Source organism: Hylobates moloch, unplaced genomic scaffold (assembly GCF_009828535.3).
Source record: "Hylobates moloch isolate HMO894 unplaced genomic scaffold, HMol_V3 SCAFFOLD_22, whole genome shotgun sequence".
Classification (NCBI taxonomy): domain Eukaryota; kingdom Metazoa; phylum Chordata; class Mammalia; order Primates; family Hylobatidae; genus Hylobates; species Hylobates moloch.
In genome coordinates this window covers 13,562,464-13,633,915 of record NW_026652297.1, presented here as the reverse complement: position 1 = coordinate 13,633,915, position 71,452 = coordinate 13,562,464, and the positions used below count along the sequence as shown (strand labels likewise).

General features: G+C 41.6%; 2 protein-coding genes across 11 annotated transcripts in view; both read left to right on the top strand.

The window, feature by feature from the left end:
* NCK1 (NCK adaptor protein 1) overlaps positions 1-10,844 on the top strand; it is a 91,444-nt gene extending 80,600 nt beyond the window's left edge. For 6 of the 7 annotated variants that reach the window (XM_032143498.2, XM_058433351.1, XM_058433349.1 and 3 more), the window contains 2 exons: positions 6,680-7,392; positions 9,328-10,844. In XM_032143498.2, coding sequence (XP_031999389.1) covers positions 6,680-7,392; positions 9,328-9,522 — 908 coding nt within the window. In that variant the 3' untranslated portion in view covers positions 9,523-10,844. The remainder of the gene's footprint in view (positions 1-6,679; positions 7,393-9,327) is intronic. The other variant, XM_032143502.2, reaches the window with a different exon arrangement.
* Positions 10,845-18,962: 8,118 nt separating this feature from the next.
* On the top strand, positions 18,963-66,033 carry IL20RB (interleukin 20 receptor subunit beta). 4 transcript variants are annotated; one of them, XR_009211568.1, is made up of 9 exons: positions 22,516-22,657; positions 35,482-35,608; positions 37,152-37,342; positions 42,994-43,118; positions 45,472-45,622; positions 48,956-49,098; positions 61,562-61,672; positions 65,391-65,603; positions 65,906-66,033. XR_009211568.1 is itself a non-coding variant. In XM_032143497.2 (7 exons), the coding sequence occupies exons 1-7, from the start codon at positions 18,963-18,965 to the stop codon at positions 61,670-61,672; spliced, it is 936 nt and encodes a 311-aa protein (XP_031999388.1). In that variant the 3' UTR covers positions 61,673-62,417. The 4 variants fall into 4 exon arrangements, 3 of the variants coding, with proteins under 3 accessions (XP_031999388.1, XP_058289336.1, XP_058289337.1); XM_032143497.2 differs by lacking the exons at positions 22,516-22,657; positions 65,391-65,603; positions 65,906-66,033 and adding an exon at positions 18,963-19,050 and having other exon boundaries at positions 61,562-62,417; XM_058433353.1 differs by lacking the exons at positions 65,391-65,603; positions 65,906-66,033 and having other exon boundaries at positions 61,562-62,535.
* The last annotated feature ends 5,419 nt before the right edge of the window (positions 66,034-71,452 follow it).

The window sequence follows — 71,452 nt, the reverse complement described above, 5'->3', positions numbered from 1 at the left end:
AATCTTTTACTTGTTATATGTCTGTTCAGATTTTCTATTTTTTCCTGAGTCAGCTTTTGTAGTTTATGTGTTTCTGGGAATTGATCTTTTTCTTCTAGGTTTATTAATTTATTGGCATACAGTTGTTCATAGTATTTGTTTATAATCCTTTTTAAAATATCTGTAAGGTCTGTAGAAATGTTATTTCTGATCTTATTTATTTGAGTGTTTCTCTTGTTGGTCTAGCTAAAGAGTTTTCAATTTTGCTGATATTTTCAAATAACCGCATTTTGGTTTTGTTGATTTCCTTTGTTTTTCTGTTCTCTTTTGTGTATATCTCTGCTCTAATTTTTATTATTTCCTTCTTTTTGCTTTGAGTTTAGTTTTTCTTTTCCAGTTCCTTAAGATTAAATTTAAGTTGGTAATTCGAGATCTTTCTTCTTTTTTATGCAAGCTTTTAGGGCTATAAATTTCCCTCTGAGCATTGCTTTTGCTGCCTCCCGTAGGTTTTTGTATGTTGTGTTTTCATTTTCATTTGTCTCACAGTAGTGTCTAATCTTGTGAAATTTCTTGGTGACCTATTATTGGTTTAAGAGAGTGTTAGTTGCCACACACTTGTTAATTTTCCAGTTTTCCTTTCTGTTATTGATTTCTAGGTTCATTCCATTGTGGTCAGAAAAGATACTTTGTATGACGTCAATCTCAAATTTATTGAGGGTTTTTCTTTTTTTTAAATAGAGACAGGGTCTCTCTTTGTTACCTAGGCTGGCGTGCAGTAGCATGATCATGGCTCACTGTAGCCTTTGAACTCCTGGGCTCAAGCAGTCCTCCCAACTCAGCCTCCTGAGTAGCTGGAACTACAGGTATGCACCACCACACCTGGCTAATTAGTTTATTTTATTTTTTATTTTTGTAGAGACAAGGTCTCACCATCTTGCCCGGGCTGCTGTCAGACTCCTGGGCTCAAGTGATCCCCCTACCTTGGACTCCCAAAGTGTTTGAATCACAGGCTTGAGCCACTGTGCCTGGCCTATTGAGCCTAGTTTTGTGTCCTAATATATGGTCTATCTTGCAGAATATTCCATGTGCACTTGAGAAAAATGTGTACTATATTCTGCTTTTGTTTGATGGGATATTCTCTATATGTCTGTTTGGTCTAGTTGGTTTATAGTACTGTTCAAGGCCTCTATTTCCTTAACGATTTTTCATTTAGTTCTGTCCCTTACAGAAGGTGGGGTATTGATGTCTCCAAGTATATTGAACTATTTTTCTCCCTCACTTCTGTCATTTTTTGCTTTATATGCCTTGAGGCTCTCTTGTTGGGTGTGCATATATTTGTAACTGTTACACTTCTTGATGTATTGATTTTTTTATTAACATATACTGTCCTTTGTCTTTAAGTCTGTGTTGTGTGATATATATTTATTTATTTTTAGACAGTCTCGCTCTGTTGCCCAGGCTGGAGTGCAGTCGCATGACCTTGGCTCACTGCAACCTCCGCCTCCCAGGTTCAAGCGATTCTTCTGTCTCAGCCTCCCGAGTAGCTGGGATTATAGGCACCTGCCATCATGCCTGACTAATTTTTGTATTTTTGGTAGAGACGGGGTTTCACCATGTTGGCCAGGCTGGTCTTGAACTCCTGAGCTCAAGTGATCCACCCGCCTCGGCTTCCTAAAGTGCTGGGATTACAGGCATGAGACACCATGCCCGGCCTATGCTGTGTGATATTTATATAGCCACCCCACTCTCTTAGTTATCCTTTACATATCCTTTAGTTATCCTTCCATCCTTTCGTTTTCAAACCTATTTGCATCTTTGTTTGGATCTAAAGTGAGTGTCTTGCAGATAACAGTTGCATCATGTTATTTTTAATCTATTTACATTTAAAGTAATATCTGGTAAGGATTTCTGCTATTTTGCTGTTCTCATGTACTTTTTTTTTCTTTCAATTCTTCTATTACTGTCTTCTTTTGTGATTTCTTTTTCTTTTTTTTTTTGGAGGGTGGGGGTCAGGTTCTCACTCTGTCACCCAGGCTGGAGTGCAGTGGTGGAATCTCTGCTCACCGCAACCTCTGCCTCCCAGGTTCAAGTGACACTTACGCGTCAGCCTCTCAGGTAGCTGGGACTACAGGTGCATGCCACAATGCCTGGCTAATTTTTTGGTATTTTTTTGGTAGAGACAAGGTCTCAGTATGTTGGCCAGGCTGTTCTTGAACTTCTGACCTCAAGTGATCCACCCACCTCGGCCTCCCAAACTGCTGGGATTACAGGTGTGAGCCACTGTGACTGGCCTGTTTTTTTCTGATATATTGTTTTATTACTCTTCTCGTTTCTCTTTCTGTGTTTTTGTTTTTCCTTAGTGGTTACCCTGGGGATTAACAATCTTAGGTTTTTAACAATCATGTTTGAATTAATACCAACTTAGTTTCAGTACTATGCATAACTCTGCTCCTTTGCAGCTCCATCTTTGTATATCACATCTTTACACATTAAAATATATGCCCACTAACCTAGAATTGAAATTTTTGTTTTATGCATTTGTATTTAAATTATGTAGGAAAGAAAAGGAGAATTTACAAACAAAAACTGCAATACTACTGACTTTTATATTTACTTATGTAGCTACCTTTACCATTGCTCTTTATTTCTTCGTATGACTTCAAATTACTGTCCAGTGTTTTTTCATTTTAGCCTGGAGGGTTCTCTTTAGCATTTCTTTTCTGAGACAGAGTCTCGCTCTGTCTCCCAGGCTGGAGTGCAGTGGTGCGGTCTTGGCTCACCACAACCTCCACCTCCCGGGTTCAAGCAATTCTCCTGCCTCAGCTTCCTGAGTAGCTGGGACTACAGGCGCGTGCCACCATGCCCAGCTAATTTTTTGTATTTTTAGTAGAGACGGGGTTTCACCGTGTTGGCCAGGCTGGTCTCGATCTCCTGACCTCATGATCCACCCACTGTCTCCCAAAGTGCTGGGATTACAGGTGTGAGTTGCTGTGCCCAGCCTCTCTTTACCATTTCTTAGCACAGGTCTGGTAGTGATGAATTCCTTTAGTTTTTGTTTATCTGGGAATGTGTTATGTTCTCCTTCATTTTTGAAGGACAGTTTTGCTAAATATAGAATTCTTGGCTGGCTCTTTTGCTTTCAGCATCAGATTCTATCCCCTCTCTGGGGCTTATTACTGCTGCTTATTGTGAGTGGTTGTTGTTTGCTTGTTTAGTGACTTTACTAAATTATTTTTATAAGGTCTATATTCTTGGTCATGTGGGACCGCTGAAGTCTATTCCATTTGCTTAGTAATCAGCTAGGGTTTTAACAGAGTTTCGTTAAACACCTGGAGCGAAAACCAAACCAAACAAAACAAAACGAAAAAAACCTCTCTCCATCTTTACAGATGGCTTTATGTTGGCACTCTTTGACCACTTAGTGATGCCGTTTATAATTCTGCCTTAGCCTTCACTTACTGTTTGCTCAAAGCCTGAAGATCAGCCAGGGTGAAAGCTTAGGGTCTTCTTGGGCCTTTCCTGAGTGTGCATCCAGCCCTGGCCATGTGCACGTCCTTCTTGATTGGTATACACACCCCTTATTACCCCATGTATATTCTTTCCCATCGCCTTTCTGTCCAGGCTTTTCCATCTGTCTGTTCCTTGTCCCAGTTGTTGTCCCTTGCCCCAGGCGTTGTCCCTTGCCCAGGCTGCTGCATCCATTAAATGATTTTTGCAAAAACCACCCGGGAAGACTCCCTATGCCTGGGAATGATCCAAGTCAGGCAAAGCTAAGGCAAGCCATTGCTCAGGTCCTTCAGGGAGCTGCCAGACAAGTTGAAACCCACAATCACAATTGTTTAAGAATGAGATCTGTATTGCTTCCTCTGGCATTAGGAGTGCAGGTTACTATCCACACAGCCATCACTGACTTGGGGTGTAGGGGATGGTGGGCAGGCAACTTAGGATGCTGTAGCACTCTCTTTACCACAAAGCAGCAACTTCTTTTTTCACCAAGCCTTGCCCTAGATTTTATAAGTTTTTTTAACTAGATTCCAGAGTTCTACAAAAGTTGAGTCTGACAGTATTTACCAGCTCATTAATTGCATTCATTGCTTTTTGCAGGGACAGTGCCTTGGAGTTCCTTACCTCTGTCGCCCAGGCTGGAGTGCAGTGGCGCAATCTCGGCTCACTGCAAGCTCCGCCTCCCGGGTTCACGCCATTCTCCTGCCTCAGCCTCTCCAAGTAGCTGGGACTACAGGCGCCCGCCACCACGTCTGGCTAATTTTTTTGTATTTTTAGTAGAGACGGGGTTTCACCGTGGTCTCGATGTCCTGACCTCGTGATCCGCCCGCCTCGGCCTCCCAAAGTGCTGGGATTACAAGCGTGAGCCACCGCGCCCGGCCTACTCTACCATTTTTGGTGGTATCACCCCAAATGTAGGGATTTCTCAGAAGGCTATCATTAACCAGAAGTAAGAAAATTAGGAAGGAAGAAGTTGATTTAGGGGTATAGACTGGATTATTTTTATTTGGACGTGAGTGTTGGGTTTGAGGTACTGATGGCACAATCTGTGGGTGTCTAGTGACAGTTGGAATTGTAATACCTGAATTCCAGAAAGGTCTTAGAGCTGCAAAGAGATCTGGGAATCTTCTGCACAGAAATTATAGAAAATGAAAGTGTATGATTTCCTTGGAATAGAGAGGAAGGTCAAGTATGGCATCTTGTGAAACACTTTCAGCTAAGGAATTCTTCATTTATTCATTCAGCATGTTTGCTGACTGCTGAATACATAATTTTTTTTTCCTACTACTGATGTATGCACTGCTAAGCATTGGAAATAAAAAGGAATAAGATCTCGTTTTCTGCCCTCAGGAAGTTCACTCATATTGAGGAAGACAGACAAGTAAACAAGTACAATGCAATGTTATAATAACAAGGTTAGAGGAGCCCAGACAGAGGGAAACAAGAATATGTAAACAGGTCGGAAGGGAAAATAAGAAATTCAGGGAAGTCAAAGAAGGAGAAAACATAATGGAGAGAGTGGGCTGTGATCTTGGTTGCTGCATATATAGTTTGAGAAGGCTGAGGACTTTAAAAGTTACTGATTTAACAGTAAGGAGAGATGACATAAGAATGGTATTCATAAGAATGGTTTTAATTGAGTAGTTTTGTTAGAATGTTGGAGACAAAGGATCAGATAATAAAGAGTTGGGAGTGTGAGTGGTGAAAAAGTTGAGGGAAAAGGAAAACATAACTTTTATTTTTTCTTTTTTTTGAGACAGAGTCTTGCTCTGTCGCCAGGCTGGAGTGTAGTGGCGTGATCTTGGCTCACTGCAACCTCCGCCTTCCGGGTTCAAACGATTCTCCTGCCTCAGCCTCCTGAGTAGCTGGGACTACAGGTGTGCACCACCACACCCAGCTAATTTTTGTATTTTTAGTAGAGACAAGGTTTCACCATATTTGGCCAGGATGGTCTCGATCTCTTGACCTCGTGATCTGCCTGCCTCAGCCTCCCAAAATGCTGGGATTACTGGCATGAGCCATCGTGCCCAGCTGGGAAAGACAACTTTTAAAAGCGTGGTATAGTTTATTCTATGGGAAAATTGGACCAGTTAGAGGAAAAATAAATAAATTACCAAAATGTTACAGTTTAAAAGTTGTAGCAGAGTTAAAGTAACTTCATTTTGGAGTAGAAAAGATTTGAGTGTGTTTTTAGACAGTTGAAGGGACTAAATAGGAAGGAAAACAAGGATGTCGAGTCCCAAGAGAGACAGGAAAGATAGTATTAAGATCCTAGAAGGATCAGGATTTGGAGACTTGAGTGAAGAATGAGAGTGAGGATAATGAGAGTTTTGAGACAAAAGGAATTTGAGAAGTTTTACTTAGGGAAGCCTCAGTTTTCTAGGTAAAGTAGAACATGAAATCACATGCTGAGAAATCGGCAGCAGTGAAAATGCCTGACTGAAGTTGATGTAGCGTACATTTGTATTGATAGTACCATTTGGTGATTTTCTCATTTCTTTCAACACATATGTATTAAGCATTTGCTGTGTACTAAGTGCTGTACAAGATCCTTGGGATTCTATCTGTAAACAAACAAAACTCCCTGCCCTTGTGGAGGTTACATGTGACTGGGGTAAGGGGAGAAAAACAAATAATATTTTAAAATAAACATATGAGGTAAATAGAGCTACCTGGGTCTGGGAACCAAGAAAGCAAATGGGAAGATTAGCCAGACATAACTTAAATTTTATATTGCATATCATATTCTAATTTAAGATAGAAATAATTTTATTTTTATACAGCGCATTGTAGAATCTAGCTTGCTTAAACTAAGACAAGAAGAGTATGGGTATGGTGGAGCCTTTGTGTACTTAGATTGTAGCTATGAAAAAAACCTGTATTTACATTTAAGAGGGAATTCATTAATTTAGGACAACTTTATAATTATGTTATAGTTATTTCAGGGCCTTTGACAAGAGAAAAGATGGTGAACTGTCATATAATAACTGAAATTAAATATTTATTTGGTTAAGGAAAAGAAAATTTGCATCTTATTTCCAAAAAGACGATTTTTAACTACCTAGAAATTTGTTATGTTTAAAGGCTTTAAAGATCTATATAGAGTTGAAGATCTCTTTTTAATAATGAATAAGTTTGTTCTTTTGGTAATCATTTTTTTATATTCTCCTCTCATGGCTCTTTTTAATTTCAACAGGCATTGGAAAAGTGAAAAGAAAACCTGGTGTGCCAGATTCTGCATCTCCTGCTGATGATAGTTTTGTTGACCCAGGGGAACGTCTCTATGACCTCAACATGCCCGCTTATGTGAAATTTAACTACATGGCTGAGAGAGAGGATGAATTATCATTGATAAAGGGGACAAAGGTGATCGTCATGGAGAAATGCAGTGATGGGTGGTGGCGTGGTAGCTACAATGGACAAGTTGGATGGTTCCCTTCAAACTACGTAACTGAAGAAGGTGACAGTCCTTTGGGTGACCATGTGGGTTCTCTGTCAGAGAAATTAGCAGCAGTCGTCAATAACCTAAATACTGGGCAAGTGTTGCATGTGGTACAGGCTCTTTACCCATTCAGCTCATCTAATGATGAAGAACTTAATTTCGAGAAAGGAGATGTAATGGATGTTATTGAAAAACCTGAAAATGACCCAGAGTGGTGGAAATGCAGGAAGATCAATGGTATGGTTGGTCTAGTACCAAAAAACTATGTTACCGTTATGCAGAATAATCCATTAACCTCAGGTTTGGAACCATCACCTCCACAGTGTGATTACATTAGGCCTTCACTCACTGGAAAGTTTGCTGGCAATCCTTGGTATTATGGCAAAGTCACCAGGCATCAAGCAGAAATGGCATTAAATGAAAGAGGACATGAAGGGGATTTCCTCATTCGTGATAGTGAATCTTCGGTAAGTTGATTTTCGGAGGTAAATACAAATAGAGCTATGGGTATTTAAAATAAAAGAGAGAGAGAAATGGAGAGGTTAAGTGGCTTCCCTAAAGTTAACCAGGTAACAAGCGGGGATGTAACATAAGCATAAATGTTCCAAAGCTAAAGTCGGCATTCTTTCTAGCTATCTATTTTGAATAAAAGAGAGCTGTGGCAGTGTTGCTACACACTGAATTATTTGGTCTTGTCTAGTTCTGTTGATTTTGCATTCCTGATATATTTTCTGTTGCATTAAACTAAATGGAGAAAATGGAACACTGGCTTCTTCATTGAGAGTAGAATAATACTGTAGATTAAACTGGGAAACATTTAAAGAATTGCTATTGGATGCAATGTGTAAGAAGATAGTCACTGTAGTCCTTATGACATAGGAAATCTCTGAATTTAAAAAATTGATATTAAGTTTCTTCATAAATTGGTTGCTTGGAAATTGGAATACACTTTTATTATAACCTCAAAAAACCTATTTTAACACTGTTTGAAATGCATTTGCAATAAAAGGTAAATTATATTGCAATACTAGTAAACAATAAAACTATAAAACCATAAAAGTTGAAAAATAATATGGTTTCATGGTCTCTTTTAGATTCTGCTTAGGATATTAGAATTTGATGACACTCATTTTCCTTAAAAATGGCCTTTCTTTTTCCTTGATAAAAGATATCACTACTTTTCCGTTTATTAAATCATGATTAATCTTGGCTTTGCGTGAGTATATTTGTACAAAAGGGAATGTGTAATTGCACAAAATTTTGAAAGAAAATGTGTGGAAGTGGGGTGTGGTAGGGGAGAGATTAATTGAACTTCCTGATGTGAAGTTCAGGAAAATGGGGCCTGTGCCTAATCCCTCAGAAAAGCAGTTGGTTGGCAGTAGGGAAGAGTGATGACATCCATTTTCTGTTAGTGCCTGATCTGGCTCGCTGTTTGAAACTTTGGGAGTAACTGTAGAAAAAGAGGCTTTGGGGGTTGATACAGACTGTAACAACAACAACAACAAAAACTAATTAAAAAGAAGATAGCTTGAATGCAGAAGTGTGTGTATTTTCTTGTGGGTAATTGAGTATAAATATTAGGCAAAATACAATATGTACCATTATTTTTAGCAGTATACTTTTTAAGGTTAGGAGTCTCAAGTAGGCATATTTTGTTTAGCCTTCAGTGTTTTTTAAACATTTAAATTCATTGCTGATATTTAAATATTAGGATATTTATTGTAAAAATTCAGACTTTACACCATTTAAAATTGGAAGAATTACCAACATTGAGACCCGGTTCCTGCAAGGCAACAATCACAGCTGAGAACTCACCACTTGTTTAGATTGGTGATACACTGTCATTTCCTCTGCCCGTCTACCTTTCCACTCTGACACTTGTTTACATTATTCTTTTGGCTCTTGTAGGCATTTGAGTTTGTGGCCTCTCCTTAAAGTTTAGATTAATTCTCATTTATGTGTTCTTCATTTTTGGGAATTCAGCGTGTTATCTCTAAGACAGCTACTGTTAGCTACACGTTGAAAAGGGGTTGGGTGGGTATCTTAGACTTTCTCATGTGTTTCTCTGACTGGAGAGAAGATAGCTCTTGTTCTTCAAATATTTAACTAAAGGATTTGCTGTGGGTGTTAAGAGACTTTTGATTACGCAGGTTGAATCCTGGCTCTGTCGTTAACTAGATGGGTGGTATTGGCCAAGTTATTAATAGCTTCTCTGAGACTCAGTTTTCACATCTGTAAAAAGGGTTTGTTTTGAAGAGTAAAGGAGATAATCTATGTAAATAATTTACCATGGTGCCTAGGACTTAGTAAGTGCTTAGATTTTAGCTTTTAGTTTAATATAAAAATACTGATAGAGCTGGCTTTCAAAATGTTTACTATATGTATTTTTTTTTCTCTTTTAGCCAAATGATTTCTCAGTATCACTAAAAGCACAAGGGAAAAACAAGCATTTTAAAGTCCAACTAAAAGAGACTGTCTACTGCATTGGGCAGCGTAAATTCAGCACCATGGAAGAACTTGTAGAACATTACAAAAAGGCACCAATTTTTACAAGTGAACAAGGAGAAAAATTATATCTTGTCAAGCATTTATCATGATACTGCTGACCAGAAGTGACTGCTGCATAGCTGTAATTTGTCATGTAATTGAAGACTGAGAAAATGTTGGGTCCAGTCGTGCTTGATTGGAAATTGTTGTTTCTAAATCTGTGTGAGAATTGACAATAAGTATTTTTATTATAACTCAGCCCATACATATATACTATGTATGCAGTGCATCTGCATAGAACAGTTCCTTATCCTTGGCCTTCTGTTTTATTGTTTTTTTTTCTTTGCTGTTTTCCCTTTGCTTCTAATATTACAGTTTTGTATTTTGTAAACAAAAATCAAATAATGCATATCAGAATCTTTATATGGAAGAAATCCTTTATTGCCTTTCCTTTGTTTCCTTGTAAAGGCACCCTGTTCTGTTATGGTTTTTCATTATATAAAATTATTATATCTATATATGACATATGCTAAAATAAATTTCTTGGAGAGTGTTAATCTTTTCTGTGACTAAATAGCAATAATAAATGGAAAACTAGAAATTATTTCCAGGTATTATATTTGTCACAGGCCATTGTAAATACCAAGTATATTGTGTCTGCCATAATTTTAAAAAATGCATTCATTGTCTTCAGTCGTACAGCAAGACTCATGAGACATAGATTAGAAAACATGTTTTATAATTTTAATTTACAACTGTTGGAAATAAAAATCACTTAATTCTTTTTCCAGTGCTTCTCCCTCATCTGGTTATTCAAGAAAACAAAACAGTCTCTGAGATACTTAGCTTTTCAGACTGTAAATAGATGCTCTAGTGTTATTTATTTTTTTTAATCCCACTTGTATTATTTTACCAGAGCGTCTTGTATTAGGGCATGTTATATTTATGCCAGTGGGAAATAAGTTATGGCCAAGTTTTGCAAAAACAGGAAGCAGTGAGATACTTGTTTTTTTCTCCTCAGTAAATATCAGTAATTGTCAGGAATGGTATTACCTATTTTCATTTCTTCTTTTCAGCTTTAAGTTTTGTTGATTGGGACACTAAAACTGATGTGTACCTGAGGAAAAAATAGAATGTGCTCATGGTTAGGGAAAATTATATTATTTTTAATTTTTTAATTTGTTTTTTAACCATGTAGGAATTTGGGTGTATGGATAAGAGGCCAATCTGCTTCTGTAGGCTATAGAAGAAAACCAGTTGTATTTTATGGTCATAATTTGTCCCCCTATTATTCTGGAGATTTAAATTTAAGTAAAGTAGCCATCAGTATTTTAATTGAAAAATACTAAAGCCCCATAACTGAGTAGGATGTCATATGATACTTTCAACAAATTCCCTAATGCTGCCTAAGCATATGGATGTTTTAATTCTTTGCTATGTTATAAACAGATATCTAATACACCAGAATTACTGATGGTAAAATTGAAGTTGTGTAACTTGTGAATTTTTTTATCAATGTTTTAAATATTTTATTATTTAAATCTTAAAATCATTTAAAGACTTATGTTGCCACTGGGTGGCAGCCATGGCTTCTCCCACTAAGCAACGGAAGTGACCAAATATAATTAAGACAAATTTTCATCTCTATTACATCTGCTTTTAAAGCATTTTAGTTCATATTCTATTATTTTTCTAACTCAGTACTCCTTTGTTGAGGGTAATTATTAGTAGTTAAGTTTTTAATGGAAATAATCATGTATGCTTCTTTGCTGTAAAATCAAATGAATATAAATTGAGGAAAACTTTAAATTGTAGGATGACTAGTGGTAAACATCATCTTAATTTTTAACATATATTTGATGATGCTGCTTTCCTTTTATTCTCTGTATGTTTCTGGGTTTTTCCCCAGTCTTCCTTATGAAAAAAATGTATGTTTGTAAAAAGAGAACAATTAATGCTTTGCATCACAGACATAAACTATTCATAGTAAACTGCACTGAGCTGATATTAATAGAGCAGACTTTTGAGAAAGTAGGAGTGTAGTAGCACTGGAAACAGAATGCAAATTTCTGTTCCATAATTAGGTTTATTGTAGCTACAGAGCTCCCAGATAACCCATGTGTGCCAGTAATATCTATTGTGTGCTCTTAGTATGGTATAAAAACCTCGCTGGAAGCTACTTATTTTGTACTTAAACATTTTACCAATTTTTAAAAAGTCTTAACCCAATGCTTACACCAGTGATTGTTTTTATAATACTTGAAGTAACTTTAAGAACTGAGACAACTCTGGAAAACATCTACATAGCTGGGTAGTAACAATCCTTGTATTAGACACCAAGTTTCCTTATTCCCAGCCTGTTGTCTGTATCATGACACACTACTCTGTATGCTTGGTTTTAGACTAGGAGGAGAGTCCTGGGAAGGGCAATATTACAGTTTTCTTCCACATGAGGAGAATGCTTAGTTTCAAGTTTAAATACATGTAACAGATGGAACCCTGCCTAACTCACTGCTACAAATAACTTCCCCAAAATCTTAGAAGGTTTTTTAGAACATGATACAAGCTTTGTGACAAAAACAAATGCCATTGTGTCCCTTATTTAGTCATAAAACCTTAGGATTCAGCTGAATATATATTCACACATGTATATTACACATATATCACTATACAGTTAACACACGCACCTTGCACTATTAGTGACAAATAATATTGCTAAACAAAATAGGAAGGCTTCATGCAATCTATTGCCATTGCTAGAAGAATAAATTGGCCTAGCAGATGGGCAACTTGGGTTGTTAGAATAAGGTCATTCTTGCAGATTATGGCACTTAAATTATCTCCAGCTGTAATGTCCTACCATATAATCCAGAGGTTGCATAGAAGCAGGGTTGTCACAGTCTCTGTAGTACCTTTGCGAGAATTCGATAGGTAGGCCCAGCCCTTCTCTAGAAGTTTGAATTTCACTCCCACCTTGTTGCTGGGGTACCTTCTTCAGGGTACATCTAAACAGTGGCTTTATACAGAAATGTTGTTCAACCCACACAGTGTTTTAAAAAATTAGTTGCCAACATTTAAAAATTACGGAGTTTCACATAAAATTCAGACTTCTTGTTTCCCTTTAAAAATGAGAAGCTAATAACGAGTTGAATTCCCACAAGTCAACAATCAGCTGGAATCTAGTGTGGATGGTCCCCTTATCTTTACCAGTGCACATGGTGAAAAAATGGAAAAAGTCTTCTTTGAAGTCAAAATATAGAGACGAATCTCTGAAATGTTTTATTTGGGAAACAAGAATTGTAATTCAGGGCATATACACAGACAGTAGTTTTTGGTATGTCCAAAGAACAGAGAAGATTGAAAAACTGAGTTCTTGGAGCAGCTGCTATGTCCTTCGTGTATTTCCCCTTAGCGCATTGAATCTGATTTGGTTGGGTATGACAGTAATTACCCAATTTGTATAATTAACTTTCACACTCCCAACCCTTATCCCCCTATTTGAGATCTCCAGATTCAGTTTACTCTCCCTATTTTTCCTATAACATGGAAAGTTTTGGGTTTGGAATCTGGAAATCATCATTTTTTTCAGAAACACTCAGTAACATTGTCCAAATCAAGAAATTAGGAGTGTGGCATTACAGTACTCCTTAAGTTTTCCATTTTAATACTTTGCTAGAAGATAAGGAGTCCTTTATAATCTTGCATTTATATAGAACTTTTAACTTTCCAAATGGCTTAACAATCAAGGTCACTTTTTTCTTAAAGGACTTTTGATATAGTATAGATGCTATCTTAATTTTGTGTTTTGAACGCTACCCTTTTTTAAAGAATGCCAAATTACTGTTTCTGGAGAAACACATTATTAGAAGAATTGGCTTGCTACTCGATTCTGATAGGCTGGTTCTGTTAGTGTTGAGCAAGTTTTTGTGACTCAATTCTCTGCTATCTTTAAAACACTTGACAGACCAGCATGATATGCATGCCCCCACACCCTAATTTCTTACTGTAACATGACCTAAACCAAATGACTTAGGAACTGAAATGTTTATTTCTAGTTTACTAATGAGGTGCACCTTGTATCTGAAAGTATACATAGTTTGCTGAGATTTGTTTAGTGAGTAGAACCTAGGTTAGGCTTGGTGGGGTTTTGAACAGAGGAGGAGTTTGAGCTATCAGCCACCATGTTCACAGAGGGAAATGTTTTAAATTAGTATCTTTTAGAATATTTCCTGGTGGGTTAAAGTAGATTTCTAAGGTAGTTGCTTTAAATAAATTTCTGTGCTCAGATAATTTATATCTTTAGACTGTGGAGGAACTTTTCAGATAGCCTTCATTAAATTACTGAGACAAAAAGGTGAATTCCAGAATGAGACTGTTAAGTGTTGTCTATTTTAGGCTAAACACAGGAATGGTTATTAAATTGATATTTTTTGAGTACTTTTGAAGGAAACAGTAATCATTGAATAAGGATGGCTTCTCTAGGAGAAGTAATGTCAAACTTGACGTTTTCTAGACTTAATGGGCAAGGGGGATGTTATAGAGAACAAATTCATCAAGGCATCTGATGATGTCAAGATGAAATTTTTTTTTAATTGTTACATCTCTATATGATTTTATGTTTAAATAGCTTTGGAGATACTCATAATCAATTTATCCAACCAACTCACCTCAAATATTTTATTGCTGAGCTGAGACTGTTCTAGCAATGTAACAGTGAAGAAAATGGACAAAGTTTTTATAAAACTTATATTTTAGTGGTGTAATACGTAATGGAGAAGAGCTCTGAATTAAAATAGAACAGGTTGAGGGTTGAAGAGTGAGGGTGAGGGTGTTAATTTAATAGGATGATAAAAAGACGCCTCTGATAAAATTGACCTTTGAGTATACTGTGTGCTCCACTTAATAGAATCATTGATGCCTACGAACAACCAGTGACTGAATAAAATACAGCAACCAAAATCATTTGAAAATTATGTGGAACTTCACTATTACAGAGCATTGTTTCTGGTTTTCAGATTTTTAATTTGACTAAAATGGTATTTTATTGAAATGTGGAACATTTAATGACAGAAGGCTATTCTGAATAAACCCTGATTCTCCATTTTAAGAGGAGTTTTTGGGGGGGATGTCAGATAGAAAAAGATAACTACAGAAGGAGGACAGTTTGGCCGACTTAAGTGTTCTAATTGAGCACACTCTAAGGAAACCCTGGAGGTTAAATTCCTGATGACCAGACAATAAACATTTGGGAGGAAATTGAAAAACTGAAGTATTTCAGAAGTGAAAAAGGAATGCAGGAGCCCTGAAAATTAGATTCTAAAAGTGTGTAGAAATTCTACCCGGGGCCGGGCACAGTGACTCAGGCCTGTAATCCCAGCACTTTGGGAGGCCGAGGCAGGCGGATCACCTGAGGTCGGGAGTTCAAGACCAGCCTGACCAATGTGGAGAAACACCATCTCTACTAAAAATACAAAATTAGGCATGGTGGCACGTGCTTGTAATCCCAACTACTGGGGAAACTGAGGCAGGAGAATTGCTTGAACCCGGGAGGTGGAGTTTGCGGTGAGCCACGATCATGCCATTGCACTCCAGCCTGGGCAACAAGAGTGAAACTCCATCTAAAAAAGAGAAAAAAATTCCACCTGGAACAGACTTGGTGGAAGCATGAATTAGAAGAGTCTAAGACAAGTGGAATTCTGCTATTTAAATTCCCTGTGTTACTTCTAGAAAGAAAAAATTGAGACACAGTGAGTTGCAACTAAATGTCAGAAGTGCTAAAACAGAACATAGATATCTAAGAATCTTAATGCAAAGGGAAGGAACTATTTTGTGTTAAGTAGGGGAAAGGAAGATTACTGGAATGTAATAGTTGACTACATAGTTCATTCAAGGACACAGGGCCTATCCTGGACTTGCACAACCCTAAGAGTGAGTGCCTCAGATTTTGCACCCTAGGTGCTTCCCTTAATTTTAGTCCGGTCCTGCAGGGCACAGAGAGCTTAGGGTTCTCTTCCTTGGCCACAAAACTTCCCATCCCTCCCCACTGCCTCTACCTTTTCATAAAAACCTTTTCTCTGCTTGCTTTTCCTTCCATAATTAAATATCAGAGATTTAAGTGGCAAATAGTGTAATCAAAAAAAAAAAATCTTATTTCTGAACTGTACCTACTTACAGGAGATAGGTCTATTCTTCCAGCAGTTTATCTTCTGACATGGATGATCCTCCAGCTCTGTGGAAGGCACCAGAAATTAACCTGAGAAGTGCAGGAAACAGGATAGAGAATAGTTTCATTGTGCATGTTGCATAGACAAGACATTACAACTTCTGTTTCCATAGAAGGGCACCTCAAAGCCAGAAGAGAAAGGCAAAATCAGGGTCAGGGATTATCCAGGAATGTTAAGGGCTAGCAGGTGAGGCACAGCCCTCCAGAAGTCTTCACCTAATGATACAGCCCAGGCAGAGATGGGTGGTCTGAGATACTTGTTGGGTCATGACCCAGGCTTGAAACGGATTATTGTTCAAAAAATATGACAGGCAGATGGCATTATCTCTCAGCACCCCTTGAGATGTGCTGAGCCCAGGGCAGACTCTGTGCAATGGCTTATGAAGGATTGGCAGGCAGTACTGTCTTGCCACAGTATTGTAGTGCTGGACAGGAGTGTCTTGGCAGGGACCAATGAGCAGGTGGAGCTAACTAGCCATCGTAACACTTCAAAATTTGGTAAACAACTCTTCTTCTCCGACAGCATAGCTAAATGATTCTTATTCTTTCCTCCATGTTCTCTGTTTACTTTCCTTTTCATCTTCTTAATTCAGTCTGTATTCCCCTCTATGTTTCCATCTTTGCTCATATCATTCTCCCAAAAGGAATGATGAACAGTGTGCCTGTCTTCCCCTCCTACCCATATCTAATTGGTACATCCACAACCTCATATTGAGGTCTACCTATTCCCTAAAGCCTTTGCTGATCTCTTGGATCACTCCTCTGTGTCCCTCAGACACATTGAAGCATTCCTTTGATGCTAACTGCGAGGCAGTTAAAGTGAATGAAAAAAGCTTGGAGTTATGCAGACCTCAGCTGGAATTCCTGTTTCCATCCCTGACTAGCTCTGTGATCTACAGTAAGTTAATTTCTCTGAGTCCTGTGTTCTCACCTGAAAAGTGGAGAATCAAATCATATCTTACCTTGAAAGTCTGTTGTGTAATATATGGACATGTATATAGTGTGTAGAAACCCTTTAGGACATTCTTGGCAGAAAATAGATATCCGGTACACATTGGCTTATATTGTTAACTTTTGACATGCTGGAACTGTGAGCAGAAGTGAACTTAGGAGAGAGGAATCAGGAAGCCAAGATGGAGAACAAAGGTAAGATGGGGGACAGACGTTGAGGCCATGTATGAAGCACTCTTAAGAGGAGCAGTGAGAGACTGTACAAGCAGCTAGTGACCAGAGGTCAAAGCACAGATGTGGCCACTGACTCACAGTGCTGGGATCAAGGAAAATATGCACCAAGTTTTCTTGACTATGGTGTGGTAAAAAGATATACAGCAATGTTTATTGTATACTTATTTTGTGCCAGATCCTGTTCTAAGTCTCACTTAGTCCTCACAACAGCTCTGAGTCAGATATTATTATAATTGTTCCCAATTTTCAGATGAGAAACATAAAGCAGATAGTTTAAATGACTTGCCTAAAGAAACACAACTAAAAAGTTGACACCAATCAACCTGAGACAAAGATTATTTATATACTAGAGACCCCCCTGCCCATATAAGCATCTAAGTTCAAATTTCTCAAGCTGAATATTTGCAGCCTTTTTCTATAGCACCCCCAATCCTGCCTGTCCTGACCACACTCCACCCACTTCATTATTTCATTTGAGGCGCTGCCATCCACCCAAACTCAGAACCTGAAAGTCATGTTTGGCTCCTCCTCCCCAGCCCTCTTAATGCACTCAATATCCAGGAGCTATCAGTTCTACCTTCTTTGTATCTTTTGAATTTGGTCATTTCTCCCTACAGACATGAGAAACCTAGTGGAAGCCAACAAAGTCTGTCACCTGGATCACTACCGTAGCTCCCTCATGGCCCTCCTGCCTTCAATCTGGCCCCCTGAGCTGTTTTCTCCACCCTAGTCACAAACTTTTTAAAGCTCAAATGCAGGGAATGACGTGGTCATATTTGAGCTTTGAACCCTTCCTTTGACCTTCATTCCTCTCAGGATAAATTCCAAACTCCTCAATAAGGCATTCAAAACTCTCTAGAATCCTGTTTCTGTCTGCCATTAAGCCCAATTTCTCGCCATTTCAACCTTGTTCTCGTGTTGCACCAAACTTCTTCTTGTTTCCTAAAAACAACATTCCTGGCTGTTTTTTTTTTTTTTCCAGAGTTTAATACCCAGTCCTGGAGTCACCTCCTCCAGGAAGCTTTCTGTAATCCTACAAACTGGGTTAGATGTTTCTTTTTAGTGATGCTATGTTCCCTTACGAATATTGCTGTCCCTTCATTTTAAAAATTGACTTATGATTATTCCCGTGTCCATCTTCTCCACTAGTTGGGAAATTCTTGTTGAGGGAATGGACTGTTGAATTCCTAAGAACTAGCACATAGTAGGCCTTCAGTGAATGTTTCTTGAATGAATAAATAAATGACCAACTTTCCCAAGGTTACATTATAAGTTCTGAAACTTGAACCAAAATACATTATACTCTAGAACCCATGTTTATTCCACTATTGTATTTGCACATTAGGGTGGTTAAAGTCCTTCAAGGGCTAAATTTTAAAGGGCTAAATGCTATCATAAGGTTTTTCTTCCATCTATTGAAATTGGTTTTAATTTTTCAGTAGTACATTCACATGACTCAGTAATCAAACGATATACAAAGATATTCAGTCAAAAGTCTTGTTCCCATTTTTCTCTTCCACCTTTCCAATTCCCACTTTCTCTGCCCCAAGGTAACCAATCTTGTTCATTTCTTGTATCTTCTTTTAGTTTTTCTTTTTGCAAATGCATGCATATATGAAGCTATATATTATTCTTTACCCTCCTGACTTGTAGAAAGATATTTTAAATTTTTTCAAATATCTCTAGTTTTTCTGAAGTGGGTACATATTAGAAAAAAGAGCTGGTCAGTACCCAGCTTGAATGAACTCACAGAGAGAAACTTGGAAGAGGACAGCTATTTAATGAGGGAGGGAGATAATCCTGCCTGCTCATTGGCTTCTAGGGCGGTGCAGGATCCTCTAGGACAGAGTCTGTGGTCCAGGTATCACTCATAGGCAGATTCTCAAGCTCCCCAAAGTTACATTTTCTCTGGAACTCTCCTAGGCCACTCCCTGCTGATGCAATATCTGGGTTTGGGCAGAAAGGAGGGTGCTTCTGAGCCCGCCCTTTCTGAGCTTCCTGGGCCGGCTCTGGAACAATTCAGGCTTCGCTGCGACTCAGACCTCAGCTCCAACATATGCATTCTGAAGAAAGATGGCTGAGATGGACAGAATGCTTTATTTTGGAAAGAAACAATGTTCTAGGTCAAACTGAGTCTACCAAATGCAGACTTTCACAATGGTTCTAGAAGAAATCTGGACAAGTCTTTTCATGTGGTTTTTCTACGCATTGATTCCATGTTTGCTCACAGGTAAGTATGAATTAGAATACATCCAATAGTTTGGGCCTTGAATATAGGTTAAGAAGGCAAAAAATACTTTCCCAGGGCCTGGGGTTGAAATATGTGTATAGAATATCTTATATCTGTTTTACAAAAGATTTATCACCTCCTAAACCTCTATTCCCACATCCCAAAGAAAAGGCCTGCATTCTGTTTGGAAATCTCTCTTCTTAATGTCCACACAACAATCTAGAAAGAGAAATCATCAAAATAAATAAAAGCAGAGCTCTGTGCACTTTGTTATTTATCTCATCGCCTGGTTTTAAAGAGTGCAACGTAGTTCTGTCAGACTTACTGTGTGTGTCTTGGAGATGTTAACTATAAGAACAAATTAAAACAAAGATTCTGGCAAAATACACATGAATAAAAAGACAATTTGTGAGCTTAACATTGGATACAAGACTTATAAAAATTGGATTTCTCTCCTGGTCATTGAAGAAAAGGTACTCCATAGCATTCTAAAAAATATTTGGTTTGGGACATTTCCCCTGCCAGTGAGATTACATAATTTTCTCTGCTCCACTCATGTCAAATCACGTTTAAGAGAAACTTCTAATTTTGATACTCCAAGACACTAGGCATTTTGCAGTGTTGACGGGAGCCTTGAGTACTTTCTTTCCCTCTCTCTCTCTCTCCCCCCACTCTGTCTCACTCTGTGTGTGTGTGTGTGTTTTACACAGAACTAATTTAATTATTCTAGTTAGTTTAAATCAGGCAACAAATCAATACTAAGACAATTTGCAAAGGTGTAGAACTGGCTTAAACATCAAATTTATGGTGTTCTTTCCTAGCTTAAAAACCATCACAGCTCCCAGTTGTTCAGCACATGGTGTCCAAATTCTGTTGTTTGTCCCTCATCACCCAGCATATTCAGGCCCCACCCTATATTTATTTAACCCTATTTCTCACTACTCCTTGAAAACAAATATAGACTACAAGCAGCTGCTGGCTTAACAGTCGGCATATTATACCTTCATTTCCTCCTCCTGGCCTTTATTGTTATAATTTTCCACCAGAAGCACCATCTTCAGTTTTTCCTTCTACATCTTTCCGAGACCTCTCTCTTCTTTGACCCCAGGTACTTTAGCTTCAGGTGGTTACTTCTCTTTCCAGCACTGACCTGGAGGGCCAGGGCCTGGGCATCTTTTCTGCTGTCCCCACATCCCCTAGCACAGGCTAAGCATGCTGGTTGTTTGGTTAGTTAGTTGTTGGTTATTTAGTTGTTGGAACAGAAATGTTACCAAGAAAACATCCCTCCACTAAGCTGAAACGAGAAGATGGGAGGCTGAATGAGAAGAGGAAAGCCCAGCATTTTCGACTTGACATTTTCTTCAATGACGCCAGTCTTATAAGTCTTTTCTTGAAAACTCCTGTTTTAAGTAGATCTGGAGGTGAGTGTGCACTTCCGACACTTATAAACTGACATAGAAAACACACACACACCAAAAAAACCTCAGTGGTAAAATCATAAGGATGTCAGAGCCAGAAAGACGTGTGTGTGAGTTTTGGCTCTGTCTCTCACTAGCTCAGGACTCCATCGTGTAATCAGTTTCCCTTCCTGTGAAATGGTCATAATAGCCACGTTGAGGTTATGAGGGGTTAAATAAGGTGACACAAACAAAAGCACTTTGAAGACTTCAACATTTCCCCACCCCCAAATGTTAGTTATTATTATCTGTTGGTTATACAGATGGTGGTATCAGTAGATAATTGCTTTAGCTGACGTTGTCTTCATGCAGTTTTGACCATTTCCTCTGGATTGTGTAGGTGCCTGTGATGAATTCTGCAAATTCTAAATGAACTTCTATTATTTACTAGATCACTGGACAGATAGGTAGAGTTGTGGCTTTTTTTTTTTTTTTTTTGACTGAGTCTCGCTCTGTCACCAGGCTGGAGTGCAGTGGCACGATCTTGGCTCACTGCAATCTCCACCTCCTGGGTTCAAGCAATTCTCCTGCCTCAGCCTCCCAAGTAGCTGGGACTACAGGCGCACGCCACCACGCCCAGCTAGTTTTTGTATTTTTAGTAAAGATGAGGTTTCACCATGTTGCCCAGGATGGTCTCGATCTCTTGACCTTGTGATTTGCCAGCCTCGGCCTCCCAAAGTGCTGGGATTACAGGCATGAGCCACCGCAACCGGCCATGGCTGTCTTTCATAGAAATCATTTGCCTTGTCCTCTCCCTCCCAAATAATAGTGGGTGATTCAGAAAGCTGATTATGCTACCAGGCGCGGTGGCTCACGCCTGTAATCCCAGTACTTTGGGAGGCCGAGGCGGGCGGATCACGAGGTCAGGAGATCGAGACCATCTTGGCTAACATGGTGAAACCCTATCTCTACTAAAAATACAAAAAATTAGCTGGGCATGGTGGCGGGCACCTGTAGTCCCAGCTACTCGGGAGGCTGAGGCAGGAGAATGGCGTGGACCCGGGAAGCAGAGCTTGCAGTGAACTGAGATCACACCACTGCACTCCAGCCCGGGCGACAGAGCGAGACTCCGTCTCAAAAAAAAAAAAAGAAAGCTGATTATGCTACCAATAGTAATAATAACAATGACAATCACAACTGCTATTTCTGAGTACACATCGTGCCTTCAGTTAGCAAAAATGTTATCTTGACTTCTCACATGAATCCTGCAAGTTAGGTGTTATCCCTATTCCACACATTAGGGATAGAGACTAAGAGAGGTTCAGTTATTTGTCCAAGTGCCTATATCTAGTAAGTGCAGGAATTGGGATTTGATGATGGTTTGGTCTGCTCCAGAGCCTGTGCCCTTTATACATCTCTGCAGAAAAAGCTGAGACATTAAAACAAGGTAGAAGAAGGGAGGAGGGACAAAGGAAAGGAAATAAAGAAGATGGTGCTACCTTTTCTAATGCATTAGCCTTAAAGGCTGTTAGAGGTAAAGGTGGCAGAAGAGGATCCAAATAAAGGGAGTGGACATCAGACCCACTGAGCGTCCTTCAGAGAAGAGATGCAAAGATTTTTGCCTGGAAAAGTTGCCCCAGGGCTTTATGGTGGGTAGCCTTCATGCCACTTCCCTTGGACTGACTCACTCAAGGTTTTATGAAATAGGTGTTCAGCAGCAAAAACGGTCTAATTTAAAGACAAATGAGGGATTAAGAAAAGAGTTAGACCTAGGCTAATTTCCCCAAGGAAGCCAAAGCTTAATCTACTTGTTCAACTTTCATTCTTTTAACACCATTTATGTACCAGGTTCTGAGATGTGTGCTGGTTAGACAGATTTTAAAAACTTGTCTTCAGGGAGCCTAAGAGCCTGCTGGGAAGTACACTAAAGTCTTTGGCATTTGGGAATTTAACAAAATTTTAACTATTCTTTAGCCACCAGAAGTAAAGTCTAGATTTGTGGTTCCCAACCTCAAATGCACATTGGAATCACCTGGGGAACTTTTTAAAAGCTAAATTCCGTGACTTCACAGCTAGAGATTCTGAGTTAATCTAGGGTGCTGTCTGGATGTTGGGACTTTTTCAAAACAATGTGGGTGGGGCTCCTTAGAGAAATGATTGATTCCAGGGCTGGGCAGGGAAAAAACAAGATGAGACAAGAGCATTTTGTGGTAAGTAATGAAGTGATTAAAAAAGGATGAGGGCCTAAGTTTACAGTTAACATAGTATCCTGGATTGGAGCCTGGGATGGAAGAAAGAAAGGCCTTAGTGGAAAAACTAGTGAAATTCAAATAAAGTCTGGAGTTTAGTTAAAAATAATGTGCCAGTATTGGCTTTTTAGTTTTGACAAATGTATTATGGTTACATAAGATGTTAGCATTCAGGGAAGTTGGGTGAAGGATATATAGGAATGCTGTGTACTATCTCTGCAATTATTCTGTAAATCTAAAATTATTCCAAAAATTTAAAAATCTATTAATAAAAATAACATCAGTAAAAAGGGTGGGAACAAGTTAAAAGGGCACAGGCAGCTTGAAAGTGTTCCCATTGGCCAAAAGCTAGAACAATTTGAATAACAAAATAACAATAGTGTTGGATTTTACAGGATAAATTAAAATATCCTTGAGTCCATACTGGTAAAAATAAATGAGTAAATAAATGGTGGAGAAGGAACAGCTCTTCCTAAGAAAAGAATACAATTAAATAAAATATCACTACTAGAACATCACAGCAATAATTGTTACAAGAAATATCCATCAGTAGATGTTAAAATTAATAGGTGAAAGTTTGAGGAGAAATGGAATATTTGCACAGTCTGAAAGTATCTCCCCCAAGGTATTTATTCACTATACAGGGGGAAATGGTAGCTTTACAGTAGAGACACTTTCTTAACCAAGTGATCAGGGCGGTTAACATCACCAGTAATAAGATGTATTGATATCATATACTCCCTGTGAGTGTCTGGAAAAAATGTGTAACCTCAATGAAATCACATGAAAATATCAGACAAAACCAAACTGAGATACGTTCTACAAAACAACTGACCAGTACTCCTAAAAAATGTCAAGGTCGGCCAGGCATGGTGGCTCATGCCTGTAATCCAAGCACTTTGGGAGGCCAAGGCAGGTGGATCACGAGGTCAGGAGATCGAGACCATCCTGGCCAACATGGTGAAACCCCGTCTTTACTAAAAATACAAAAATTAGCCAAGTGTGGTGGCACGTGCCTGTAGTCCCAGCTACTTGGGAGGCTGAGGCAGGAGAATCGCTTGAACCTGGGAGGCAGAGGTTGCAGCGAGCTGAGATCGCACCACTGCACTCCAGTCTGGCAACAGAGCAAGACTCCATCTCAAAATACAAAAAAAAAGTCAAGGTCATTAAAAAAGACAAAGACAGACTGAAAACAGTTTGGAGGAGACTAACTAGACATGACAGCTAAATGAAAATCCTGAATTGGATTTTGGCCAAAAAAAAAAAAAAAAAGCATTAGGGGAAAAACTGATGAAATTTGATTAAATACTGAAGCTTAGTTAATAATATTGCATTAATATTAATATCTTAATTTTTTATAATTGTGCTATGGTTATGTACATACAGAGGGCTGAGTGAAGAGTATATGAGAGCTCTCTGTATTATTTTGCAACTCTTCTGAAAGTCTGAAATTATTTCAAAATACAGTTAATCTGTTCATCATTTCACTGGGCTAACATCAAGGTATGGGCAGGACTACATTCCTTCTGGAGGTTTTAGAGAATCTGTTTCCCCCTTCCATGGTATGAATGTACTACAGTTTGTCTAAACATTCACCTGTTGAAGGACATCTGGGCCGATTCCAGCTTGACTATGAATATTTGTGTGCAGGTCATATGTGATGTAAAGTTTTCATTTCTCTGAGATAAATGCTGAAGAGTGTAATTGCTAGATCATATAGTAACTACATGTTTAGTTTTACAAGAAACTGCCAAACTATTTTGAAAAAGAGTATCATTTTACATTCCTACCAACAATGTATAAGTGATCCACTTGCTCTGTATCCCTGCCAGCATTTGGTTTTGTAACTTAAAAAGCTTTTAGCCATTCTGATAACTGTGTAATGCTATCTCATTGTAATTTTATTTTGGATTTCCCTAATAGCTAATAGTGTGCTTATTTGCCATCTCTATATCCCCTTTGGTGAAATGTCTATTCATGTCCTTTGCCTATTTTTAGATTGGGTTGTTTGATTTTTCTACTGCTGAGTTTTGAGTTTTTTATGTGTTCTAGATACTAGTTCTTTGTGAGATAGTGGTTTGCAATTTTTTTTTCCACTTTGCAACTTGTCATCTCATCCTCTTAACATGGCCTTTTTCATAGCAAAAGTTTTAATTTTGATAAAATTAAAATCATATTTTTTCTTTTATGGATTTTGCTTTTGGTATCACATCTAAGAACTTTTTGCCCAGCCCTGAAGATTTTCTCCTGTTTTTTCCTAAAAGTTTTAGTTTTATATTTTACATTTTTTTGCACAAGGTGTGAGGTTTAGATTGAGGTTTTTGTTTGTTTGTTTTGTTTGTTTTTTTTGCCTGCAGATATCCAATTCTTCCAGTATTATTTGTTTAAAGTGTTTTTTGTTTTTTTTTTTTTTTTTTTTACACAGGGTCACACTCTGTCACCCCAGGCTAGAGTGTAATGCCTCAATCACAGCTCACTGCGGTCTCAACCTCCTGGATTCAGGTGACCTTCCACCTTAGCCTCTGAAGTAGCTGGGACTGTATTAGCTGAGCCCACCACCCCTGGCCAATTTTTGTATTTTTTTATAGAGATAGGGTTTTGCCATATTGCCCAGGCTGGTCTCGAACTCCTGAGCTCAAGTGATTCACCTGCCTCAGCCTCCCAAAGTTCTGGGATTACAGGTGTGAGCTGCCATGCCAGGCCTAAAAGCCTATTGGATTTTAGGATTACTTTTGTCTGGAATTGTTAAAAAGCAGTTGAGCACATTTGTGTGGATTTATTTCTGGAATCTCTCTTCTGTTTCATTGATCTTGGGTCTATTCGTTTGCCAATACTACATAGTTTTAATTACTGTAAGTTTTGGAATTGGGTAGATTGATTCCTCTCATTTTGTAATTAAAATGGTTTTAGTTATTCTAGTTTCTTTCCTTCCTTCCTTCCTTCCTTCCTTCCTTCCTTCCTTCCTTCCTTCCTTCCTTTTTTTGAGATGGAGTCTCGCTCTGTCATCCAGGCTGGAATGCAGTGGTGCAATTTCAGCTCACTGCAACCTCCGCCTCCCAGGTTCAAGCAATTCTCCTGCCTCAGCCTCCCCAGTAGCTGGGACTACAGGCACGTGCCACCACACCAGGCTAATTTTTTGTATTTTTACTAGAGATGGGGTTTCACCGTGTTAGCCAGGATGGTCTCGATCTCCTGACCTCGTGATCTGCCCGCCTCGGCCTCCCAAAGTGCTGGGATTACAGGCGTGAGACGCTGTGCCTGGCCTTATTTTCTATTTTCTTTATTTCATGTGGGGTAAATGTGAAATATTGTTACATGTGTATAATGCATAGTGATAAAGTCAGGGTACTTAGGAGACTCATCACCTGAGTACAATACATTTTTGCTGACTATATAATCCTACTCTGCTATCAGGCATTGAATTTATTCCTTCTAACTATATGTTTTGTTTTGTTTTTTGAGATGGAGTCTCACTCTGTTGCCCAGGCTGGAGTGCAATGGCGCCATCTCGGCTCTCTGCAACCTCTGCCTCCCAGGTTCAGGTGATCCTCCTGCCTCAGCCTCCCAAGTAGCTGGGACTATAGGCATGTGCCACCATGCCCAGCTAATTTTTGTATTTTTAGTAGAGATGGGATTTCACCATGTTGGCCAGGCTGGTCTTGAACTCCTGACCTCAAGTGATCTGCCCACCTTGGCCTCCCAAAGTGCTGGGATTACAGGTGTGAGCCACTGTGCCCGGTCACTTCTATCTAACTGTATGTTTTTACCTTTTAACTTATTTCTCTTCATCCTCCCTGCTCCCACCCACTCACTCTTCCCATTTTCTGTTATCTGTCTTTTCACTCTACCTCTGTATGGTAAAATTGTTTAGCTCCCACATATAAGTGAGAACATATGATATTTGTCTTTTTGTGTCTGGCTTATTTCACTTAAGATACAGTTCAATTCACATTGCTGCCAATGATATGATTCCTTTCTTTTTATGGCTGAATAAATAGTATTCCATTGTGTATATGTACCACATTTTCTTTATCCATTCATCCACTGATGGACACTTAGGTTGATTTCATATCTTTGCTATTGTGAATAATGCTGCAATAGACATGAAAAGGGAGGTTTCCCTTTGACATATTGATTTATTTTCCTTTGGGTAGATACCCAGTAGTGGGTGGCTGGATGGAATGGTAATTCTATTTTTAGTTTTTTGAGAAATATCCATACTGTTTTCCATAGTGGCTGTACTAGTTTACGTTCCCACCAACAGTGTGTAAGAGTTGCCTTTTTTCTGCATCCTCATCAACATTTGTTATTTTTTGTCTTTTTAGTAATAGCCATTCTGACCTGGGGTAAGATGACATCTCATTGATAGGTTTCAATTTGCATTTCTCTGATGGTTAGTGACATTGAACATTTTTTCATATATCTGTTGGCCATTTGTATATCTTCTTTTGAGAAATGTCTACTGATGTCCTTAGCCCACTTTGTTTTTTAGTGCTGTTATTTGAGTTTTTTGTATATTCTGGATATTACTCTGTTGTTGGATGAATAGTTTGCAAATACTTTCTCCTATTCAATGGATTGTCTCTTTACTCGGCTGATTGTTTCCTTTGCTGTGCAGAAGCTTTTTAGTTTAATACAGTCCCATTTGTCTCTGATTTTTGCAATAGTCTCAGGAGGATTGATATTAGTTCTTCTTTGTATGTTTGGTAGAATTCAGCTGTGAATCCATCTAATCCTGGGCTTTTCTTTGTTGGGAGACTTATTATTGATTCAATCTTGCTACTCATTATCCATCGTTAAGGTTTTCTTTTTCTTCCTGATTCAATCTTGGTAGGTTGTATGTGTCCAGGAATTATCCATTTCTTCTAGGCTTTCCAGTTTGTCAGCTTATAGTTGTTCATAACAGTCTCTGATAATTTTATGTGGTATCAGTTGTAACATCTTTTTAATTTCTGATATTCTTTATTTGAGTTTCCTCTCTTCTTGGTTAGTCTAGCTAGTGTTTTTAAGATTAACTTTGTTAATCTTTTTGAAGAAATTTTTTTTTTCATTTTCTTGGCGCTTTGTATTCTTTTTAGTCTCTATTCCATTAAGTTCTGCTCTGATCTTTATTACTTCCTTTTTTCTTCTAATTTTGGGTTTGCTTTGTTCTTGCTTTTCCAGTTCCTTGAGGTGCATTGTTGAATTGTTAATTTTTAATCTTTCTACTTTTTCAGTGTAAGCATTTATTGATATAAATGCCCCTCTTATTACTGCTTTTGATATATCCCACAGATTTTGCTATGTTGTGTTCGATTTTTATTTGTTTCAAGAAATTTTAAAATTTCCATGTTAGTTTCTTTGTTGACCCAATAGTCATTCAAGATCATGTTGTTTAATTTCCATGTACTTAAACTGGACTTTAGACTAGTTTAAGTTTTTCTTGGTATTGATTTCTAGTTTTATTCCATTGTGCTCTGAGAAGATACTTGATAGGATTTTGATTTTCAAAAATTTGTTGGCTGGGCGCAGTGTCTCACGCCTGTAATCCCAGCACTTTGGGAGGCCAAGGTGGGCGGATCACAAGGCCAGGAGATTGAGACCATCCTGGCTAACAGGGTGAAACCCTGTCTCTACTAAAAATACAAAAAAAGAAAAAATTAGCCGGGCATGGTGGCGCACGCCTGTAATCCCAGCTACTCAGGAGGCCGAGGCAGGAAAATTGCTTGAACTCGGAAGGTGGAGGTTGCAGTGAATCTCAAAAAAAAAAAAAAATTGTTGGCACTCGTTTTGTGACCTAACATATGGTTTATTCTGGAGAATATTCCATGGGCTGATGAAAAGAATATATATTCTGCAGTTGTTGGATATAATGTTCTGTAAATATCTGTTAGGTCCATTTGGTCTAAAGTCCAGTTTAAGCACAATGTTTCTTTGTTGATTTTCTGTCCAGATGATCTGTCTAATGCTGCGAGTGGGGTGTTAAAGTCCCCCATCCCCAATCATTGTATTGTAGTCTTTCTCTTTATATCTAGTAATATTTGCTTTAAGACTCTGGGTGCTCCAGTATGGGGTGCATATATATGTAGAATTGTTATATCTTCTTGCTGCATTGATCCATTTATCACTATATAGTAACTTTCTTTGTCTTTTTTTAATTGCTTTTGACTTGAAGTCTATCTTATTTGATATAAGTATAGCTACTTCTCCTTGCTTTTGGTTTTCATTTGTGTGGAGTATATTTTTCCATCCCTTTTAGTCCATATATGTCTTTACTGGTAAGGTGAATTTCGTGTAAGCAGCATATAGTTGGAACTTTTTTTTTTTCATTTATTCAGCCATATTATATCTTTTAAGTGGAGAATTTAATCCACTTATATTCAAGGTTATTAATATGAGAGGTTTTTTCCTGTCATATTGTTAATTTTTTTTCTGTTTGTTTTACATATTATTTAGTGTTTTCTTTTTCTCCTATTGTTCATTGTGTTTTGGTGGATTTCTGTAGTGGTACCATTTGAGTCCTTTCTCTTCCTCCTTTGTGTGACTGTTTTACCTGTGAGTTTTATACTTTCATGTGATTTCATAATGGTAAATGTTATTCTTTCACTTTCAGGTTTAGGACTCCCTTGAACATTTCTTGTATGTCTGGTCTAGTGGTAACAAATTCCCTCAATATTCGTTTGTCTGTTAAAGACTATTTCACTTTGATATATGAAGGATGATTTTGCCAGATGTAATATTCTTGGCTAGCAGGTTTTTCTTTTTTTCCTTTCAGCACTTTAAATATATCATTCCATTCTCTTCTGGCCTGTGCGATTTCTGCTGAGAAATCCACTGATGGGGTTTCCATCAGACTAGATGCTTTTTTTTCTAGCTGTTTTTAGGATTTGCTCTTTATCTTTGACTTCAGACAGTCTAACTATAATGACCATTTTACACTGTATCTCTCTGGACATCATGAGCCTCCTATAACCAGATGTCTAAATATCTTGCTAGACATAGGATGTTTTAATATATTATTTAGTTAAATAGGCTTTTTAGTCCTTTTGTTCTTTCCTTCCCCTTAGGGATACTGATAATACATAAATTCAATTGCTTTGTGTTATCTCAAATGTCACGAAGCTTTTGCTCATTCTTTTTAAAAACTTTTGACTGGATTATTTCAAAAGACCTGTCTTCAAGTTCTGAGATTCTTTCTCCTGCTTGATCTAGTCTATTGTTGAAGCTTTCAAATGTATTTTGTATTTCTTTCAATGAGTGTTTAGTTTCAGAATTTCTATTCGGTTCTTTTAAAAAATATCTATCTCTTTGGAAATTTCTCATTTATATTCTGAATTGTTTTTCTGATTTCTTTTTATTGTTTTTCCAAATTCTCTTGTATCCCAGTGAGCTTCTTTAATATCAATATATTTAATTCCTTCTCTGGGATTTCAAAAAATTCTTTTGATGAAGGTCTATTGCTGGAGAATTGTGTTCCTTTGGAGATGTCATATGGCCTTGCGTTTTCATGTTTCTTATGTTCTTATGTTGATATCTGCACATCTGGTATAACAGTTTATTCTTCCCATTTTTGAATTTACTTCCATAGGGGAGGACATTTTCCTGAAGATGTATCTATAGTGTTCATTGGCTACAGCATTTGGCATTTATTTATTTATTTTTATTTTTATTTATTTATTTTTTTGAAATGGAGTCTTTCTCTCTTGCCAGGCTGAAGTGCGGTGCAATCTCAGCTCACTGCAACTTCTGCCTTCTGGGTTCAAGCAATTCTCCTGCCTCAGCCTCCCGAGTAGCTGGGACTATAGGCACACACCACCATGCCCAGCTAATTTTTGTATTTTTAGTAGAGATGGGGTTTCACCATGTTAGCCAGGATGGTCTTGATCTCTTGACCTCGTGATCCACTCGCCTCTGCCTCCCAAAGTGCTGGGATTACAGGCATGAGCCACTGTGCCTGGCCTATTTTTGCTTTTATTCTGGGTACTTTGGCTGCAGTGTTAGTAGTATCTGTGATTTCATCAGTGGGTTAGGGTACAGTTATTGGAGTCTGTGGTGAAGTTGTGCTGTGGGATGCCAGGTGGGCCAGTCTACAGGCCCCAGTTGTGGCAGTGGTGGTCTGAGTATGCCTATCCTTGTTTCCCAGGGTTGTGTATGCTGGCACTGGTGTTGGTGGTTACCAGAATGCTGATTCTTGGGCCTCCACATGGCTTGCTTGGATGCTGGCAGTGGTAGTGGTGGACTGGGCAAGCAGGTGGGTTCTTGGGGCCCTGGACAGCTAGCATGGCACAAGTGATGGCAGTAGCAGTGGCAGGATAATTATCTGGGTTCCGAGAGTTGTCCTTTTATGATGGCAGTGGGTGTGATAGGCTGTGTAGGACGGTCTCCAGGACTGCAGGTGGTACTTGCAAGTAGGTGACAGCTGAGTTGATGGCAGCTGAGAGTTTAGGCCCAACCTCAGGACCCCAGAAGGAGTACTCAGGTGCCCAAGGTGCCCTTGTCACCCTCCAAGGCCCTGGGCTATACGCTGTGTCTCAGAGAAGGAGGTGAAGCTGGGTTGGGTGGGCTTGTGCTCAGGCCCTTCAATGGTGGGAGTGGGCAGCAGTCGTGGTGGGTAGGGGTCAGGGCAATCCTCAGGTCTCAGGTGGAATGTATGGGTGAGGAGTGGTAGTAGCCATGCTGAGGTCCTCCCACTGGAGAAGGTGGGGCTGACCTCTGTGGCTACAGCCTGGGCCAGTAGGTGGGGAATATGCACCTGTCTCATGCTTCAGCCCTGGCGGGGCTTACCCCGCAGCCCTGGCAGCAGCCGGCCACACCTAGCTTGAGCCCTTACCTTGCTGCAGGAGCCCCCACCCAGCTTGTGACTAAGTCCCAGTGGCAACTTGTGCCTGTTTTCATCCCAGTCTCAGTCCCGGCAGCACTCACTTCCCAGCATTGGCAGCTGCAGCCCATGTCTCATTTGATTCTCAGTCTCAGCTGTGGGAGCTCATTCCCAGTTTGTGCCCCAGTCTCAGCAGCAATAGCCTGAGTTTCCCTAATGCTTCAGTCTTGGTGCTGCTGGCCACCAGGATAGCTTGTGCATCTGCCAAAGACTAGGATTTAAAATGGTGCCTTGCTGTAACTGTTTGGGTCTCAGAAAAAGTGTGGGACCCAGCGTGAGTTCCCTTCCTGGGACAATTTTGTCCCCCAATCTACTGGCAGCTCCCTATGTATGTTTTCAGGGCTTAGGAGGGTTGAGGAATTCTCTCACGGCCAGGACTGCATGGTTCCATGGTGGGAATGAGGGCCACCAGAAGTCTCTCACTTACTCTCCCCACATCGAGAAGTCACTCTTGGCTGCCAGCTGATCCTAGCCAAGCAGGCTGCCTCTCCTCCTCCTTCCTTGCTTTTGGTGTTTCCTGTAACTTTTCTGTTGAGTTCCAGTGTTCTCTTTTGGATAATGTATTGAAAGTGTGACTGTATATACATGATTTCGGTTCTTCTAAGAGGAGGAGGTAAGCATGAAATGCTTCTGGTCAGCCATCTTGAAGCCCCTCCCCCTCCTTTTATGTATTATAGTTCCTTTGACTTTTCTTATAAAATTTAGGAAAAACTTATCTATATTAACAAAAAACTTGCTGGACTATTAATAGGAATTGCATTAAACCTATATATCAATTTGGGGGAGAATTGGCATCTTAACTGTTGAATCTTCTAATGCATGAACACAGTATATCTCTCCATTTATTTAAATCTTCTTTGATCTCATTTAGCACTGTGGAGTTTTCCCTGAATATATTTTGTTAGATTTACACCTTTTTTTTTTAGTGATTATAAATTTAATTTCTGTATATGTGTTTGTTTCTGGTATATAGAAATATAATTTTTTTTGAGACAGAGTCTTGCTCTGTTGCCCAGGCTGGAGTGCAGTGGTGCGATCTCAACTCACTGCAACCTCCACCTTCTGGGTTCAAGCGATTCTCCTGCCTCAGCCTCCTGAATAGCGAAGATTACAGGTGCACGCCACCACGCCCAGCTAATTTTTGTATTTTTAGTAGAGATGGGATTTTCCCATGTTGGCCAGGCTGGTCTCGAACTCCTGAGCTCAGGCGATCTGCCTGCCTTGGCCTCCCAGAGTGCTGGGATTACAGGCAGGAGCCACCAGGCCTGGCCTGGTTTTAGATTTTTTTTTAAGATTCTGTGGGATTTTTCTACATCGCGTATCATGTCATTTGCATATAGGGCAAGTTTTACCACTTCCTTTATAATCTATATTTCTTTTACTTCTTTTGCTTGCCTTATTATAGTGGCTAGAACTTTCAGTAGTATGTTGAATAAGAGTGGTAAGAGTGGACATTCTTGCCTATTCCTGCTCTTGGAGAGGAAGCATTCAGTCCTTCACCATTAAGTAAGATGTTATCTGTAGGTTTTTTGTAGATGGTCTTTGTCAAGTTGTGGTAACTTCCTGCCTGCTCTTAACTTGAAGAGAGTTTTTGGTTCTGCCTTGTTTTTCTTTTTCTTTCTCTCTTTTTTTTTTTTTTTTTGAGATGGAGTCTTGCTCTGTCACCCAGGCTAGAGTGCAATGGTGTGATCTTGGCTCACTGCAACCTCCGTCTCCCAGGTTCAAGCAAGTCTCCTGCCTCAGCCTCCCAAGTAGCTGGGATTACAGGCACGTGCCACCACACCCAGCTAATTTTTCTATTTTTAGTAGAGACTGGGTTTCACCATGTTGGTCAGGCTGGTCTCGAACTCCTGACCTCAGGTGATCCACCTGCCTCAGCCTCCCAAAGTGCTGGGATTACAGGCGTGAGCCACCGCACCTGGCCTGTTTTGTCTTGTTTTTCATAATGAATGGATGTGGGTTTTGTAAATCCTTTTTCTGTGTCAACTGATATGATTTATGATTTTATTCTTTAGTTTATTGACATGGTAAATTACATTAACTGATTTTCAAATGTTGAACCAGCCCTGCATAACTAGAACAAATCCCACTTGGTTATGGTATATAGTTCTTTTTGTACATTATTGAATTTGGATTGCTAATATTTTGTTGAAGATTTTTGTCTAAGTTCATGAGATATATTTTTATGTAGTTTATGTATATATTTTCCTCGTCTGATTTTGGTATCACGGTAATACTGGCCTCATAAAGTAAGCTGGAAACTGTTCTTTCCTATTCTATGTTTTAGAGGAAATGGCATTTTGTTGATGTTGTCGTCTTTAAATGTTTGGTAGCATTTTCTATTAAAACCATCTGTGCCTGGAGATTTCATTTCTGAGAGCTTTAAGTTATATAATTAAATTATATTAATTAATGGATTTGTTGACATAATTTAATTATGTAATTAAATTAGTTATATAAAATGTAGCTTTGTATTTATATAGCTTTATTTTCCCCAAATAGCTGGCTAGAGAATTTTTTTTTTAATTTACCAGAGGAAGGTGTCAGAGGGGACCATTCCCTGTCCTCCTGTACCACTCCACCGCTTTTCCTTTCCATCCCTTGGGTGATTTCAAGCTTAGGGGTGGGTGGGGGTCAGGAAGCCTGCCTTGTGGGTGCTCCAGGTGTTTCCCCACAGAACAGACCATAGATACTAAGGGTGAGATGGAGGTGCATCACTAGGGCCCTACATTAAAGAAGGGGCAGGGAAACCAGGTGGGGTGTCCCCAGCAGCCTTCCATCCCTTTGTGGTCACAGGGCTTGATAACAAGCAGCAGGTGCCAATCCGGAGATAGGCACAGAGATGAAAAGTCCCAAATGAGGACTCCAGCCCCACCCCCACTATGCTGTAGATGTTATCACTGTACTGTAACAGCAAAGGAAAGCAGGTGTTGGACATTTAAAGAGGAACATAGCAGACAGTTCAGACTGTACCTTAGGGTGACGTGTGAGGATGAAGTTTTTGGCTTTGTGACTGCCCAAAGTCCTTATGAGCAGGTTCAGCTTCATAGGCCTCTTTCATTCTCTACAAATCATAGTCCCACTGTGTGCATACTCTGGGCACACTGTGTCTGGGCACAGTCTGGGCATACTTGTGTTCCAGACTGGCTCAGGAGCCTGCAGTCTTTCTGGGGTGGAGTCACAGAGCTGGCTTGGTGTCCCACTTGAATGGACTCTCTCCACAGCAGATCTGAGCCTGTACTTCCCACCTGGCAGCTGATGCCCCATTTGGCCTTGTTGAGGGACATGAAAGGATTGCTTTGACATCTGAGGATGGCAGTAGCAGGAGAGGGAGGTGATGAGAATGTTGCAGTAGTCTGCATGGGTTTTCCACGAATGATTAAGAGGCTTACGTTTATGCAACTTGCTTAAAGCCACATAGTAAGTGGCAGAGTCACTGAATCCTAGCCAGTCTAACAGAAGAGTCATAAATAATGTGACTGAGTTTTCTCATTTGTACAATGGAAAAACTAATGGTCTTTACCTCCCAGTATGGTCATGAGAATTCAATGAGACAATCACGTAACAATCCAGCACATGGCCTAGATAGAACAGGGTAACTATTAGATAAATATTAGTCATTATTATTATTAATATTGATATGTCATTTATCAACAAAGTCAGAATTATAATGATGGTACCAAAAATTTAGAATTAACATAAGTATGATAAAATAGAGTTGCTTCTGGTTTATGAACATGTGAGGCTTTTTTTTTTTTTTTTTTTTTAGACAGAGTCTCATTCTGTTGTCCAGGCTGGAGTGCAGTGGTGCAATCTCAGCTTACTGCAACCTCTGCCGGTGAGGCCCTTCATTAGACAGTAATTTGAAGCTATGGCATTCCCCCACTATGAGCCCACCTGTCAGCCAGCCTATCTGCCTTGATCCTAGATGAAGCGGCCATTCTGCCTGCCCCTCAGAACCTGTCTGTACTCTCAACCAACATGAAGCATCTCTTGATGTGGAGCCCAGTGATCGTGCCTGGAGAAACAGTGTACTATTCTGTCGAATACCAGGGGTGAGTTTTTTTTTTTTTCTTTTAATAGTTCTTCTCCCTTAGGCAGAAGTTGGTTCTTGAAGGCATAGCCCTTCCTCCTGAGGCCAAGGTGGCTTTTTGAGTCCAGGGATAGATTATCCCCAAAGATCCACCCCCTCTGTCTGCAAAGGCATTGAAAGAGTTGAAGAAGCAAGGGAAATTGTTCTGTGGATTTGACAGTGAACTCTCTGGGAAGACGAATGTGCATAACACATTTTGGTGGAGTTATTTTAAAAAGTGAATCAACTGTCCAATGCGTTTGACTCTGACTTGAGATGGATAAATCACTGGAGACTCAGATCCCTTAAGGGTGGAGGAGTCCTCACTTTTCCTGACTATAAGCTTATACCTAGAGCCAAAACAAACTATAATCCTAAAGGTCAGCTGGCCCTGGGGCCAAGCAGGCTCTAGTCTTCTCCAGGTGTCCAGGTGCCTGCAGCTATTGAAGAGTGATAAGGACAAAGAAATTGCTCCATGTATTTCATTAACAATGAATACAGACTGAACACCTATGTGTGTAGACATTCTTCTAGGCTCAGGGATATAGTTGACAAGGTTTCTGGATTTTGAGAGCTTACATCTAGAGGAGGATACAGATGATAAATATACTAGGCCAGCATTCTCTAGTATGGTAGCCACCAGCCACAGCTGGCTATTTAAATTTAAATTAAATTAAATTGAAATGTCTGTTTCCTGCCACATTAGTCACATTTTAGGTGTTCAATAGCCACATGTGGCCAGTGGTTACCATATTGAACAACATCGATTTAGAATATTTGCATCATCACAGAAAGTTTATTTTTGGAAAGCACTGCTCCAGGAAATTTTGGATAGTAATCAGTGCTAGGAGGAAGCTAAAAGGCTGATGCCATAGAGAGTTGACACTGAGGCTCCTTTATATTAGATGGCCTGGGATGGCCTCTCTGAGGAGGTGATATTTATGCCATAGCTGAAGCACAAGAGGAGCCAGCCATGCGAACAGCAGGGGCAGAGCATTTGAGACAGAGTGAACAGCTAGTCAGAGGTCCTAAGGCAAAAAGTGCTCAGCATTTTGGAGAAATGACCAACGTGGCAAGAATATCACGCTTAGGAGCAGAGTGAGAGAGAAGTCCAAAGCATCTTGTAAGGCCACTGGCAAGAGTTTGGATCCCATTCTAAATCCTGTAGGAAGCCATGAAGGAGAGAAACGTCACAATCTGCTGAGTGGTGAATGGTTTCGAGAATGGCAGGTGTGCAAGCTGGGAGATCAGAGCAAGGCAAGGAATGACAGTGGCTGAGATTAGGGTTATGACCCTGGAGATGAAGAGATAAAAGATGTTTATGCCTAGCTTTCCCTATCTGGCAATAAAAGGAGTAAGGGAGAATGGATGTTTGGTAGGGAGGAGAGTGGAGGAACTAGGATAATGAGAAACTACTTATTTTACTTACCTGTACAAAGTAGGAGAATGAAGGCAGTTACTTGCAACCATAACTGAGCCTGTATCAGAGGGGCTGGTGTAACTCTGTGCCCTCCTTTCTTTGACAGGGAGTATGAGAGCCTGTACACGAGCCACATCTGGATCCCCAGCAGCTGGTGCTCACTCACTGAAGGTCCTGAGTGTGATGTCACTGATGACATCACGGCCACTGTGCCATACAACCTTCGTGTCAGGGCCACACTGGGCTCACAGACCTCAGCCTGGAGCATCCTGAAGCACCCCTTTAATAGAAACTCAAGTAAGGCACTTCTCTCCTTACACTCCCACCCCTACCAGCCCCTCCTTTAGGAACCATGTTCGCCTAAACTTTCTAGACTCTTTTTAGCATCAAAATAGTCCTGCAAAGCCAGAGTATTGTGAACACAAACAACCCTTACTGGTATATTTGAAAAATTGCCAACTGCTTTCTACATGCTGCTCTCTCTCATGCCCTTTGACTATGCAAGTCATTCCTGACTGTCTGTGTCAGGGTGTGCAGGTGCTGGGGATGCTGACATTGGGAACCTGGAAGGAAAGCTGCTCTGGAAGTGAAGAGGTGGCACCAGGACTGCTGCTCCCTACTCTGACTGTGCCTCCATAAATCTTACACTGCCTCCCACTTGATGCCTCATTAACTGCATATTTACCTCCCATGTAAGCAGCTTTGTTGTGCAAGAGGATTTCTACATTTAACAGAGCCACCAGAAAATTGCCCTTCTGTAATGACTTCTGTGGGAAATAAATAACTTTTCTTTTGGAGTGGTACCTGGAAAAGGATTGAGAAAGAAGTAATAGAGGAATCCAGATAGGTGGCCAAATATGGCTGAGTACAAGCACTAGTCATTGTATAAAAGGACATGCGTGTTTGGGGAACAGGAGAGGCAAGGGCTGATGGGCAAGGGGTAGGGAAGCAGCTGATCATGTGGTGAAGGGCTTTGACACGAAGCTTGACCAAGTCAGTAGAGGGTAGCCATGAAAGAGGAGAGGATCTAGACCAGGTCTATCTCTTTTTTTTTTTTTTGATACGGAGTCTCAGTCTGTCACCCAGGCTGGAGTGCAGTGGCGTGATCTCAGCTCACTGCAACCTCCGTCTCCCGGGTTCAAGTGATTCTCCTGCCTCAGCCTCCTGAGTAGCTAGGACTACAGGCATGCACCACCATGCCTAGCTAATTTTTGTATTTTTAGTAGAGACAGGGTTTCACTATGTTGGCCAGGCTGGTCTAGAACTCCTGACCTCAAGTCATCTGCCCACTTCGGCCTCCCAAAGTGCTGGGATTACAGGCATGAGCCATGGCGCCCGGCCGACCAGGTCTATCTTACAAAACAACCACTCTGGCTGCTGTGTAGAAAATGAACCAGAGTAGCGTGAGCCTGCAGGACAGGGGAAGAGTAAGGAGGGTGTTGTAATACTCCTACTGATCCCAAGAGTTTGGAAGGGGATGGGAAGGAGACAATGAATCCAAGAAACATGGCTGATTTAGAAAGGACAGAGCTTAGGGATCAAGTTTGTGGGGACAGAAAAGGGAGAGATAATGATGGTATTCAGCTGCCAACTGGAGTTGGTGACAACACCAGCTAAGGCAGATAACCCAGGGGGAAACAACTGGTCTTGAAGAATAGGAGACACCCTGGGCTTTGAGACTGAGATTTCTACAAGATGTCATGTCATGGATGTCTGACTGGCAGCTGGAAATCAGTCCCTGAGGCTTAGAAAGCTCAAAGGCAGATACATAACACAAAGTGGTTTTGTTTGTTTGTTTGTTTGTTTTGTTTTTGAGGTGGAGTCTTGCTCTTTTGCCCAGGCTGGAGTGCAGTGGCGCCAACACAGCTCACTGCAGCCTTGCCCTCCTGGGCTCAAGCGATCCTCCTGCCTCAGGCTCCCAAGAAGCTGGGACTACAGGCACATGCCACCATGCCTGACTAATTTTTTTGTATTTTTGGTAGAGATGGGGTTTCACCGTGTTGCCCAGGCTGGTCTCGGACTCCTGAGCTTAAGTGATCCTATTGCCTCAGCCTCACAAAGTGCTGGGATTATAGGAATGAGCCATCAAACGGAGCCATCAGAAAGTTAACAGCTAAAGGCTTGGAAGTAGATGAGACTGTCTAGGGACAAGATATTGAAGACAAAGAGAGGACAAGGTCCTGGAAAACCTCAGACTTTAAAATGTGGATGGAGGGAAGGGCACCAGGGTAGAGGATCATGGAAGGGAGAATAGAACAGCTCCAGAGACGCTGGACGAAGCCCCTGGATGGGCCCTTGAGAAAGTAACTTCATGGAGTGGAGAGGATGACCACCTGGCTGCTGGGGTGGCGGATTGCATGCAGGTAGGAAGGAGCAAGGAATGGGTGGGAATGTAAACCAGTTTAGAGCTGCAGGAAAGGCAAGATAAAGGTCTTCTTTGGCCTCTGTTTTCATGATGTGGCAGAAGAGCTTCTGTTGTGAGTGATGGTGGAGGAAGGTTTGGGGCAGAATTTGCAGCATTTGGATGAGTCAAAGTTTACTGAGGAGTGTATGATATTAGGTGGAAATTAGGAAGGTTTAGAAGTAGGGGAGCCCAAGCTGAAGAGCAGAGGAGGGAAGGGATGGGACAGGAATAGGAGCATTGGAATGGGATACCAAAAGGAATTTTGGTGCAGATTGTGGGCTCCTTTGCCTAGGCCTCCTTCCCAGGCACCAGGACTGGAATGCAATGGAATGGAGTGACTTCATGGAATGGAGAGGGTGATCATCTGGCTGAATTTGGTCCAGGAGGAGTTGGTTGAAGTGGCAGGATCTGGGGGAGATTAAGGGGCCCTGGAGGGCACTGCAAAACTGCCACTTCCTGCAGTGCCCAGGCAGCACCCAGCACCACCTCCCTCTGGCTCCTAAGAGCATGGGGATCCAGCCAAGACCATTGCTGGGGGCTGGCAGCTGTTGTTGGAAAGCAGGTATGGGTCACATAAAGATAAGGGAGTGCCTACAAAACTATGTGGGTGGGGATGTGCTGTAAAACCTTGTACTTAAGAAGGCCTGTATAAACAGGAAAAGAGCTTGCTGCAGGGGCAGCTGAGGAACAGGAGTCTGTACTTGCATCAGAAGATGGAAGATACGGTTCTATGAGATCCAAGCAAATGGGCTGGGATGGCGTCATGATCTCTTAAGGGCATTAAGTTTGTCCTCTTCCATTTGAAAAAGGCCACTCAGACTTCTCCCCAGGAATGTGAAAAATCTTGATTTAAGGCTCTCCTGAAAAGGATCTCTATTCTCTCTCTCTTTTTTTTTTTTTTTTTGAGACGGAGTTTCGCTCTTGTTGCTGCCCAGGCTGGAGTGTAATGGCACGATCTTAGCTCACTGCAACCTCCACCTCCTGGGTTCTAGCGTTTCTCCTGCCTCAGCCTCCCAAGTAGCTGGGATTACAGGAATGTGCCACCATGCTTGGCTAATTTTGTATTTTTAGTAGAGACAGGGTTTCACTATTTTGGCCAGGCTGGTCTTGAACTCCTGACCTCAGGTGATCCGCCCACCTCAGCCTCCCAAAGTGCTGGGATTACAGATGTGAGCCGCTACGCCTGGCTGAGGGTCCCCACTCTTAAAGGGAAACTTTATTGAGAGCAGAGGTTTTTAACTTTGCACATTTGAGTCACAGGGGAGCTTTAGAATCACTTATGCCTGGGGCTGTTCCCCAGAGAGTCTGGTTTAAATGATCTGCATGCATCTTATTCACTGGAAATTTAAAATTCTCCCCAGATTATTTTCATGTACAGCCAGGGTTGAGATCCACTAGTAAAGAGGCTAAACACCCCACACAAGGGAAGTAGAAATGTAGAAAGAAATGGGCTCAAATTCTGTAGATTAACTCTGTGACTCTGGGCATGTCACTTAATCTCTCTGTAAAACAGGAACAATGTTAGGCTGGGCATGGTGGCTCACGCCTGTAATCCCAGCACTTTGGGAGGCCGAAGCCAGTGGATCACGAGGTCAGGAGATCAAGACCATCCTGGTTAACACAGTGAAACCCCGTCGCCTGTAGTCCCAGCTACTCTGGAGGCTGAGGCAGGAGAATGGCGTGAACCTGGGAGGCGGAGCTTGCAGTGAGCCAAGATCGCGCCACTGCACTCCAGCCTGGGCGACAGAGCGAGACTCCATCTCAGAAACAAAACAAAACAAAACAAAACAAACGAACAAAAAAAAAAAACAAAAAAAACCCAGGAACAATGTTTACCTTCTAAAGCTTCCTGGGCAGATTAAATGAGATAAGCATGCAGAAGGCATAGGACAGAGGTTCCTGCCCCAACGCTGTCAAACAACTCTCCTCTGAACTGAAACTTCTGATTATTTTCTCTAATTCTGGTCTCAATAAAGATGGAGATCAGAAGACCCAATTCTAATCATATCTGACAGAAAAGTCAAGGACTCAAAAAATCTGTTTCCCTTCTGAAGGTGTTTCAGAGGTAGTGCTAGTGGTGCTATGTGGTCATATGAACCTCAGGATTGACTGTGTTTTGCACAGTTGGCCCTGGCTTCTCAAGTCCTCCTGACCCCGTCCAGGTAGCTCTTCAACAACCAGGCATATACACTTCTCTGATGAGGGAGGCGAGGGGGAAAGACTTTGTTCTCTGAAAACTCCCTCTAGGAACTGCCTTTCTTCTGAGTGTCCACTGACCCCAGGAAAGGCAGATTTAGCCCAGAACATGCCCCACCCCACTTTCCAATCGAAGACCAATGATCAGGGTGGCCCTTCTGGTCCTGCAGTATCTGGGTCTGAGAGGCAAGTATAACTCCATCACCAGTAACCAGGGTGTAGAGAGTATCTGTGTGGGCCCTTCTGTTCTTGGTCTGCTGATGGGAAGCTATCCACAAGGGCTGTGGGCCGCTCTGCTGGGGACCTTGCAATATGAAAGATGGTGTTTGTGCTTATGCTATAATTTCTAGAGTTGATTATTGGAATCTGTAAAAAGCCTGTGGGCTGGGCGCATTGGCTCACTCCTGTAATCTCAGCACTTTGGGAGCTTGAGGTGGGCGAACTGCTTGAGTCCAGGAATTTGAGACCAGCCTGGGCAATGTGGTGAAACCCCATCTCTACAAAAACTACAAAAAAAATTAGCTGAGTGTGGTGATGTGTGCCTGTAGTTCCAGCTACTTGGGAGGCTAAGGTGGGAGGATTACCCGAGCCTGAGAGTTCCAGGCTGCAGTGAGCCATGACAGTGCCACTGCACATTCCAGCTTGGGTGACAGAGACCCTGTCCGAAAAAGAAAAAAAAGCCAGTGACTTGCCAGCTGAGAATTGGGCTGAGAATAGAATGGCCAACCCTATTCACAGGCTGCTCATCTGCTGATATGTGAAAGTTATCAGTAGCCAGTACATGCCACAGATCTGTGTGAGCTGTGGGAATGCACATGGCCCCGCCAGCTATGCTCATTCCTAAGGGGCAAAGACCGGGCCTGGCTGTTCAGTATAGACCTGATCTCACATAGGCATTTGGCAAGCATTAAAAGATAGCATCTGCTCACTTAGATGAGCCAAAGTGAGGAGCAATTTCTGCTGAAAAAGCGGTGACAGGAGGGGCATGGATCATAAAATTTTGAAAGGGCAAGAGACAATGTTTACTGGAGTTTTTAATCACTTTTCTTGTGTATATGTGCCTCCTGGAGAGGGAACAGTGGACTTTATTAAAGGATTAAAAAAGAAGAGAATTATAGTATTTGTCATTTGTTTTTTCATTCATTCATCACTCAAAAAGCATTTACTGAGCGCCTGCTGCATACAGGAGAGTATTCGTGTACATGTTTCCACGAGCTTGAAGCTACAGCAGACTCCCTTCCTCCCCTACAGAGACTGACATATTTCCATAGATGACCCGGTCACCGTGTTCCGGGGAAATCAGCCCTGTCTGGGGCTGGCTTTGACTCTCCTGTTGTCTTGCCAACAGCCATCCTTACCCCACCTGGGATGGAGATCACCAAAGATGGCTTCCACCTGGTTATTGAGCTGGAGGACCTGGGGCCCCAGTTTGAGTTCCTTGTGGCCTACTGGAGGAGGGAGCCTGGTGCTGAGGTGAGACTCCAGCCTTGGCCTTTGGGTCAGGCTTCGGGAAAGCAGGCACAGATTTCTGAGGGTGAGCAAGGGAAGGCGGCCCCTGCTCACTGGGTGGCCTGGGGATGAGCAGTCCTGGGTGAAGTGTGCAAAAGGTGAGTATGCTGACCACCCCATCAGCCTCTTCTCCAAAGAACTGCCTTGGTCCATTCAGTCATGCCTTGGCTGGGAGCATTTCCAGGCCAGAGCTGCTGAAGTGTGGGGCTGCCCCCTTACCCTAAACTCTAACATAGTTGGACCCACAATATCTTTTCAATGCCTTTTTTCTCCCTCATCAGCTCATCTCCTCAGCCGCTTAGGGGCAGCAGTCAGGATTTCTAGATCAACAGGATGATTTCAAAAGCACACAAGGCTGGTACAAACCTCCTGAGGGTGTGTGTCTTGGCAGGGTGAAGAGGTAGAGGCAGGGATCCAGGAGCTGGCTTATGAGTAACCCATCTAAGTATGAGCAGGTGAGCCATGCAGAGTGCCCAGGTGGGTGCTGCCCTCCCCATGGGAAGGGTGCTGCAGCCTGGGATGGGTGGGAGGCCAGCCTTCACAGAGGGAATAGCCAGACAAGCAGCAGCAGTATGAGGAGTGGAGCACGAGCAGGAACTAGGGGACACTCAGACCTGTGGAGCCTCTTTCCAAGCATGTGGTGACAAAGCTTAGAGGCCCACTCCAGGCAGCACAAGCAAAGATATGCTTTATCACAAGGACTAATACGGTGCAATAAGGAGCTCTCACAGATCTATGAACAGAGCTGGCACAGGGCCAGGCTACAGCCTCACCTACCCAGGGCCTTTGCTCCCCTCTGGTGGGTCCCTGCTCTTTCACATTTTTCTAGCTTATTCCAGGCTGTGATCCCTCAACAATGCTTCCTACTCATGCCTATGATGTGCCCTCAGCCCCTCCAGGCCTCTCGGGCCTGACTTCTCCTCACTGTGTCCTCTCTCCTTTGTCCCTGCTTCTAGCTCTTGGTATTCAGTTTCCCGAGAGCAAATCCTCAGAAGAAGAATCCAATTGGTCTTGCTCGTCTTATCAGGCCAAGCTTCAGGGGTTGCTGGTAGCCAGCTCGCCCCTGATTGGACCCTTCTCAGGCCAAGGGTACCCTTGATCTTATAGCAGTATCTGGAGTCAGAGCACGTGCCTCACCACCCATTCAAAGAGGGCTGTAGGTTGGGTAGCTTCCCATGAAAGGTGGTGTGGGCAGGTACAACATTGGGTTTCAGTATTTACCCCCGCTAGGCAAGAGCCCACGGTAGGATATGGCATTGCCAGCCAGGCAGATGGAGTAGTGCTGGGGACAGGGCAGAGCCTGTGCAGGAGGAAGCATGCAGTTCCCTCAGATTCATTGGGATGGAGCCCACTACCCACCCTTGGTAACTGGCAGGGCCAGGGCTAAGAGGGGAGCATGTACCCTGAGTCATCTAGGCTTGGTCCAGGCAAGCCTCCACAGGCTCAGATGCAGAGCACAGCCTCAGGGAGGGGCATGGAGGTGGAAGGGTGAACAGACGGATGGACAGATGGGTGGATGAGTGAGGAGGTGCTGCCCATGGCTCCACTGCACTGATTCCCTGGCAGCAGTGGCCATGCCAAGCCCCTGCTCAAGTCAGGGTCTCTGCACAAATGTTACCCTATCAGAGAAGCCTTCTCTAACCACTCTGTTTAAAGTGGTGCCTCCTCGTTACCATCTCTTTGCTCTGCTTTTTCCTTCACAGTCCTTATCACCACCTGATGTGTATTTTTTTATTGTCTGTTTCACCCCATGTATGCTCCATGAGAGCAAGGACTTTGTCCATTTTGTTCAATGCTAGGTCCCTGTGCTTAGAGCAGTGCCTAGCACATAGTAGGTACTTAATAAATATGATTGAATGAATGAGTGCCTGAATGAATGTACGCGTCAGAGGGAACATTCTGTGTGCATCTGGAAAGGAAGTATCTGCAACTTTCCTTCCCTGGCACTTTTTGCCCTTTGCAGTCCTGCTGCCTTCTGGGAATAACTGTTTTCTTTTTCATTTTTGGAGACAGAGTCCTGATCTGTTGCCCAAGCTGGAGTGCAGTGGCACGATCTCGGATCATTGCAACTTCTGCCTCCTGGGTTCAAGTGATTCTCCTGCCTCAGCCTCCTGAGTAGCTGGGATTACAGGCGCCCACGACCACGCCCGGCTAATTTTGTATTTGTAGTAGAGATGGGGTGTTTCACCATGTTGGCCAGGCTGGTCTTGAACTCCTGACCTCAGGTGATCTGCCAGCCTCAGCCTCCCAAAGTGCTGGGATTACAGGCGTGAGCCACCGCACTTGGCCAATAACTGTGTTTTCTGGTCTGTCAAAGGAACATGTCAAAATGGTGAGGAGTGGGGGTATCCCAGTGCACCTAGAAACCATGGAGCCAGAGGCTGCATACTGTGTGAAGGCCCAGACATTCGTGAAGGCCATTGGGAGGTACAGCGCCTTCAGCCAGATAGAATGTGTGGAGGTGCAAGGTAAGGATGCCTTCTCTGTCCCTGGAGCCCTGCACAGGTGATAGCCTCTCCTGGCGTATCTCAGAGGCCTGCTGGGTTCCTTTGGTTCTGAGTTTTTCCTTGATTTCACTGACCTCCCTCAGGGACTGGGTGGGTTCCTATGGTGAAGTTATGTTTGTCACTCTGATTCCCCTAGAGGTGGGAGTCCACCCCGGGGCTGGGTGGGGTTGCGAGCAGCTGTCTGAAACACTTTCCCCCTCAAAGCTTCCTAGGCCTGGGGACCAGGTGTTGCAGGACTGGTTTATCAGATAGTTACCGCCTGTGAATCAGAGCGGGCTGCAGGAGAGGCAGCCACAGGCTTCAGAGGGTCAGACCTTGGAAGGAGGCGCTCCACTGTATAACACCACAGCCTTCTTCATCTGGAAGGGACCTTATGGAAAGCCCAGAGAATCCTCTTGTTTGAGTTACTCTTTTCCCTTGAATATTTTAAGGTCAGAAAACCTACAACGTTTAAAAACCCTTTGAAAAGAAGCAAAACCAAACAAGAGCCTACATCCCATGATCCGTCACTCAGACATCATTAGTTACATTTTTGTGTGTAGCCTTTTAGTCTTTAAAAAAAGAACTATTATCTTTTTTAAAAGACTAATTATTGTCTTAATTATGTAGTATATTTATTTATTTATTTATTTTTCTTTCTAAAAAAATGTATTCTGTTTCACATGTAGAGACAAGGTCTTGCTCTGTTGCCTGGGCCTTGGCCTCCCAAAGAACTGAGATTACAGGTGTGAGCCACCATGCCCGGCTCATTTAGGGCATCACCCTTCAGTCATTGCCATGTGTAGGCACATGCTGTAGTCCGATAACATATACATTTTGCGCCTGCTTTTTCACAAATATCATATCCATAACATTTTTCATACAGATTTCCTGATTACTATTTTATGCTACTTTATAAAATCATACAAGTCAAGCTTGCTTAACAATCCAAACAACACCAAAGCATATAAAGTAAGAGGAGGGCCAGGCATGGTGGCTCACACCTGTAATCCCAGCACTTTGGGAGGCCGAGGCAGAAGGATTGCTTGAGCCCAGGAATTCAACACCAGCCTGGGCAACATAGCGAGACCTCATTTTAATAAATAAATAAAGAGGTGAGTGTGCCCCATTCTCCCGCACATCACTCAGGAGGTTTCCGTCAGTGAGTTTGGCGTTTAATCTTCCAGGCGTTGTCTGTGTGGTACCAGTGCTCACACACATAGATGGGGTGATATTGTACCTATTACTCTGTACGTGGCTTGTCTTCACTCAGTAGTATATTGTGAACGTCTTTTCATGTCAATACATATGGATTTACCTCATTCTTTTTTATTATACTTTAAGTTCTAGGGTACATGTGCACAACGTGCAGGTTTGTTACATATGTATACATGTGCCATGTTGGTGTGCTGCACCCATTAACTCGTCATTTACATTAGGTATATCTCCTAATGCTATCCCTCCCCCAGTCCCCCACCCCACGACCGGCCCCGGTGTGTGATGTTCCCCGCTGCTGTGTCCATGTGTTCTCATTGTTCAATTCCCACCTATGAGTGAGAACATGCAGTGTTTGGTTTTCTGTCCTTGCGATAGTTTGCTCAGAATGATGGTTCTACCTCATTTTTAAAGGGCCGGGTGTGGTGGCTCATGCCTGTAATCCCAGCACTTTGGGAGGCCGAGACAGGTGGATCACCTGAGGTCAGAAATTTGAGACCAGTCTGACCATTGTGGTGAAACCCTGTCTCTATTAAAAATACAAAAATTAGCCAGGCGTGGTGGTGCACGTCTGTTATCCCAGCTACTGGAAAGGCTGAGGCATGAAAATCACTTGAACCCAGGAGGCAGAGGTTGCAGTGAGCTGAGATTGCGCCACTGCACTCCAGCCTGGGTGACGGAGCGAGACTGTCTCAAAAAAAAAAAAAAAAAAAAACCATATGTATATGTCAATATATGTAAATGAAAGGCTGTTGCTCTAGTTCAGATGTTGCTAAGAACTGACATGTATATAGTTGTTTCCTTCTTTGGAATTAGTTTTTGGAATTAAAATTTCAGGAGTTGGAGAGAAGTGGGGATATGGGCATGAAAAAAACAAAGAATGAATAAGACCTACTATTTGATAGCACAATAGGATGACTATAGTCAGGAATAACCTAATTGTATATTTTAACATAAAGAGTGTAATTGGATTGTTTGTAACTCAAATGATAAATGTTTGAGGGGATGGCTACCTATTCTCTATGATGTGCTTATTTCACATTGCACGCCTGTATCAAAACATCTCATGTACCCCATAAATATATACACCTACTATATACCCACAAGAATTAAAAATAAAAAATTGCAGGAGTGGATGAAAGGGTATGAACACCTGTGTATCTCTTGATGCGTACCACCAAAATATTTTCCAGAATCATTGAAACAATGTACAGTGCCCCCAGCCACAAGTCCACCAGCTTCCCCAGTCTCATTGACTGGGCTACCCTTCACATTGCAGGGGAGTAGCCTGGCCCAGAGAGGCTAATTGAGTTGCTCAAGGTTACATAGAACTGAGAGATGGCAAAATAACCTGTCCCCTCTTCCGCATCTCCAGATGCTCAGATCTGGCCTTTTCTGCTACAATTATTTGATAGAATGACTGTGAGCTTTGGAGCCAGTCCTACCTGGGTAACCTGGGGTAGGCCACTTAACCATTCTGAGCATAGATTCTTCTTCTATAAAAGCAGGGATACTCGCACTCATTGTGAAGAACACGCAACTACACGTCCAGCCCCCAGCATAGTTCTGGAAGGCAGTAGTAGCCCTAGCACACAAAATAGGGGCTTGATATATTGCAGTTATTTTCTGACTGTTTTCTGAACCATTTCCTCCATAACATGAATCAATGCCAAGAGTGAATTGTGAAACACACTTTGTTTTCAGTTACCGCCCAGCCCCATTCTGTGCTGTTCTCTTTCAATACCTCCCCCTCATCCTGCCCAGGGCTTGGCACTCCGCCTTCCTCCTGGCAGTGGTGCCAAGGTACGTGCTAACACAGCAATTGGCTTAACACGTGATACTCCTCCCTTTTGTGTCACAAGAAAAAGATTTTAATCTTCCCTGGGGCTTTCTGGAAACCATGCCTTAATCTGGATTCTAGAAAAATGCTTTTAATGGTGGTAATTTTGGTCACTAGGGCACACATCAAATCTCAGAATGCTGGTATCTGCCGTCTTAGCCAATGTGCAAAGTCAACTCCAGGAAACTGGGGGAGGCTCAGGATTGAAGTTTTAATCTTCGCTGCTGTTTTCTAAGCCTGTTTTTATCTTTTGTTTCCAGGAGAGGCCATTCCCCTGGTACTGGCCCTGTTTGCCTTTGTTGGCTTCATGCTGATCCTTGTGGTCGTGCCACTGTTTGTCTGGAAAATGGGCCAGCTGCTCCAGTACTCCTGTTGCCCCGTGGTGGTCCTCCCAGACACCTTGGTAATAGAGTAGTTCTTTATTCCTTTCAGTATAACACTGACCAGATGTAGTTTGGGCCTTAGCTGGGCATGGGCACATGTTTCCGTGTTTCTATTATGAGATTATAGGCATCTGCACAGAGAGGGGAGAGGAATACTTATAAAAGACTTCATTTCTAACTAGAGGTACTGGAAGAAATCTCCCTTCTCCAGGGCGTGGTGACCTTCCTGAGGCAAGCCACTTCTGCTTTCTCCCAGGGCCTGGGATGGCAAAGAGAGAAGATGTGTTGCAGCCCAGGATGCTCAGCGTTACAGGAGTCACTCATGGTCTTACCCTCCCAGACTGGCCTGCTGAGCATTCTTGGCCTCTTCCCACAATTGTAACAGCAGCTACACCCAATAACATGTTCCAACCCAACTTATTCAATTCACATGCCAAAAGCCTCATTGTTCTCAGAGTGAAGAAGATGTACATGGGAGGCATGGACTGTGCTTTGATTTTGGTGGGGTAGGGTGGGGTGAAGGGACAGCAACCTGGACCTTCATAGTGACTGCCTGAGTTAGGGGACCCTACTTGTATTTTTAGATCCTCATGAGGTCAGAATTCTTATCTTACTCCTGAGGGCCCTGGACCACAGGTCTGGGTCTCTCCAGTGGGTATAGGACCCATGCACCCATGCAATGGTGGGGGAAACGCAAAAGTAGGCCTCCAACAGCTCCCCCATGTTCTCTGGCTGCCTCTCCAGATGTTTCCCCCCAATCCCCAGACCTCAACCACACAAAGCAGTGCAATAAAACAAAACAAAACAAAAACAACAAAAACAGAATCAAAAATCCCCATCTCTGTCACCCTAGGGAATTCTCACAGTTCTCTCCTGGGAAGAGGGAGCCAGCGTCAGCTTCTGAAAAGCAACTAAAGCCAGAACTACCCGCAACTTATACACGCCCATAGCTCCTTATCAGCCTGGAGTCACTCTTTCTGAAAGGAGTCATCCTTGTGACATCTCTGTGGCCCTGCTTTCTCTCCCTACACAGGAGGAGTAATTCTCACTATAATTCAGTCTTCAGGACACCCCTCCACTCTGTTATCCTAATGCCAGATCTCCCTTCTTTCCCATACTTCCAGGTAGTCATAATGACGTTAGCTGATACTAGTACAGAGCTAAGTGCCAGATACTGTTCTAAGGCTTTATATTTATTGACTTGTTTCTTTTCATAAAGCTTGGCATTGTCCTTTTTATCAGTTCCCCCTCCATCCTTCTCTGAATCACTGAATGGCTTACTGCTATGCATAAAGGCAATGGGATATATCAAACCCCGGGGAACAGGGGGGGCCTTTATTACCCTTTAGCAAGAACGTGAGAGTCTCAAAGTACCTTGAAGCATAAAAGGATATGTATTCTGCAGTTATTGGGGAAGTGTTTTATAAATATCAATTAGGTCAAAATGTTTTGTGGTATTGTTCAGATCATCTTTGTCTTTTTTTTCTGTATAGTTGTTTTAATGTTGAGAGTAGGATATCGAAATGCCACTATGAGTGTGGGCGTGTCTGTTTCTCTCTCTTTTTTTTTTCGAGACGGAGTTTCACTGCTGTCGCCCAGGCTGGAGTGCAGTGGCACAACCTTGGCTCACTGCAACCTCCGCCTTCTGAGTTCAAGCAATTCTTCTGCCTCAGCCTCCTGAGTAACTGGGATTACAGACGCCTGCCACCACACCCGTCTAATTTTTGTATTTTTAATAGAGACAGGAGTTTCACCATGTTGGCCAGGCTTGTCTCAAACTCCTGACCTCATGATGCACCCACCTTGGCTTCTCAAAGTGTTGGGATTATAGGCGTGAGCCACTGCACCTGGCCTGTTTCTCTCTTTATGTCAGATTTTCCTTAATGTATTTTGAGGCTCTGTTTTAAGTGTATTCACATTTTGACATTTAAATGTATTCAAATTTTGTTATGATTTCCCAAGTAGTGGAGTCTTTTATCATTATATGTTCTTCTTTACCTCTGGTAATATTCCTTAGTGTGATATCAGTATATCTTTTTTTTTTGCTTACTGTTTGTATGGTATATCTTTTTTATTTTTTTACATATTTTTACTTTAAATCTATCTGTATATTTATATTTAAGGTGTGTCTCTTATAGACAGCATATAGTCAGTCTTTTCTGTTATAATTATTTTTTGGTATAAATCCATTCTGACAACCTCTGCCTTTAAATTGGTATTTTTAGTCCACTAACTTTTTTTTTTTTTTTGAGACGGAGTCCTGCTCGGTCACCCAGGCTGGTGTACAGTGGCATGATCTTGGCTCACTGCAACCTCCACCTCCCGGGTTTAAGGAATCCTGTCTCAGCCTCCTGAGTAGCTGGGACTACAGGTGCACGCCACTACACCTGGCTAATTTTTGTATTTTAGTAGAGACGGGATTTCACCATGTTGATCAGGCTGGTCTTGAATTCCTGACCTCAGGTGATCCACCCGCCTTGGCCTCCCAAAGTGTTGGATAACAGGTGTGAACCACTGCACCTAGCCTCCATTAACATTTAATATAATGATTGATATGGTTGAATTTAGGTCTGTGATTTTATTTTCTTTTTTCTTTTTCTTTTTTTGCCCTCTGTTCTTTTTCTGCCTCTTTTTGGGTTAATTAAAATTTTTTTTTGAATTTCACTTTAGTGACTTTTTAGTTATTCTTCTTCACATTACTTTTTCATGGTTGTCCTAGGAGTTACAATATACATATTCTTAACTTTTCACAGTCTACTTAGAGTTAATATTATATCATTTCACATGAAATGTAAGAATCTTGGAATAATTTTTGCTTTATATAGTCATATATATTTTTAAGGTATTTAAAATTATCTTTTATATTTACCCACATATTTACCATTTCTGGAACTCTTTCTTCTTTTCTGAGATCTGCATTTCCATCTGGTATGGGCTTCCTGTCATTTTATAAAACCTCTTGACTTTTTTTGTTATAGGTTTAGTAATGTAGATCTGCTAGTGACAAATTCTCTTAGATTTCTTTTATCTGAAAATGTCTTTATTTTGCTTTCATTCTTGAAGGATATTTTTGCTGGATTCTTGGTTGACAATTTTTTCTTACTATATTTTCATTTTAAATATTAATTATAACATTTCAAAAATAATAACATTTTATTTTAATAGAGATGGCATCTTGCTATGTTGCCCAGGCTAGTCTGGAACTCCTGGGCTTAAACAATCCTCTTTCTCGGCCTCCCAAAGTGCTGGGATGACATGTGCAAGAGCCACTGCAGCCAGCTCTTACTACTTTAAAAGTGTTGTTTAATTGTCTTCTAGCTTGCATTGTTTTTGATAAGAAAACAGCCATGATTTTTTTAACATCGTTCCCCTATGTGAAATGTGTTCTCTTTCTCTTGCTGGTTTTAAATTACCATTGGCTTTCACCAGTTAAATTATAACATGCCTAGATGGGGTTTGCGTTATATTTATCTTGCTTATAGCATACTGAGCTTCTTGAATCTGTACATGTATATATTTTTAAGCTACAATTTGGAAAATTTTCAGCCATTTTTTTTCTGTTTTTTTTTAGAGACAGGGTCTCACTCTGCCACTTAGGCTGGAGTGCAGTGGCATGATCATGGCTCACTGCAGCCTCGACCTTCTGGGCTCAAGTGATCCTCCCACTTCAGCCTCTTGAGTAGTTGGGACTACAGGCATGTGACAGAGCAACCAGCTAATTTTTAAATTTTATATAGAGACAGGGTCTTGCTATGTTGTCCAGGTTGGTCTTGAACTCCTTGGCTCAAGCAATCCTCCTGCTTTGGCCTCCCAAAGTGCTGGGATTATAGGCATGAGCCACTGCACCTGGCCACAGCTAATTATTTTATTTTTTGTAGCGATGGGGTTCTCCCTGTGTTGCCCAGGCTGGTCTGGAACTCCTGGGCTCAAGTGCTATCCTTCTGCCTTGGCCTCCCAAAGTATTGGGCTTAACAGACATGAGCCACTGCTCCCAGCCCATATTTCTTCAGGTATTTTTTTTTTTTTGTCTCATTCTCTTCTCTCCTTCTGTGAGTCCAATCTTATTTATATTAGACCTTCAGATATTGTCTCCATAGATCCCTGAGGCTCCATTTGTTTTTATAAAAAACTTCTTTTCCTCTTCTTTATTCTTCAGATTGAATAATTTTATTAACCTATCTTCTTGTTCACTGACTCTTCTGTTATCACCAGTCTGATTTTAGGCACGTCTAGTGAATTTTGTATTTAAATTTCAGATATTGTGTTTTTCAATTCTAGAATTTCCATTTGTTTCTTTTTTATAGTAAATATTCTCTGCTGAGATTTTCTATTTGGTCATTTATTATGAGAATATTTTCTTCTGTCTTTGAGCATCATTATAATACCTTTGTCTGCTTTACTTTAAAATCTTTGCTAATTTCACCAGGTAGATCATGTCAAGGTTGGCCTCTATTGATTGTTTTTTATTTGGTATAGGTCACATTTTCCTATATTTTGTATGTCTAGTGATTTTGGATTATAGTCTGGATACTGCCAACAATATGTTATAGAGATTTTGGATTCTGTTATGTTCCTCTGAAAACTATTGATTTTTTTGTTTGTTTATTTGCTTTAGTAAGCAGTGAGTTTGGAAGAAAGACTCAACTTTGGTCTCCTATGCAGTAGGCAGTTGATATCTATTGAACTGTTTAGCCTTAGACAGACTGGTAGGAGCTTTCCCGACACCTGCACCTCATACAGTTCAAAGGTCAATCAGATATTTGGGCAGAATTTATGTACAGAATTGTAGCTCCCCTTTTCTGGCTCTCTCCTTTTTGGGATTTTTTCCTTTTACTTTCTAACTTCTGTGTTTGCACCAGTCTCTGTTTTTTGGCTTTTCAAAAACAGTAAGTCTCTTTATGGCACCAAGTGGGACCTGCCTTCAGGCAAAGAGCTGTGAAAAATGGAAAACTCACCCAGTGACATTCCCTTCTTCCAAGCATGAATTTTTAGTTGCTCTACCATGATTTAAGGAATCTGTTTTTAATATTTGGGTTAGTTTAAAAGCTGTAATCTGAGGAGTGTTGATCTGATTGGTGCTCTCCTGACATAAGTGGAAGTAGAAACCTGCAATAAAAGAGGAATCCCTTGACCTAATCCAAAGCGATGGTAATGATAGGGAGCATTTCTGGCTGAGGCATATCAATAGCTCTTCTTTCTCATACATGGTAAAAAGCTCAGCCTTCCTCAGCTGGGCTCCACCAGGTGGTCTTCTGCTGTGATTTCTCTCTGAACTCTGCTGCCCATGCTTACTCTTACAGGCAATTACACTCTTAACACTCTCTCTTATGTTTTCTCTTCTAGTTCTATCAGGGGGCCAGAAGAGTTTTTCTCTCTACCTCAAGATCAGGGGAATGAAGATCTTCCCAAGACCCAGTGCCTTGTTAGTGAGGAACAGGGTAAAGAGACAGGGAAAGTATCTGTAAAGGGTTAATAACTTACAGGATTTCAGGTACACAAGAAGAGTCCTCAACTGGTAAGATCTCCTAGGAATCCTGATGCATCATGAGCCACACCCTAAAATCAGCTTTTGGAGAAAACGAAACAGCTTAGATGAGACCAGAGACTGGAAGACTCTATAACAGTATCACCAATTTCATCCATGGCAGATAGACATAACTACCCTTGACTACTTTTGCTTCCCTGTTCTCTGTTACCATTCTTCCTACATCATTCTGATGGCTGTTCCTACGTGCATTCTCTTCTGTAAGACTTTTAAAATTTATTCTTATTTCACACTAAGATTTTTAAAGTGGACAAATTCTCTGAGTCTATGCATTTCCCCACAGTGCTGTGTGAGAAGCAGATCACTAGTGTCCATTGAATCCCACACACATTCTTGAGCTGTGAATCAATACTGCCACCTTCCCTCTCTCCGCTATGACTTTAGCATAGCCTAGCTGCATTTCTACATTTGTGTTACTTACAGATAATACCCCAAACTATTAAAAAGTGATTTCTAGCCATCCTTGCAAAGTCGACTCATCTTTCCAACTAAACCATGGAAAATTACCAATCAGAAATCCTTGAAAATTCTTCAAAAGGATCTACTGAGTTTGTGTTTAATTTATCTATATGGATAAAACATTTAATGTCTACATCTAAAATTTTATAGTAGGTGATGGTTGCACTCTGAAATGTGACATTAAGAATTTTTTCCATTAAAGTTTATATCACCAAGTAACAATCTTTTTTATTATTATTATACTTTAAGTTCTACGGTACATGTGCACAACCTACAGGTTTGATACATAGGTATACATGTGCCATGTTGGTTTGCCACACCCATCAACTCATCATTTACATTAGGTATTTCTCCTAATGCTATCCCTCCCCCAAGCCCACCCCCCGACAGGCCCTGGTGTGTGATGTTCCCCCCACTGTGTCCAGGTGATCTCATTGTTCAATTCCCACCTATGAGTGAGAACATGTGGTGTTTGGTTTTCTGTCCTTGTGATAGTTTGCTGAGAATGATGGTTTCCAGCTTCATCCATGTCCCTGTGAAGGACAGGAACTCGTCCTTTTTTATGGCTGCATAGTATTCCATGGTGTATATGTGCCACATTTTCTTAATCCAATCTATCATTGATAGACATTTGGGTTGGTTCCAAGTCTTTGCTATTGTGAATAGTGCCACAATAAACATATGTGTGCATGTGTCTTTATAGTAGCATGATTTATAATCCTTTAGGTATATACCAGGTAATGAGATTGCTGGGTCAAATGGTAATTCTAGTTCTAGATCCTTGAGGAATCACCACACTGTATTCCACAATGGTTGAACTAATTTACACTCCCACCAACAGTGTAAAAGTGTTCCTATTTCTCCACATCCTCTCCAGCACCTGTTGTTTCCTGACTTTTTAATGGTTGCCATTCTAACTGGCATGAGATGTTATCTCATTGTGGTTTTGATTTGCATTTCTCTGATGACTGGTGATGATGAGCATTTTTTCATGTGTCTGTTGGCTGCATGGATATCTTCTTTTGAGAAGCTTCTGTTCATATCCTTTGCCCACTTTTTGATGTTTTTTTTTCTTGTAAATTTGTTTGAGTTCTTTGTAGATTCTGGATATTAGTCCTTTGTCAGATGGGTAGATTGCAAAATTTTTCTCCCATTCTGTAGGTTGCCTGTTCACTCTGATGGTAGTTTCTTCTGCTGTGCAGAAGCTCTTTAGGTTAATTAGATCCCATTTGTCTATTTTGGCTTTTGTTGCCACTGCTTTTGGTGTTTTAGTCATGAAGTCCTTGCCCATGCCTATGTCCTGAATGGTATTGCCTAGGTTTTCTTCTAGGACTTTTATGGTTTTAGGTCTAACATTTAAGTCTTTAATCCATCTTGAATTAATTTTTGTATAAGGTGTAAGGAAGGCATCCAGTTTCAGCTTTCTACTTATGGCTAGCCAGTTTTCCCAGCACCATTTATTAAATAGGGAATCTTTTCCCCATTTCTTGTTTTTGTCAGGTTCGTCAAAGATCAGATGGTTGTAGATGTGTGGTGTTATTTCTGAGGCCTCTGTTCTGTTCTATTGGTCTATATCTCTGTTTTGGTACCAGTACCATGCTGTTTTGGTTACTGTAGCCTTGCAGTACAGTTTGAAGTCAGGTAGTGTGATGCCTCCAGCTTTGTTTTTTTGGCTTAGGATTCTCTTGGCAATGGGGGCTCTTTTTTGGTTCCATATGAATTTTAAAGTAGTTTCTTCCAATTCTGTGAAGAAAGTTATTGGTAGCTTGATGGGGATGGCATTGAATCTATAAATTACTTTGGGCACTATGGCCATTTTCATGATATTGATTCTTCCTATCCATGAGCATGGAATATTCTTCCACTTGTTTGTGTCCTCTTTTATTTCGTTGAGCAGTGGTTTGTAGTGCTCCTTGAAGAGGTCCTTCACATCCCTTGTAAGTTGGATTCCTAGGTATTTTATTCTCTTTGTAGCAATGGTGAATGGGAGTTCACTCATTATTTGGCTCTCTGTCTGTTAATGGTATATAGGAATGCTTGTGAGTTTTGCACATTGATTTTGTATCCTGAGACTTTGCTGAAGTTGCTTATCAGCTTAACGAGATTTTGGGCTGAGACGATGGGGTTTTCTAAATATACAATCATGTCATCTGCAAACAGGAACAATTTGACTTCCTCTTTTCCTAATTGAATACCCTTTGTTTCCTTCTCTTGCCTGATTGACCTGGCCAGAACTTTCAACACTATGTTGAATAGGAGTGGTGAGAGAGGGCATCCCTGTCTTGTGCCGGTTTTCAAAGGGAATGCTTCCAGTTTTTGCCCATTCAGTATGATATTGGGTGTGGGTTTGTCATAAATAGCTCTTATTATTTTGAGATACGTTCCATCAGTACCTAGTTTATTGAGAGTTTTTAGCATGAATGGCTGTTGAATTTTGTCAAGGGCCTTTTCTGCATCTATTGAGATAATCATGTGGTTTTTGTCTTTGGTTCTGTTTATGTGATGGATTACGTTTATTGATTTGTGTATGTTGAATCAGCCTTGCATCCCAGGGATGAAGCTAAGTTGATCGTGGTGGATAAGCTTTTTGATGTGCTGCTGGATTCGGTTTGCCAGTATTTTATTGAGGATTTTTGCATTGATGTTCATCAGGGATATTGGTCTAAAATTCTCTTTTTTTGTTGTGTCTCTTCCAGGCTTTGGTATCAGGATGATGCTGGCTTCATAAAATGAGTTAGGGATGAATTCCCTCTTTTTCTATTGATTGGAATAGTTTCAGAAGGAATGGTACCAGCTCCTCTTTGTACCTCTGGTAGAATTCGGCTGTGAATCCGTCTGGTCCTGGACTTTTTTTGGTTGGTAGGCTATTAATTATTGCCTCAATTTCAGAGCCTGTTACTGGTCTATTCAGAGATTCAACTTCTTCCTGGTTTAGTCTTGGGAGGGTGTATGTGTCGAGGAATTTATCCATTTCGTCTAGATTTTCTAGTTTATATGCATAGAGGTGTTTGTAGTATTCTCTGATGGTAGTTTGTATTTCTGTGGGATCAGTGGTGATATCCCCTTTATCATTTTTTATTGTGTCTATTTGATTCTTCTCTCTTTTCTTCTTTATTAGTCTTACTAGTGGTCTATCAATTTTGTTGATCTTTTCAAAAAACCAGCTCCTGGATTCATTTATTTTTTGATGGGTTTTTTGTGTCTCTATCTCTTTCAGTTCTGCTCTGATCTTGGTTATTTATTGCCTTCTGCTAGTTTTTGAATTTGTTTGCTCTTGCTTCTCTAGTTCTTTTAATTGTGATGTTAGGGTGTCAATTTTAGATCTTTCCTGCTTTCTCTTGTGGGCATTTAGTACTATAAATTTCCCTCTACACACTGCTTTAAATACGTCCCAGAGATTCTGGTATGTTGCGTCTTTGTTGTCATTGGTTTCAAAGAACATCTTTATTTCTTCCTTCATTTCGTTATTTACCCAGTAGTCATTCAGGAGCAGGTTGTTCAATTTCCATGTAGTTGTGCAGTTTTGAGTGAGTTTCTTAATCCTGAGTTGTAATGTGATTGCACTGTGTTCTGAGACAGTTTTTTGTGATTTCTGTTCTTTTACATTTGCTGAGGAGTGTTTTACTTCCAATTATGTGGTCAGTTTTAGAATAAGTTTGATGTGGTGCTGAGAAGAATGTATATTCTGTTGATTTGGGGTGGAGAGTTTTGTAGATGTCTATTAGGTCTTCTTGGTGCAGAGCTGAGTGCAAGTCCTGGATATCCTTGTTAACCTTCTGTCTCATTGATCTGTCTAATATTGACAGTGGGGTGTTAAAGTCTCCCATTATAAGTTCGAGCTTCCTGGCTGCTTTGTTTACCTACTCAAGCCTCAGCAATGGCGGATGCCCCTCCCCAAGCCAGGCTGCCACCTTGCAGATTGATCTCAGACTGCTGCATTAGCAGTGAGCAAGGCTCCATGGGCATGAGACCTGCCGAGCCAGGCACGAGAGAGAATCACCTTGTCTGCCAGTTGCTAAGACCTTGGGAAAAGTGCAGTATTTGGGTGGGAGTGCCCCATTTTTCCAGGTAGCCTTTCACGGCTTCCCTTGGCTAGGAAAGGGAAATTCCCCAGCCTCTTATGCTTCCCAGGTAAGGCGATGCCCCGCCCTGCTTCAGCTCGCCCTCTGTGGGCTGCACCCACTGTCCAGCCAGTCCCATTGAGATGAACCAGGTACCTCAGTTGGAAATGCAGAAATCACCCATCTTCTGCATCAATCACACTGGGGACTGCGGACTGGAGCGTTCCTATTCAGTCATCTTGGAACGCTATCCCACCAAGTAACAGTCTAAAGCAAAACTATATACGGAAGGAAAATTATATTTATTCTGCCCAGTATATATTCTCTGTTTAAACATATAATTTATTTTCTTTGTCTTGCACCCATAATTGCTTCATGGGAATGGGAGCTTTGGTGCTAAAGGGTCTCAGTTTCCTTTCTGTGACTCACTTTATTCTTTCTCTTCTTGCTGTCACATTCTGCTGTAATGTAGGTAGCAAGCATAAAGATGGCCCCAAATTAGTAATTCTTCAATGAACCATCCAAATATGACCTTGCATGCTTCATAGAAAGTGAAGTTTGTGAAGTCAGATGCCTCTGATTCCACACAGGCACTGGAAAGAAGAAAAAAAAAGAAAAAGGAAAGAGCTTGTAGTGCAATGAATGTAACTCAAGAGGGAGGGGGATGGGGATCATGGCAAATATGTTTCATCTTCTCAGCGACAGCAGGTTGCTACCAAGAGGAAGTGTGAGCCAGTGCTGCCAGATCTCCAAGTTTTAAATGAGAAGCCCAGAAATCTAGATTTTTATGAGAAATCTCTCAATTTTTAAATGTTGAAAACTGATTCCAATTTTATAAAATATGCTGAGCTTTGCTTGAAAATTAGTTCTAAACTGTGGGACCACAGTTTTTTACCTTCCAAAATTCTGAGATTATGCTGTTTGTTTTACTTTAATGTGCTAGAACTGCATTGTCTAATATAGTAGCCACTAGTCGTATCTGACTGTTAGACACTAGAAATGTGGCTCGTCCAAATTGAGATGTATTTTAAATATAAAATATGGAATGGATTTTAAAGACAGAATAAAACAAGAATATAAAATATTTCAGTCATTTTTTAAGTGATGTGTTAAAATGATAATATTTTGGATATATTTGTTAAATAAAATATATTATTAAAGTTAGTTCCACCTGTTTCTTTTTACTTTTAAATGTGCTACTAGATTTTTAAAATTGCATATGTGATTCACGCTATATTTCTATTGGACAGCACTGTTCTGGAATTTAAAAAATAATCATGTATGACCACTGCATATGTAGGGAGTTAGTGTCCTGAATATCTGACTGCACCGGCAGCAGCGAGTCAATGGGCTTCACACTAACACCCCCGCTTAGTGAGCGCTGCTGTGCGTTGTCTCTTCCTGTTGGCATTTGCCCATGGACACCAAGAGTGAGCCTCTGTAGCTGCCTGTTTGCAAACAAGGATGAAGGGAGACAGGCTCAATGAAGCTGATGTCTCCTGAGGACCTGAGATGGAGGAAACCATTGTGCCTATTTGTGCCCAGGTGGTACCCTTGGGAGTGATGAGGGGAAGCGCTGAGAGAGATAACTGTAGAAGAACCTAGAGATTTTGGCAGAGGTGAGCAGGCGAGTAATAGTTGGGAGAGTCCCCCTGAAAAGTTGATGTCTGCGTGTTTGTAACTAGTAATGATTGTGTACTGGGGCCACTGGGAGAAGATGGCGGGAACCTGAAATATGAGCAAGGAAGGGACTCCCATTTATGGAACATCCTGTCTGTATTGGGCACCATGCTAGGTGCTGTTCATAAAGCATCTCAGACCAGGTCATAATTCTCAGAGCTCTCCGGTGGAAGAAGGCTAGGGTTTTGTTGTTGTTGTTGTTGAGACAGGGTCTTGCTCTGTTGCCTAGGCTGGAGTGCAGTGGTGTGATCAGAGCTCACCCAGGCTCAATTGATCCTCCTGCCTCAGCCTCATGAGTAGCTGGGACCACAGACGTGTGCCACTACGCCTGGCTAGTTTATTTTTTGTGGAGAGGGAGACTTGCTATGTTGCCCAGGCTGGTCTCTAAGTCCTGGGTTCAAGCGATCTGCCTGTTTCAGCCTCCCAAGGCAGGAGTGAGCCATTGCACCTGCCTTTATTTTTTTTTTAAGAACCAGAATTACATTCTGGGTTTTTGTAGGGCAGGGTCTTAGAATGAGGAACTCTGACCAAGCAGGGCTTCAGGGGAACTGTAGGGTAGTGAACTGGGAGAAATTCTTAGCAAATGTTGGAAGCTCCTGATCTAGGGGTTGAAATTGTTTTTCAGTTTTTGTTTTTGCTGCTTGGAAATTAATTAATCCCATAGTTAAAAATTTAATAACATTCTTTAGTATTACTACTACTATCGTCTAATGAATATTAATGAAAATTATTTTTCAGAAAATAACCAATTCACCCCAGAAGTTAATCAGCTGCAGAAGGGAGGAGGTGGATGCCTGTGCCACGGCTGTGATGTCTCCTGAGGAACTCCTCAGGGCCTGGATCTCATAGGTTTGTGGAAGGGCCCAGGTGAAGCCAAGAACCTGGTCTGCATGACATGGAAACCACGAGGGGACAATTTGTGTTTCTGTTTTCCACCATGGACAAGGGATGAGAGAAGCAGGAAGAGCCTGTTGTCTACAAGTCTAAAAGCAACCATCAGAAGCAGAGTGGTTTGTCTAACAGAACACTGACTAGGGCTTAGGAGATGTGACCTCTAGACTGGGGGCCGCCATTTGCTGGCTGAGCAACCCTGGGAAAAGTGACTTCATCCCTTCGGTCCTAAGTTTTCTCATTTGTAATGGGGGAATTACCTACACACCTGCTAAACACTCACACACAGAGTCTCTCTCTCTATACACACACGTACACATATATACACCCAGCACTTGCAAGGCTAGAGGGAAACTGGTGACACTCTACAGTCTGACTGATTCAGTGTTTCTGGAGAGCAGGACATAAATGTATGATGAGAATGATCAAGGACTCTACACACTGGGTGGCTTGGAGAGCCCACTTTCCCAGAATAATCCTTGAGAGAAAAGGAAGCATGGGAGCAATGGTGTTGAGTTCACTTCAAGCCCAATGCCGGTGTAGAGGGGAATGGCTCAGCGAGCTCTACAGTAGGTGACCTGGAGGAAGGTCACAGCCGCACTGAAAATGGGATGCGCATGAACACAGAGGATCCATTAAATACTGTAAAGTGTTGACAGTGTGTGCACACTGCAGACAACAGGTGAAATGTATGTGTGCAATGCGACGAGAATGCAGAAGTCAGTAACATGTGCATGTTTGTTGTGCTCCTTTTTTCTGTTGGTAAAATACAGAATTTAGCAAATAAAAAGGGGCCACCCTGGCCAAAAGTGGTCTTTAAAGTTCTAGTTACATTGTCAACCTCAAGTCCAGAGAGGCTCCAAAGGACACCTTTGGTCAAGAGGACTGGGGGTGGGGTTGGGGGTGGGGATGGGGGCAAGGGAGGAGCAGCCCCAGGAGTCCAGAGCCCGGGGCTGCCTGGTTGGGGGCAGCCTCTGGCTGCATGAGAACCCCAACTGAGGCAGCTGGCATAAGCTTCACCTGGTTAGGTGCTCCTAGGCCTTTCCTGGAGGCCCCACCCGACAGGAAATCCCTGGGGAACCCTCTTTTCCTTGACAGCTTACTCAGGGTACCCCAGCCCCTCTTAGTCTGCTCATTTAGGACCTACCTTTGGAAACCTCTACCCACCCCTTTCCCCCACCAGGTGAAGAAAAGAGCCAACCACACAGAAGGAATGGTGGGAGGAAACTTCTTGTGGGGTGAAGGGATTGATGGGCAGGGCCTGCGCCTTGCTTTCTAACCCCCTCAAAGCTCTGGAGCCTCCGAGTTGGTTTATCTTCACCCTCACTTCCTGGGACCTTTCCAGCCAGCCCAGTGGTGGGACAGTCTAACGGCATCAACCGGGTGTTTCCCCAGAGGCCCACAGCCCTTCACCGCCTGGAGGGGTCTCTCCAGGAGCATGAGATCGCTGAAGACCCGTTCCTTCTTTTCCTTTGTATTATTTTGTATGCTTCTCTGTATTGTTTGTTAGAGTGTGTGTGCTAATTTTATATTTGACCTAAACTGGAAACACACTTTCAGTTTGCAAAAACAAAGACCATATTACTATTCCAGTCATCACCCTCCCTCCTCTCTCTTCCTGCCCCCTTATGGTGGGCTGGTGGGGGGGCACTATCCTTCTGTCACAGCCCAGGCGCAGAACGGAGAAAGGACCCTGATCTTCCTCTGCTTGAGTCTCTCACAACTAGTCCCAGTGCCCATCCATTTTTTGGCATCTATAGGTACACAGAAATCTCTTTTGATTCTTCTGGGGTCTCCCCTTGCCCTGAATGTGCATTTATGGAGCCCCAGCCATGCACCAGACCTGCCAGCCCCCCGTGGTGGAGGGGCTGCTTCCTCTACAGCTGGCTGTTCCCTCTCCCCCGGAGCACTTCTATCCCAAGTCCCCAGGCCTCCTCCCTGCCCCTCCAATGCATTTATCCCTACACCCGGACACTTACATGAGTGAAAAGGAATGTGATTAGTAATTACAGCAGGACCACAGCTGTAAATCGGGACTTCTCTGGGCAAACCAGGAGCTGGGTCACTCTCATCATAAGGCACAGCTTCCTGCCACATTCTTTTTCTAGAAGCTCCAACACTCCAGATGCCCAGTCACTGAGTCCAGGGGCTCAGGCTCAGCACTGCTGGCTTGCTTTGTTTTCACAGCTTCTCATTGAGTCCTGCAGGAATTGGGGGAAGTACCTGTGTGTGTGTGTGTTGTGGGGGGATGAGTATTTGGGAGCAGCCTAGAGCGGCTTCTGCTGTTTCACTGAAGACTGTCTCTTGCAGCCCAACCCAGTAGAGTCCCCTGAGCCCCCAGAATCAAGCCCAGCTTTCTTAGTCCTGCCTTTAGGGTGCAACTGCCAGGGTCCAGTGAATAAAATCCCTGCTCCATGAGGCTTACACTCCAGTGGGGTAAGGGAGAAATAATAATAACACAATAACAAAGTATGATTATTAAATGAATTATTTAGTATATTAGGAGTTTGTAAGTCACGGTAAAATGAAAAGGTAGAGCAGAAATGGGGGCTGGGGGCAGGTTGCAGCCTCTTCAAAATGAAAGTGGATGGAAACAATGGACCCAGAACTACCTGTCAGATAAGTCCCTGCATAGTCACATGGTATGAGATATTATGAGAGATTCTAGAACAAAGCAATTTGGCAACAAATCCGTAGGTGTATGGAGTCTAAAACAAAAACTTTATTGAGTATTTATACTGTTTGTATTGATAGTGTATTTTTTGCAGCTATTATCAGATAAAGCAAGTAAATAATATATATTTTGTATATTTAGATAAGAATCTAGATTTTAGGATTAGTGACAAGGAAGGCTAATTGTAGGCTCCCAAATTTGACTAAGAACAGGGCACTGTTGGAACTGAATCAAACATATTAATATGAAGTCATGTCTTTATGAAACATTATATTAAAAATATTTTGACTTTTTTCCACTGAAATGGCCCAGGAGAAATGTCACCTCCACAATGCATCTTAATGCCAAGATTTTGGTTTCTAGTGTTAGTTTTCTCCCAAAGGAACCAAAGTTTCTTGGAGCAGTAGTGGATGCCATGTCAGTCTGGAGTTGAAATGTACAAGGTAATCTTAGAAAACCTATACCTTTTTGGGACAGAAAGCAAAGCATTAAATAAGGGTCATTCAAAATTACACAAGGAACAATCTATACAGGGCTCCTCTTGGCCAAAGTTGGGACAATGTAAGCACCAGAAGGAGAATATTGGCGGGCACAATTGGTACCATATATTTGAAAAGTCATCAGTCCATGACAACCAAGAAGAGCGAAGCTACCATAATGCATTCTCAGAGAAGATGAATCTAATAGAATGCATTTCTACTTGTTATTCAGTCATGTTGGGCAAATGACTCGTTTATCTTGTCAATGAGGAATACCAGTAAATGTAAATCCATCAGTCAGAAGGCATTTTTTCTCTTCTAAAGGCTCCTTTCTGCCCCTTAACGTCCAGTCTTTCCCCCCTTGGCTCTCCCTGTCCTGTCAAGAAGTTCGGTGGCAAAGTCTTTTAAGTTCCCTTCACAGAAGAATTGTAGACTCTGCCGATCTAGTCTCTGGGCCAACCCTCCCCGTCTCTTTAGTAAAGATGTTTTTTATTATTTTCCTTGTGCCGTATATTATCCTTAGGCTAGAGTAACTTTCCGGGCGTGCAGACCTCTTGGTTTCCTGTCAATCTGGAGGACTTGATCCCATGGCCAGCTTCCGGAGCTCACCAGGAGGGGAAGACCCATTACATCCACGGGCGTCTGGCGCCACCTTGTGGTCAGTGCTGAAAATGTTTTCTGTTCCCACTCGGAGTGAAACTCCCTGGACTTCCTGGATGAAGAAAGGAAAGCTCAGGTCGGTTTCCTAGAATAACTCAGTTACACAGTTTCCACGGGCTTGGTCCTTAACAAACGTCCACTGTCACTGGTGGAGTTAGAATTTAGCAGCCACCTTCTCCTCGCTGTGTGTCTGTATCTGTGCCGAGCTCATGGTTTGGGGCTTCACGCTGTACCCACGGCTCTCCCTCTTTGCTGGGAACTTGGCCTCTCTCACTCACCTGTCTGTTGATCTTTCCTCCATGCTGCCATTCCCTACCTCTCAGAAATAGACTTTTTTTGGATGTCTTTTTGTTTCCCTTCTGTGTGACCTATTTATAGGATCCCTTTACTAGACTGACTTTCCAGGAGTGTTCCTCAGCCCCGGCACAGATCAGCAGGGAGGAGCCTGCCTGCTGCTTGCTCGTGTTAAACCACCGTGCTGCCCAGCCTGTGAAGTTTGGAACTGGAACACTAGAGTTGGCCCCAAATTACAGCTTTCTCTTCTGGCTCCTGGGACTCCCAGTTTCTTCAGCAACAACAACAAAACCTGGAAAAACGTATCCTTGCCAGAGGTGGGAGAATGAGGCTCACAAAAGGAAAACACAGACCTTTCTTGTCTCTCCCAGTGAGAGGTTGCAAGACTAGGTTGTAAAACCCCATTAAGGAGGACCTCAGAGGAAGAAGTGAGCAAGGAGCCTTCTCAGGTGCCTGCAAACATCTCCAAAAGCAAAAGTATAAATCCTCATATTGTGGAGGAGGTAGGTACCTGTTCCTGGTTCCTTCACTGGACCTCATTGAGAAAATTAAACAAACAACAACAACAACTACGTTAAAAAAAACCCCAAGAACAAAAACAAAAACAAAACCCTGGTGGCTGGGCGCGGTGGCTCACGCCTGTAATTCCAGCACTTTGGGAGGCCGAGGCGGTGGATCACCTTATGTCAGGAGTTCGAGACCAGCTTGACTAACATGGTGAAACCCTGTCTCTACTAAAAATACAAAAATCAGCCGGATGTAGTGGCAGGCGCCTGTAATCCCAGCTACTCGGGAGGCTGAGGCAGGAGAATCGCTTGAACCCGGGAGGCAGAGGTTGCAGTGAGCTGAGATCCCACCATTGCACTCCAGCCTGGTCAACAGAGACTCCGTCTCAAACAAACAAACAAAAAAACCAACCCTGGCTTTTGGAGAAATGAGTGCCTGAACAAACCTCAGTAACTTCTAAATTTTGCGCCTGTACTTAAAACAGCTCCTCTAGGAAGTGGCCACATGCCTCCAAATTTCCTGGAGATGCCAGCCAGTCTTCTATGAAACTGCCTTAGTATGAGATTAGGCCTACAAAACATCATCTTGAGTTTCTGGCCCTAGGATATCACAGCCCAGAAAGTAGGCCCCTCTGATGTCATCCCACCTGCATCAATCATGAGGACAAGCTTTCCCAGGTGAAATCATTTCATTGACATTAACTGCTCACTGTCTCACTTGAACTTTTTTTTTTTTTGAGATGGAGTCTTGCTCTGTCACCCAGGCTGGAGTGCCGTGATGCTATCTTGGCTCACTGCAACCTCCGCTTCCCGGCTTCAAGCGATTCTACTGTCTCAGCCTCCTGAGTAGCTGGGATTACAGACACCTGGCACCATGCCCAGCTAATTTTTGTATTTTTAGTAGAGACAGGGTTTCACCATGTTGGCCAGGCTGGTCTTGAACTCCTGACCTCAGGTGATCCGTCCGCCTCAGCCTCCCAAAGTGCTGGGATTACAGGCATGAGCCACTGCGCCCTGCCTCACTTGAACTTTTGAGTCTTGCAATTGGAAATAGATCAAAGTGGAATAGATTTCCCCCTTTCTTGGCCTCACTCCGGATCAGGTCTAGATTATGGAGGGCCAGTGAGGTGGAACACTTACTGTGTGTTTTTGTTTTTGTTTTCGGACAGGAGTCTTGCTCTGTCACCCAGGCTGGAGTGCAGTGGCGTGATCTTAACTCACTGCAACCTCCACCTCCCGGGTTCAAGCGATTCTCCTGCCTCAGCCTCCCAAGTAGCTGGGATTACAGGCACCTGCCAACACATCTGGCTAGTTTTTGTATTTTTAGTAGAGACAGCGTTTCACAGTGTTGCCCAGGCTGGTCTCAAACTCCTGGCTTCAAGTGATCTGCCCGCCTCGGCCTCCCAAAGTGCTGGGATTGCAGGCGTGAGCCACCGCCTGTGTTTTAAATGAGTTTCAGTTTAGCTGATGGCAGCAAATAGATGCTGAAATTTAAATACAAGTAACATTAAGTAACAACTCGCTCTGTTGCAACTTTGGGTTGACAAAGGCAAGCCTCAGGTTAGAGAACTGATAAAAAGCTTGGTCATGAGGTATGGGTATCAACATGTTGCTTAAAAACAAAAAGCCCAGCTTCCAGAGGTGTGCATGGTGTTGATTGTGGCAGGGGGTATGAGAAAGTGGGGCCCACTCTTTTCTTTGGCTAATGACTCATTTAAAAACTCAGTTGTCACCTAAAACATTTATTCCAAAATTGGGATTTTTAAAAATTAAATGCTATTTAAAACTTCAGAAAGGAATTAAAAACTGATAATTGAAACAGGTGATATGTCAGTTCACCTTTTAAATTCAAATAATATAATTCAGAATAAATCATAAAATTTGGGAAGAATTTGGATTTATTCACCAACACTAAATAGCTATTGCATAAGTGTGTGCTGTAATTTATTCACCAACACTAAATAGCTATTGCATAAGTGTGTGCTGTAATTTATTCACCAACACTAAATAGCTATTGCATAAGTGTGTGCTGTAATTGTAAACACTGGTGTATTTTACAAACTGCTTTTATTGGAATCTACGTAGTCTGAAAATTGTATGATTCTGTAAAAAAGTTTCCACTTGAACTTTCTGAGAATGGTTTAAAGGTGAAATAATCTGATACACTTCTCTGTCAACAAAAAGTAAATCATGATATAATTGGACGTATTGGCTTATATATTTTTTTGAGACGGAGTCTTTCTCTGTTGCACAGGCTAGAGTGTGGTGGCACCATCATGACTCATTGCAACCTCCGTCTCCCGGGTTCAAGCAATTCTCCTGCCTCAGCCTCCAGAGTAGCTGGGATTACAGGTGCTTATGTATTTTTTTTTCTTTTTTTTATTATACTTTAAGTTCTAGGGTACATGTGCACAATGTGCAGGTTTGTTACATATGTATACATGTGCCATGTTGGTGTGCTGCACCCATTGACTCGTCATTTACGTTAGGTATATCTCCTAATGCTATCCCTCCCCGCTCCCCCTACCCCACAACAGGCCCCGGTGTGTGATGTTCCCCTTCCTGTGTCCAAGTGTTCTCATTGTTCAATTCCCACCTATGAGTGAGAACATGCAGTGTTTGGTTTTTTGTCCTTGTGATAGTTTGCTGAGAATGATGGTTTCCAGCTTCATCTATGTCCCTACAAAGGACATGAACTCATCCTTTTTTATGGCTGCATAGTATTCCATGATGTATATGTGCCACATTTTCTTAATCCAGTCTATCATTGTTGGACATTTGGGTTGGTTCCAAGTCTTTGCTATTGTGAATAGGGCCACAATAAACATATGTGTGCATGTGTCTTTACAGCAGCATGATTTATAATCCTTTGGGTATATACCCAGTAATGGGATTGCTGGGTCAAATGATATTTCTAGTTCTAGATCCTTGAGGAATCACCACACTGCCTTCTACAGTGGTTGAACTAGTTTACAGTCCCACCAACAGTGTAAGAGTGTTCCTATTTCTCCACATCTTCTCCAGCACCTGTTTTTTTCCTGACTTTTTAATGATTGCCATTCTAACTGGTGTGAGATGGTATCTCATTGTGGTTTTGATTTGCATTTCTCTGATGGCCAGGGATGATGAGCATTTTTTCATGTGTCTGTTGGCTGCATAAATGTCTTCTTTTGAGAAGTGTCTGTTCATATCCTTTGTCCACTTTCTGATGTGGTTATTTGTTTTTTTCTTGTAAATTTGTTTGAGTTCTTTGTAGATTCTGGATATTAGCCCTTTGTCAGATGAGTAGATTGCAAAAATTTTCTCCCATTCTGTAGGTTGCCTGTTCACTCTGATGGTAGTTTCTTTTGCTGTGCAGAAGCTCTTTAGGTTAATTAGATCCCATTTGTCTATTTTGGCTTTTGTTGCCATTGCTTTTGGTGTTTTAGTTATGAAGTCCTTGCCCATGCCTATATCCTGAATGGTATTGCCTAGGTTTTCTTCTACGGTTTTTATGGTTTTAGGTCTAACATTTAAGTCTTTAATCCATCTTCAATTAATTTTTCTATAAAGTGTAAAGAAGGATCCAGTTTCAGCTTTCTACATATGGCTAGCCAGTTTTCCCAGCACCATTTATTAAATAGGGAATTCTTTCCCCATTTCTTGTTTTTGTCAGATTTGTCAAAGATCAGATGGTTGTAGATGTGTGATATTATTTCTGAGGGCTCTGTTCTGTTCCATTGGTCTATATCTCTATTTTGGTACCAGTACCATGCTGTTTTGGTTGCTGTAGCCTTGTAGTACAGTTTGAAGTCAGATAGGGTGATGCCTCCAGCTTTGTTCTTTTGGCTTAGGATTGACTTGGCAATGTGGACTCTTTTTCAGTTCCATACGAACTTTAAAGTAGTTTTTTCCAGTTCTGTGAAGAAAGTTGTTGTTAGCTTGATGGGGATGGCATTGAATCTATAAATGACCTTGGGCAGTATGGCCATTTTCACGATATTGATTCTTCCTATCCATGAGCATGGAATGTTCTTCCATTTGTTTGTGTCCTCTTTTATTTCATTGAGCAGTGGTTTGTAGCTCTTCTTGAAGAGGTCCTTCACATCCCTTGTAAGTTGGATTCCTAGGTATTTGATTCTCTTTGAAACAATTGTGAATGGGAGTTCACTCATGATTTGGCTCTCTGTTTGTCTGTTACTGGTGTATAAGAATGATTGTGATTTTTGCGCATTGATTTTGTATCCTGAGACTTTGCTGAAGTTGCTTATCAGCTTAAGGAGATTTTAGGCTGAGACAATGGGGTTTTCTAGATATACAATCACGTCATCTGCAAACAGGGACAATTTGACTTCCTCTTTTCCTAATTGAATACCCTTTATTTCTTTCTCCTGCCTGATTGCCCTGGCCAGAACTTTCAACACTATGTTGAATAGGAGTGGTGAGAGAGGGCATCCCTGTCTTGTGCCGGTTTTCAAAGGGAATGCTTCCAGTTTTTGCCCATTCAGTATGATATTGGCTGTGTGTTTGTCATAGATAGCTCTTATTATTTTGAGATGCATCCCATCAATACCTAATTTATTGAGAGTTTTTAGCATGAAGCGTTGTTGACTTTTGTCAAAGGCCTTTTCTGCATCTATTGAGATAATCTTGTGGTTTTTGTCTTTGGTTCTGTTTATATGCTGGATTATATTTATTGATTTGTGTATGTTGAACCAGCCTTGCATCCCAGGGATGAAGCCCACTTGATCATGGTAGATAAGCTTTTTGATGTGCTGCTGGATTCGGTTTGCCAGTATTTCATTGAGGATTTTTGCATTGATGTTCATCAGGGATATTGGTGTAAAATTCTCTCTCTTTTTTTTTTGTTGTGTCTCTTCCAGGCTTTGGTATCAGGATGATTCTGGCCTAATAAAATGAGTTAGGGATGCTTATGTATTTTTAATTCAAACTTTATTGAAGTATATCTGGTTGTATTGTTATGGCATTCTCATTTGGCTTTGGGAAGTTTGAATTTTCTATAGAGTTAAGGTAGTTGGTAATTGTGTTTTCCAAAGACTTCTGAGAATTTGGAAATCTACACTCTATTGGTCTGTAATTAAAATAAGGACGACAGTAATATATACGAAGCAAAGTCTACATTTTT

What these genes read in the sequence shown, in the direction of transcription:
- IL20RB (XM_032143497.2), top strand. Translation starts at nt 18,963, where the DNA reads ATGCAGACTTTCACAATGGTTCTAGAAGAAATCTGGACAAGTCTTTTC. An exon ending in TATTCTGTCGAATACCAGGG is followed by an intron (nt 35,609 to 37,151) that starts GTGAGTTTTTTT and finishes TTTCTTTGACAG; the next exon opens with GGAGTATGAGAGCCTGTACA. An exon ending in GGAGGGAGCCTGGTGCTGAG is followed by an intron (nt 43,119 to 45,471) that starts GTGAGACTCCAG and finishes GGTCTGTCAAAG; the next exon opens with GAACATGTCAAAATGGTGAG.